The following is a 72,089-nucleotide window of genomic DNA, read 5'->3' as shown; positions in this document are numbered from 1 at the left end:
TGAGAAGTTTCTGTACTGCAAAAGAAACAGTCAGGAAAGTGAAGAGGCAACCAACAGAATGGGAAAATATATTTGCAAACTATGCAACTGATAAAGGGTTGATAACCAGAATCTACAAAGAAATCAAGAAACTCCACAACATCAAAACAAACAACCCACTTAACAGATGGGCCAAGGACCTCAATAGACATTTTTCAAAGGAGGAAATCCAAATGGCCAACAGGCACATAAAAAATGTTCAAGATCACTAGCAATCAGGGAAATGCAAATCAAAACCACAATGAGGTTTCACCTCACCCCAGTTAGAATGGCTCACATTCAGAAATCTACCAACAATAGATGCTGGAGAGGATGTGGGGAAAAAGGGACACTAACCCACTGTTGGTGGGAATGCAAACTGGTAAAGCCACTATGGAAGTCAGTCTGGAGATTCCTCAGAAACCTGAATATAACCCTACCATTCAACCCAGCCATTCCACTCCTTGGAATTTACCCAAAGGAAATTAAATTGGCAAACCAACAAGCTGTCTGCACCTTAATGTTTATTGCAGCTCAATTCACAATAGGTAAGACCTGGAACCAACCCAAATGCTCATCAACAATAGACTGGATAAAAACATTATGGGACATGTACTCTATCAAATACTATACAGCAGTCAAAAACAATGAAACCCTGTCATTTGCAACAAGATGGAGGAATTTGGAAAACATCATGCTGAGTGAATTAAGCCAGTCCCAAAGGGACAAATATCATATGTTCTCCCTGATTGGCTACAACTAACTGAGCACCAAAGGGGAAACTTGTTGAAGTGAAATGGACACTATGAGAAACAGTGACTTGATCAGCTCTTGTCCTGATGGTTGATGTACAATGTAATACTTTATCCATTTTAGTATTTTTTTTTGTTCTAGTACCATTGGTTGAACTCTGTAATTAACACACAATTATTCTTAGGTGTTTAAATTTTAACTGAAAAGTGATCCCTGTTAGGAATTTGGAAAACATTATGCTGAGTGAAATAAGCCGATCCCAAAGGGACAAATACCACATGTTCTCCCTGATAGGTGACAACTAACTGAGTACCAAAAAGGAAACCTGTTAAAGTGAAATGAACACTATGAGAAACGGTGATTGATCAGCCCTCACCCTGACTGTTGATGAGCAACTTCATATGTTATCCCTCTTAGTATTTTTTTTGTTTGTTCTACTTAATACTTTTGGTTGAATATGGTAATCAATACACAATTATTCTTAAGTGCTGAAACTTAACTGAAAAGTGATCGCTGTTAAATATAAGAGTGGGAATAAGAGAGGGAAGAGATGTGCAATTTGCGACATGCTCAAGCTGACTTACCTCAAACGGTAGAGTTAGAAACATACCAGGGGATTCCAATTCAACCCCATCAAGGTGGCATGTACCAATGCCGTCTCACTAGTCCCAGTGAACAATTTCTGTTCACAATTGATCATAATGATAGGACTAAGAACCAAAGGGATCACAGAAACAAGAATAGTGTCTGCAAATACTAGCTGATAGAATAAAAAAGGGAGAGAACAATCCAGCATGGGAAGTGAGATACATAGCAGACTCATAGAATGGCAGATGTCCTAAACAGCACTCTGGCCTCAGAATCAGCCCTTAAGGCATGCAGATCTGGCTGAAAAGCCCATGAGAGTATTTCAGGCATGGAAAGCCAAGACACTCTGGGGGGAAAAAAAAAAACTAAATGAAAGATCTCCGTGAGTGAGATCCCAGGGGAAAGAACGGGTCATCAAAGAAGGAGGTACCTTTCTCTGAAGGGAGGAGAGAACTTCCACTTTGACCATGGCCTTGTCTAAATATGATCAGAGTCGGTGAACTCAGGGGGCTTCCATAGCCTTGGTAGCTCATGACAAGAGCCTAGGGAATCCTAGAGAAAGTTCCATGCAATGATAAGAAGAGTATGTATTCTGCAAATATGGGATAGAAAGTTCTGTAGATATCTGTTAGGTCCATTTGGTCTAGAGTGTCAATTAACTATATTTCTTTGCTGATTTTCTTTCTGGTTGATCTGTCCATTGCTGAAAGTGGGCTATTGAACACCCCATTATTATTGTATTGGAGTCTATGTCTCCCTTTAGATCCATTAACATTTCTTTTAAATAGCCAGGGGTCCTATAGTAATGTGCATATAGGATTATAATAGTCATACCTTCCTGTTGAATTGATCCCTTAATCATTACAGAGTGCCCTTATTTGTCTCTTTTAACAGTTTTTGTGTTAAAGTCTATTTTGTCTGATATTAGGATGGCTGTATCAGCTCTTTCTTGGTTTCTGTTAGCATGGAATATCTTTTTTCATCCTTTCACATTCAATCTGCATTTATCTTTGTCAGTGAGATGTGTTTCTTGCAGGCAGTAAACATATGGGTTTCTTTGTCCATTCAAGCATTCTGTACCTTTTTATTGGAGAGTTGTGGCCATTTATACTCAAGGTGACCATTGATAAGTAATGACTTGGCTCTGCTATTTTTTTCCATAAATATTCCAATTGTTTACTTTGGATTTCTGTTGTATTTTACTGGGAGATTTTCTGTCTTCACATTGTTTCATAATGATGACCATGTTTCTGTGTTTCTGTGTTTAGCACATCCTTAAGTATCTTTCGTAAGGCTGGATGGGTAGTGACAAATTCTCTGCACTTCTGTATGTTAGGGAAAGTCTTTATTTCACTTTCATTCATAAATGGGAGCTTTGCAACGTACGCTATTCTGGGTTGACTTTTTTTTTTCTCTTACGGCTTGGAATATATCTCACCATTCTCTCTTAGCCCGTAGAGTTACTGATGAAAAGTCTGCTGTGAGTCTAATTGGAGGTCCTCTGAAAGTAATCTGGCATTTCTCTTGTGCACATTTTAGAATCTTTTCTTTATGTTTTTCTGTGGAGAGTTTGACTATAATGTGTCATGGTGAAGGTCTTTTCTTGTCCTGTATATTAGGGGTTTTATGTGTTTCCTGTACTTGGACGTCCCTTTCTTTCTCCAAATTAAAGTTTCCTGTAATTGTTTCACTTAAAAGGCCTTCTGATCTAGTCTCTCTTTCCACGCTTTCAGGAACTCCTAAGACTTTGTATGTTGGGCCATTTGATAGTATCCCATAGATCTGCAACACTGCTAATTAGTGTCCTAATTTCTTCCTCCTCCTCTTCCTCCTCCTCCTCCTCCTCCTCCCCCTCCTCTTCCCCTCCCCCTCCCCCTCAGTCTCAGTGAGTACAATATTCATCCATACTACAACAAGAACCACAGAAAGAATCTGTGCAGTCCTTGGCATGAACATAGACCCCACAGAAATGACTCTCACCAGGGATCAGGGAGCCCCGAGCATGTGGAGCCACCCACAGTGACTGCCCAAAGTCCCAGCCACACACACAGCCACAGTGTTTTCACAGTCCCAGCAAACAAGGCTCCCACATTTGCGAGCATCCAGGCCCCTGTCAATTCTCACAATCAGACTCAGACCTCTCCTCTCAGCTGGTTGATGAATGCATAGACACAAGCTGGCGTAGCTGTTACATATGTCCAAACTGGTGCCCACCCACTCTCACCTAGTTACAGGACACAGGTGCTGGGTGGTTGGAGAGACAGAAACCTGCCTCCATTTTTTTCTAGGTTGGCAGGCATACTGCCCCAACAGGGCTCCAAGCCAGACTTACACTAGTTTCTTCCCATGGCATTATCACCAGTGGCTTGGGCTGCTGCAGTCTGGTCTCACCTCACTCTTCAAAGCTGGTGCTGAGGCTCACGGCTCCTGGGGTCCTGAGTTGTGTGCATCCATACCCTCCACGGAGATCCACAGTGTTCCTTTAATTTTCATGGAGTTTCCTCTGCTATTTTCTCCCTAACTCTTCCTTGATATTGCGCTCTCTCCACATTTTTAAAAAATATTTATTTTATTTATTTGAAATGCAGAGTTACAGAGAGAGGTAGAGTCAGAGAGAGAGGTCTTCCATCCACTAGTTCACTCCCAAGATGGGCACAATAGCCAGAGCTGCGCCAATCCGAAGCCAGGAGCCAGGAGCTTCTTCGTGTCTCCCAAATGGGAGCAGGGTCCCAAAGACTTGGGCCATCTTCTACTGCTTTCCCAGGCCATAGCAGAGAGCTGGATCAGAAGAAGAGCAGCTGGGACAATAACTGGGACCCATATGGGATCCCAGTGCTTCAGGCCAGGGCTTTAACCCACTGTGCCATAGTGCTGGCCCCTCCACTTTTTTTTAATTACACTTACCTTGATAAGATCAGTAAGTTCTCTCCCTATAATGCTATCTTGGTTCCTCTCCTCACATTTCTTTTTAAAGCTGAGTAGTACTCCACAGTGTGTATATACCACAATGTATCCAGTCAACAGTTGAGGAACATTTGGGTTGATTCCATATCTTAGCTATTGTGAATTGTGCTGCAATGAACATGGGGCTACAGATAATTCTTTCATATGCTGATTTCTTTTGGTTTTGGTAAATATCCAGGAGTGGGATGGCTGGGGCATATGGTAGGTCTATATATTCAGATTTCTGAGGTATCTTCTTACTGTCTTCCAAAGGGGCTTCACCAGTTTACATTCCCACCAACAGTGGAGAAGGATACCTTTTTCCCAACATCCACACCAGCACTGTACGAGAACCATTCTAAATGGAGTGACGTGAAACCTCATTGTGGTTTTGATTTGCAATTTTCTGATGGCTAGTGATTCTGAGTATTTTCCCAAGTATCTGTTGGCCATTTAAATTTCTTGTTTTGAAAAATGCCTGTTCAAGTCCTTTGCCCGTCTCTTAATTGGGTCGTTTGTTTTGTTGTTGTTGAATTTCTTGAGCTCTTTATAGATTCTGGATATTAACTCTTTATCAGTTGTGTGATTCACAAATATTTTCTCTCATTCTTTCAGTTGCCTCCTCACTTTCTGAGTGTTTCTTTTGCACTGTGGAAGCTTCTAAGCTTGATGTAATCTCATTTGACAGTTTCGATTTTGATTGCATGTGTTTCTGGGGTCTTTTCCAAGAAGTCTTTGCCTATGCCACTCTCTTGCAGGGTTTTCCAAATGTTATCTAGTAATTTGATGGTATCAGGCTATGGATTTAGGTCTTTGGTTCATATTGAGTGGATTTTTGTGTACAGTGTAAAGTAGGGGTCTAAGTTTCATACCTTAGCAGGTGAAGATTCAATTTTCCCAGCACAATTTGTTGAAAAGATTGCTTTTGCTCCTAGGATTTGTCAAATATAATTTGGTTATAGATGTGTGGTTTGATTTTTGGAGTTTCTGTTCTGTTCCATTGGTCTGCCCATTTGTTTTAGTGCCAGTACCAGGCTGTTTTGAACAACTGCCCTGTAATGTCTTGAAATCAGGTATTGTGATGCTTCCAAAATTTTTTTGTTATGTAAGGTCACTTTAACTATTTGGTATCTCTTTTGTTTCTATATAAGTTTTAGAATTATTTTTCTAGATCTGCAAAGAATTTCATTGATATTTTGATTGAGATTGCATTGAATCTGTAAATTGCTTTTGGTAGTAACATGTTGATGATATTGATTCTTCCAATTTATTAACATGGATGTTTTTTTTTATTTTTAATATATCCTTCTATTTCTTTAATGTTTTGTAATTTTTATAATAGAAATATTTGATGTCATTGGTTAAATTTATTCCAAGATATTTAATTCTTTTTGTACCTGCTGTGAATAGGATTGATCTTAGTTCTTGTTCATCCATGGCATTGTCTGAGTATACAAATGTCATTGATTTTTGTCTGTTAATTTTATATCCTGTCACTTTACTGAACTGTTTCGTGAGTTCCAGTAGCTTCTCAGTGGAGTCTTTTGGAGCACCTATATATAGAATCATGTCATATGCAAATAGGGGTAGTTTGACATCCTCCTTTCCAATTTGTATCACTTTGATTTCTTTTTCTTTGCTAATGGCTCTGGCTAAAACTTCCTGGACTACATTAAATAGCAATGGTGAAACTGGACATCCTTGTCAGGTTCAAGATCTTATGGGTAATACTTCTAAGATTTCCCCATTCAATAGGATGCTGGTCATGTGTTTGTCATAAATTGCCTTGATTGTGTTTAGGAATATGACTTCTATAACTAACTTGCTTAAGATTTTCATCACAAAAGGCTGTTGTGTTTTATCAAATGCTTTCTCTGCATCTATTGAGATAACTGTATGGTTTTTGTTCTTCAGTTTGTTAATGTGATTTATCAGATTTATTGATTTGTGAATGTTGAAGCATCCCTGCATACCAAGGATAAATCCCACTTGGTCCAGGTGAATGATCTTTCTGATGTGTTGTTGGATTTGATTAGCTTGTGTATTGCTGAAGATTCTTGCATCACTGTTCATCATGGATATTGATCAATAGCCCCTTTCTCCAAAGCACAATGTTGTTAGCCTGGATACTCGGCCCACCGTGGAACATTGAACAGACCTCCCTGTCATACTCAGTACACACAACTGGTATTCACTGAAAGTGCAGACATTCCACTATGGCACAGAGGAATGACTCAAAGATAAGAGCCATCACTGAAAAAAAAAGACTATCTGCACAAATTCCTAAAAATAAACACAGAAATTAAAGAAACAAGAAAAACAAAAACATCACAACTCCCCAAAGGTGCAGAAAAGCATTTCAATATTTTAATGTGTTGATGAAGAGCTTGATGAAATGCCAGAAATGGAATTAAAATATTAATCATAGGATTAATTAAAAGCAATCAGAAGCAAATCTATTAAAATATCCATACACGACACCAAAGAAACTAAAGAAATCCATACATGACACCAATAAACATTTTCCCAATGAAACATATTTTAAAGAGAAATCAAAATGATTTTGAAATGAAAAGTGGAATAGATCAAATAAAAATGTGGTGGAAAGCTTTAATATAGACTCAGTGAGGCAGAAGAATCAATATCTGAGATATAAAACAGATATTTGAAAATTTTACAGTAAGACCCTGCAAAAAAGAAGAATTTAGAAAAATTTAAAACAGTGTTGAAGATTTATGGGGTGGTAATCTTTTTTTTTGGGGGGGATACCAAAATATGGTCATAGGAGTTCCTGAAAGCGCAGATAGAAAGAGCAGATTAAAGGCTTATTCAGTGAGATAATACAGAAAATTTCCCCAATTTGTAGAAAAAAAGGGACGTCCAATTAGAGGAAGTGCTTAGAACTCCTAACAGACATTTCCAGAAAAGATCTTCACCAGGACACATTGTTTTCAGACTTTCTGCATAAAACAAAATAAAGATAAAAATGTGCATAAGAGAAATGTCAGATTACTAATGTCAGATCTCTAATTAGACTCATAGCTGATTCTCATCAGAAACCCTACAGGCTAGAAGGGAATGGCAAGATAAAGTCCAAGTCAGAAGGAAAAAAAAACTTTCAACTCAGAATGGTGCACCTTGTAATGCTCTCATTTATGAATGAAGGTGATATAGAAACCTTCCATAACAAACAGAAATTGAAAGAATTTGTCATCACTCATCCAGCCTTACAAAAGATTCTTAAGGATGGGCTACACACAGAAACACAGAAACATGGTCATAACTATGAAACAATGTGAAGACAGAAAATCTCACAGTAAAAGTAAAAAGGAAATCTAAAGTAAATAATTGGAATATTTATGGAAAAAATAGCAGGGCCAAGTCACTACTTATCAACAGTCACCTTGAACATAAATGGCCTCAAATCTCCAGTTCAAAGATACAGACTGTCTGAATGGATTAAAAAACAAAAGTTGTCTATTTGCTGCCTGCAAGATACACATTTCACCAACAAAGATACATGCAGACTGAAAGTGAAAGGGTGAAAAAAAGATATTTCATGTTAACAGAAACTGAAGAAGAGCTGGTATAGCCATCCTAATATCAGACAAAATAGACTTTAACACAAAAACTGTTAAAAGAAATAAAGGAGGGCACTAGGTAATGATTAAAGGATCAATTCAATAGGAACATGTGATTATTACAAATGCATATTCACCTAATTACAGGGCACCTGGCTATATGTATAGACTCCAATACAATGGTAATTGGGGACTTCAACACCTCACTTGCAGCAATGGATAGATCAACCATACAGAAAATCAGCAAGCAAACAACAGAGTTAATTGATACTATATATCAAATGGTCCTAACATAGTTACAGAACTTTCCATCCTACAGTTGCAGAATACACACTTCTCTAATCAGTGCATGAAACTTTCTCTAGGATAGACACATGCTAGGGCATAAAGCAAGTCTAAGCAAATTAAAAAAAAAAATGGAAATCATACCAAGCATCTTCCCTGACCACAATGGAATGAAGCTGTAAATCAACAACTCAAGAATCTCTAGATCATATGCAAATACATGGAGACTGAACATGCTGTTGAATGAACTGCTGGTCATAGAGCAAATGAAAAGAGAAATAAAAAAAGTCTAGAAACAAATGAAGATGACAATACCACCTATCAAAACATATGGGATACAGCAAAAGCAGTGTTGAGAGAGAAGTTTATATCAATTGTTGCCTACATCAAGAAATTGGAAAGGCACCTAATAAATGAGCTATCACTGCATCTCAAGGACCTAAAGTAACAACAACAGACCAATACCTAAATCTGTAAGAGAAAAGAAATAAATTTGAAGAAATAAACAAAATTGAAATGAATGGGAGAGGGTGCGGGGGATGGGAGGGTTGTGGTGGGAGGGAAATTATGGGGGGTGGGGAGCCATTGTAATCAATAAACTGTACTTTGGAAAATTATATTTACTAAATAAAAATTAAAAAAAAAGATCTTGGTAAAGTTACAAGATATAGAATCAACAGAGAAAAATCAATAATAGCCTTTGTGTATACAGACAACATTATGGCTGAAAAAGAACTTTTAAGATCAGTCTCGGCCAGCGCTGGGGCTCACTAGGCTAATCCTCCACCTTGCGGCGCCGGCACACCGGGTTCTAGTCCTGGTCGGGGTGCTGGATTCTTTCCCGGTTGCCCCTCTTCCAGGCCAGCATCTCTGCTGTGGCCAGGGAGTGCAGTGGAGGATGGCCCAAGTCCTTGGGCCCTGCACCCCATGGGAGACCAGGAGAAGCACCTGGCTCCTGGCTTCAGATCAGCGTGGTGCGCCGGCCGCAGCGCGCCAGCTGTGGCAGCCATTGGAGGGTGAACCAATGGCAAAGGAAGACCTTTCTCTCTGTCTCTCTCTCTCACTGTCCACTCTGCCTGTCAAAAAAAAATCAGTCTCATCCACAATAATTACAAAAACAATCAAATACTTGGAATAAATTTAACCAAGGTTGTCAAAGATCTCTACAAGAAAAATTACAAAACACTAAAGAAATAGAAGAAGAAGACATTAAAAAATGGAGAAATTTTCAGTGTTCATGGTTTAGAAGAATCAACATCATAAAAATGTCCCTATTACCAAAAGCACTTAGAAGATTCAGTGCATCCCAATCAAAATACTGAAGATATTCTTCTCAGATCTAGAAAAATTGATGCTAAAATTCATATGGAAACATGAAAGCCCGAATAGCTAACTTAATCTTACACAACAAAAATAAAGCTGGAGGCATCAGAACACCTGGCTTCAAGACATACTAAAGGGCAGTAATAATCAAAACAGTTTGGTATTGGCACACACACAAAATACTTGTAGACCAATGGAACAGAACAGAAACTCCAGAAATCAATCCATGCATCTACAATCAATTTATCTTTCATAAAGGATCTAAAATGAATCCCTGCAGCAACGACAGTCTCTTTAACAAATGGTGCTGGGGAAACTGCATTTCAACGTGCAGAAGTCTGAAACTAGACTCCTATTTTATACTTCACACAAAAATCCACTAAAAACTGATCAAAGACCTAAATCTACAACCCAATAAAATCAAATCATTAGAGGACATTGGGGAAATTCTGCAAGACATTGGCATAGGCAAACACTTCTTGGAAAAGACCCCAGAAGCACAGGCAATCAAAGCCAAAACTGACAAATGGGATAAAATCCTACTTAGAAGTTTCTGCACTGCAAAAGAAACACTCAGAAAAGTGAAGATGCAACCAACAGAATGGAAAAAAATATTTGCAAACTGCAACTGATAAAGGGTTAACATCCAGAATCTATAAAGAGCTCAAGAAATTCAACAACAATAAAACAAACAACCTAGTTAAGAAATGGGCAAAGGACTTACAGTCATTTCTCAAAAGAGGAAATTCAAATGGCCAACAGACACTTGAGAAAATGCTAAGGATCACTAGCCATCAGGGAAATGCAAATTAAAACCACAATGGGGTTTCACCTCATTCCAGTTAGAATGGCTTTCATAAAGAAATCAACAAATGACAAATGCTGGCGTGGATGTTGGGAAAAAGGTACACTGGTCCACTGTTGCTGGGAATGTAAACTGGTGCAGTCACTGTGGAAGACAGTATGGAGATACCTCAGAAATCTGAATATAGACCTGCCATATGATCCATCCATCCATCCCACTCGTGGGAATTTATCCAAAGCGTAAGTAATCAGCAAATCAAAAAAACATCTGTAGCTCCATGTTCATTGCAGCACAATTCACAATAGCTAAGATATGGAATCAATCCAGATGTACATCAACTGATGATTGGATAAAGAAATTATGGTATACACACACACACTGTGGAGTATTACTCAGCTGTAAAAAAAAAAAATCATGTCTTTTGCAACAAGATGAATGCAACTGCAAACCATTATACTTAGTGAAATAAGCCAGTCCCCAAAAGACAGATATCATATGTTTTCCCTGATCTTATGGAGTATCTTATGGAGTACCTGAAGTGTAATGGTTTGGGGTGAAATAGGCATTTTGAGAATCGCGATTGTTTATAGCCCTTGTCTCTTCCATTGGGGATCAGTGGTTTTTTTGTTTGTTTTCTTTCTCTTTATACTATTTGTTGAACTTTTTATTTTGAGTAGGGTTAACTATACAATAATTAAATATACTGAAAATAGATCATTGTAAAAACTAAGAGTGGGAATCCTATTGGAAGGGCAAGGTTGTGTTAGCTCATTGGTGGGAGGGAGGTTAGAGAGAGAAGTGCACTAAGTTCCCACATCTGTATATATGAAATATATGTAACTTGTATAACTTAGGTAAGATAAATACTTCTTAGTTAAAAATATCAGAAGAACTTTAAATGTAAATACTTAAATCTAAAATAGGATTAAGTGAAAGGGATTAAAGGAGAGCTTTACAATCAGTTCTTGCTTTCTATGTCTATAGTTAAAATTTTAGCATGTCCATGCATTAATTTTGTAATAGAAATTTGTGTTAGAAGTAAAATGTGTTGGAAAAAAAGGACATTACAGCATTCATTCAGTGTTGTGAAATAGAAGCCCATAGGCTAACTTAGTGAGAAATATCATGAACTAAATCTCAAGGCCCGTATTTGAGGGATCTGTTGCTGGAACGAGGGAGAACAGGGTTTTTCCAAATATTAGCAATTTCCCTGCCAAGACGGCTCCCACACAACTGAGATGACCCATGCACAGATCACGTTAAGTCGGTGATCTGTTTGAGTCTCTGACTAGATTGTGAGCACAAGCCACAAATCATGTCCCTCATTACTACTTAGATCCCACACAGCTACTGTATTGCATGGACTGTGTCTGTCTACCAAGGGAGGGGAGGGGGAACACACACACACACACACACACACACAGAGAGAGAGAGAGAGAGAGAGAGAGAGAGTTTGAGATCCCTCTCTATTATTCTGTTCCCTCCATTTTCTGCCGTTTCATGTTGTATGCTGCACACATAGGCCTCCTCCGCCCATAGGCATTTTTCCTCCCCACCCTTGACTTCGAACCTCAGGTGCTGCCTTAACTTCTCTCTGGACCAGGTGTAACATCCTGACTTACAGTTGAAGGCTGCTCACTGAGTTAGTTCATCATCTGGTTCTGGGTCTAAGCATGAGTGTGTGCAACAAAAAAGGCAATAACATAAATGTATATCATAGATATAGATATAAATCCATAGAACTCCCAGACATTTTTCCAAAGAATCATATGTACCTATCCTTCTATTTTTTGAAGATTTATTTATGTATTTGAAAGACAGAGTTACAGAGAGACATACACACACACACACACACACACACAGACAGACATCTTCCTTCTGCTGGTTCACTCCACAAATGGCAGCTACATCCTGAGCTGAGTGGGTCCAAAGCTAGGAGCCAAGAGCTTCTTCCGGGCCTCCCACATGGGTGCAGGGGTCCAAATGCTTGGGTCATCTTCCACTGCTTTTCCAGACACATTAGCAGGGAGCTGGATCGAAGTGGAACAGCTGGGACTCGAACCGGCGCCCACATGGGATGTCGGCACTGCAGGCCAGGGCTTTAACCCACTGGGCCACAGCACCGGCCACGTATGTACCTATTCTTAATAAAATCATCACATTTCCCCAGGGAGCACACCCTGAGGTTACTTGCAAAGTTTGCATAAGCTATTTTCACCTATCGTGGTGTGGAGGCATGGGTGTGAGCAATCTGTTTTTGAGAAATGTGAAAAGGAAACCTTGGGTATATTTATGGAAAGACAACAGCATCCATCCAGGCAACACCAGAGGTTAATCCTTCTGAATGAACATTTCCCCCATGAGATTCAATGGTGGCTTGTCCACGTGGAAGATCTGTGTCATGTGCTGTGCCTCTGCCAATGCAAAACCATTCTCCCAGGAATAAATGTCTTCTGACAGAGGCACCAGATGTTGAAGCACATAAAACCATATCCCAGCCTTCATGAGAGACCGTAATTCACCTCTACCTATAGATTCAGATGTTGTTTTTATTTACCCATTTCTATTTCATGCTGAAAGTAGAATACTTTTTATTTCAAAAACACACTTAAGAGGGTAACTACTTGAACAATGCATTGCAGAATCACGAATTGTATTTTTTCTTTGAAAACACTTTAATATGAATCAAAGAGTCATTATGTTGTCTGTGCTTCGTCATCCTACCAAATGTGCCCTTGTTTATGTCAAGGCCAAGTCGACAGAGAAATTACTTTCCTGCACACAGTAAAACATAGTCTACTGATAAGGTTTGGTTTCACTACTAGGTTCCCCATCACGAAGACATTCAGTCAGGACTATGGTGGTAGAGAATCAGAACTTGAGTGACTGCCCCTTCTATACATTTATTAGGCCCATTGACCCTCTATAAAAAGTTTGGTTAGAACACAGAGCCTCGTTCACTCCTTCCTGTGGCATTTATAACCGTTCTGCACCTTCCACAGCAGGCATGAGAAATTGGGGTACAGAGCAGCCTGGCACACCCCTCACTGAGCAGCACTTCCTGCAATTTTAGAGAACTCTGGGACGCAGTCACAACCTCCCTGTGCCCACAGGCTCCAGGATATTTCCTCACCTTCTTCCCTATGCTCTGCCCTGTTCTCCACTGATTTCTTGTAGTAGGCAATATATTGTATATTAGGGATCCCAGGAAATCTCTCCTCACCTACCTTTGTTTATTTACAGGGGCTCAGTGCCTTTTATCTACACTTTATCCAGGAATATCCAGTAACGCTCTATTCCCACTTCAAGGTTCATAAGAAAACTTGGACATTCTGCAACTTCCTCATGTCAGTCTTAATTTACTGAAGCCTTCAGCATACAAAACAGGTGAGCACGGGAGAGAGAGTTTGATGCAGTAGGTGATGCAGTAGGTTAATACTCTGCCTGCGGCGCCAGCATCCCGTATGGGTACCAGTTCTAGTCTCGGCTCCTCTTCCAGTCCAGCTCTCTGCTATGGCCTGGGAAAGCAGTAGAAGACGGTTCAAGTCCTTGGGCTCCTGCACCCACGTGGGAGTCCGGAAGAAGCTCCTGGCTCCTGGCTTTGGATCGGCACAACTCCTGCTGTTGTGGCCATTTGGGGAGTGAACCAATGGACGGAAGACCTTTCTCTCTCTCTCTCCCTCTTGCTGTAACTCTACCTCTCAAATAAATAAATACAATCTTAAAAAAAAAAAAAAACAGGTGAATAACAGAAGAGGCCTTCAGTTAGTCGTTTCTCAGTGAACACGACCCCGCCAATCTACTTATCTTGACTTTACAAAATGAGGCACGAAAGTCACTCTACCTTACATCAGCGCAATTAATGTGAATCCATCACTCAGTGGATATGGGCCGTCCAGCTGACCTCTCTCACTCTCACCGTCCGTCTTCTCTCTGCTTGAAAGCTTCTCCATTCACTGTTTTTCCTTGTTTTCTGTTTTAAGAGCTTCCTTCCCTCCTCCTCCTCCTCTTCCTCTTCCTCCTTCTGTATTTCACGTTTTTCTGTTTAAGTATCTTAACTATGAGAGTGTGATGTCCCCATTGGAAGGACCACATGATATTGCTCTTTTCATTTTGCAACATCTCAGGTTTCTAGTTCCTGAAACAGGTCCATTGTGTTAACTCTTTTCTCTTAATGACACTGATAGCGAAATAATCTCCTAAGTATAGGAGCCAGTACTGCACATATGTTTGTGGGAGCCTTGCTTAGGGCCTTTCTGTTGTTCCTGACACTGTAGAGTGTATATTCTGCAATGTTGTTGCTGGGTCCTCGCATGTCACCATCCAGCCCAAGTGGACAAGGATAGACTGATGTCTGACTGAATCTTGGAAAAAAACCACTGTGCAGTTCCTCTTGGAGAAAGGGAAGATACACGGTTTTGAGAGCTGGTGAGGCGCCAACATCAGGCATTTTGTCACTCACCTTCCTGTCTTGCTTGCGGCTAACACAGGCTGTGCGATGCCTCATCCATTCTCCCTGTATCCAGTTGAACACAGGTCACCTCACCTTGCTGCACCTAGGAATGCACTATAAAACACCATTTGTCACTGCGATTCAGAGTCAATTATTAGAAATCTTGGGAAACTCTCTTCACATACATAATGTTCAAACACATGATGTCAGGGCCCTTTTCCCACACATTACTCACTGTAGGAACAATGGAGCAGGAAACAGCCATAACGATGATCTTGTTTGGATGTGTCTGTACCTATTACACTATTTGGGTCCACTTATGCACACAGTCTCCTTCCCAGACGAATATATCCAAGTGTGACAAGCCAGCTTCACATCTGCCACAGTGATCCCTGCACTCTGTTAGCTACTGCAGCGATGTACCCTGTACCCTGTACCATGTTAGCTGCTGCAGCGATGCTTAGAGACTGTTGACATTTGGCAGTCTCTGGTGTTGTGTGGTGTTCCCTGACTACTATATGGACTTATTTTTCCTAGCATCACAAATGGCAAGGGGCAACTTTTATCACTCATGTGGCTGAGGGCAGCAGTTACCAGACTTGTCATTTATAAACCAAACTTCAATCTATGCCATGTCTGGCACCAACTGAAGTATGTTGCGATTTAATTGTTGCATCAATTTAAATTTGTTCATGAATTCAACTTCATTAACATATCTCTACTTAAAATTAAAGAGTTCTATTTCTTTACAGAGATGTAATGATAAAGAAAATAAAACTCTAAAAAAATAAAAATTTATGTGAAAAAGGGAATATAGCTGATGAACTAAACCATTTATACTCTGATGCCATTTTAACGTGCTAAGTCACCTACTCATCACAGCAAACACTGAATGCAAATATTTGCATTTGTTTTAGAAACAGGGAACCACCCCCTCGCCAATGAATATAAGTAATTTCTTCAGCATTGCATAGCCACTGCGGGTCAGAACCAGGATAGAAACCCATGGTTATTTCTTGTCATAGCCTATGAGGAGACAGGATAGGTAGGGCATAAGAAATTTTGCCTCAGTGGGTTCCTCTTCTTTCTTTGCCTTTCCTTCTACCTAAGACCTAATGTGTTTCAGCTAGCTCCACGGCTGAGGACCCGCTTGCTTATGCTGTGGAAAATTGCAATACTCTACAGTTAGTCTCATATTTTATTTGGAACATATATACTTTTAAACCAGTTTGGGTTGGGAACAGGGAAATATTGGTTTTATAAAGATTTATTTATTTATTTGTGAGTCAGAGTTACACAGAATGAGAAGGAGAGGGAGGGAGGGAGAGAAAGAGAGGTCTTCCATCCGCTGGTTCACTCCCCAATTGCCTGCAATGACAAGAGCTGCGCCAATCCAAAGCCAGGAGCCAGGAGCTTCCTTGGGGTCTCCCACATGGGTGCAGGGGCCCAAGGACCTGAGCCATCTTTTACTGCTTTCCCAGGCCAGAGCAGAGAGCTGGATCAGAAGTGGTGCAGCCGGGACTTGAACTGGCACTCATATGGGATGCTGGCACTGAAGGTGGCGGCTTTACCCACTATGCCACAGCACCGGCCCCTAATATTATTAACCCTACAGAAAAATATTTACCTTTTGTTATTTCATGTCATTTCCTATACAGGGTAGCTTTTGTTTAGGGGCCTTTGTTTTTCTTGTTTTCCTTTACTGTTAAACTGTATTTTGTTTCTTGAAAGGGGGGTAATTTGGAGGTGTAGTGTAGGTCAAGATGCAAACGGAGGCTCTGGTACAGGCATATAGAAATCTATCAATGTAATTCACCAATGAACAGATCTGCAGAGGAAAACTATCATATGATCACCTCAGTAGATGCCCTGTGTTTGCTGCAATTGAACATATTCCCAAGGAAAAAAACTTCCAAGCTAATGGGAAATAGAACTCTGATAAATTCACTTTTAAAAAGTAAAGTAAACTCAGTCAGAGGTACAAAAGTTACCCTCTCTGATTAGGAATAAGACAACGATTTCCACTATCACCATATGTATTCAAAATCTTATACAGTTGTACAACGAGCAAAGTATAATGCATAAAATGGCTGAAACAGAACTGTTATTTGTCAAAGATGTTATGACTGTACATATTGATCAAGAAGGGTGTTTTGAAATAAAAATCATATTATGCATGGTTTATGGATAAAAATCAATACCCAAAAATTTTGTCTAAAGATAGAATTCATAATTTCCAAAAAGATAGAGCTTTCAATGCCATTCAATATCTAGGAATCAATCTCATAAGACACATGTAAGGATTGTGTGCAGAAAATGGTAAATCATTATCGTGAGAAATTTGACGGTAAAACTTCTGACATAAGAACATCATATGCATGGATTCAGCGAGCTCTCCGTGAAAGCTGAGTTTGCCCTTCATCTATAACATAAACATCATAGTCGAGATCATTATTTATCAGGCTTTCACCTGGAGAACACTAAACACTCTACATGTGATGCCGACGCTTGGGATTTCTAAATTGGACTATAGCAGAATGCTGATAACCTCCATACCAGATCTGAGGGTAGACTTTCAGATGTATCAACAGTATTTCTAAAACAGCACTCCTTCTGTTGGTATGAGGAAACACAAGAGACTTAAAATTTAGAGCATATTGAATCAAATGGACCCATGTAAAGAAAATTTTCAGTATGAAGCCAGAACCTTATTTCCTTTCAGTCAAAATCCAACAAAATGAAAGAACTAAAATGAAAGAAATTTTAGAATGATATCATTTAAGTGTTCTATTTGAAATAATTTTCTAATTTTCTTATTTAGGACTGCTCAGTGAGGTAAATAAGAAGGTCATTATCACATTTGTTTTATATGTACTGCATAAAAGTGAAAATGCTTTTCTTTGCCCAGGTTCATCAGCACCCTAAGGCTTTAGGTGGGATAATGGTTGTTCTTCATTTTCACCCGCAGTCCGAGTGAGGCTATGAGTAATATCTCTTCACATGGCTAAACACATCCCTGTTTGGATGATAAATTGTGAAGTCACAATTGTTTTAAACCATTATTTTCTTAGGTGGCATGAAAACACACACTATTGTTTACTTGAAATGTGTTTGTGTTTGTTAAAAACAGACCTTTATGAGAAACTGTGGCCTGCTGGTTATCAGACATAAACTCAAATGTCAGAATATGCTTTCCTTTTTTTCTTTCATAGTTTAGGATGATTTGTAAAAATCTGTTTATTTTAAGGTAAGAGAAATATTTAGTATTGTGCGGCAACAAGCTTATACTGAAGAAATTCAACCGAAGAATATTAAGTGCCATAAAACAAGGAGATAGGGATGACTTTCTTGCTAGAAAACATTAAGCAACCATGCCTGTGCATTATTGTTAGCATGACAATAGCTTGTTTCAGATTTCTCCTCAGAGTGTGTACCAAACAAAACAATGCTCCGTAGTTTCTTTGTGTTGCTTCTGAAAATGTAATCCATCCACTGCCTCTCATTTGTCTCTACACTGAGATCCTCGATGGACTTGAGACGATTCTGATCTAGAGGAGAGTCTTCAGCACTAGATAGACTGGGCTCAGGCTCCCTACCCAGGAACGATAGCGTCGCAGGGCATGCTTGGTACTCCTTCGCCTGCACTATGATGTCAGTTGCAGTGGAGATAGAATTGTGACCTAGTTTATCCTCAAGAACTTTCCTTTTGTGATTTTCCCAAGCTCCACACATTTCATAATTGGAGGTTCACTCAGTTATTAACAAAGGCGCATGTAGCTGTCCACAAACCTTCCAATTTAAGTTTCAACTTTTTTTTTGGCTTTTAAATGAAACAACTTTCTTTAAAGCAAAATCTACTGTAAGATGGCTTACTTCACAGTTCCCAAAAGTACAGCGGGTCCACAGAGCAACAGATGTGTCCATTCTTGCACTTGCAGAGTGTGCACTCTGTGCTGTGATTGATCCACAATGACCACAATTCTTCTCATCCAGACAGGTCTTGGTGATGTCATGGAGGATGGTGTCAGCCTGGCAGGAGTTGGTGACAAAGGGCAGCGGGGAGCTCTTGTTCTCTGGGAGTGTACTGAATTTACTCCACATCTGGGCAGGATAGGGGTCAGCAGTCCACCTCCTGTGGCAAGCAGAGGCACTGCTGGCAACTCTGGACCCAGGTGTCACACCGCTGTTGTACAAGTTCTCCCTGTTTTGGTGGAGGCACTGACTGTGGGATCAACCGTGGGATTCTCAGTCACGGGCTATCTGTCAGCGTGTGACAAACCTGCTCTGACATGAGCACATGGAGCAGTGCTCACTTTCCAACACCCAGATCTGACCATCGTGCTTCACCCTCCTACTGTGGATGCTGTCCCCTGTGCAGTTCTTGCTGAGAGGGCCCCAGCAGTTGTAGCCACCATCCAAGTTGAAGCAAGTGGTGTCGCTGGCATGGCTGTGCCTCCCAGTCCCACATGGTTGACATCTTCACATGACTCTCCACTTGGAGAGAGCATCCTGTTGTCACCGTAGCCATCCTGGCACTCGCAGCGGAACCATGCAGGCAGGTTAATGCAGTTGGCATGGCTATCACACAGAACAAAACCAACAGAGCATTCATCATTGTCCATAACACAGAGGGTCCAGAGGAGGAGCCTAGGAGGCAGGCACACACCTTAGTGGTGATGCAGGCTCCTCTATTACTGCAGCCATCTTTGCAAAATGCTTTGCATGTGGTTCCATTGCCCATGTAGCCAGACTTGCAAACACAGTTGTGTCCTCCCATGAGGTAGAATCACAAGGCGTTTTCATCCCAGTTGTGCTGATTCGTGATGCACCCATCATGCTCTGTACATGAATAATCAATCTGCATGTACCCTTCCTTGCAGATGTGCACGAACTAGCCTGGGGTGTTGACACTTATCATATTCTAGGGAGAGCAATGGCACCCTTCAGCACACTCATCAGTGTTTTCACAGTAGGCACCGTCCTCTCACAGAGCCCTGAAAACATCTTGACAGCTGCATAGGGCCCTATCATTCAGATTCCTGCAGATGGAACTCCCCACGCAGTTGTGGTTTTAGGAACAAAAGTCATAACCATTACAGACTGCAGCAGCTGCTAGAAAAAGTGATCAGCTGAAACTCTGGACAGTCCAAAGCTGGGCAGCCTGGACTTTTGAAAAGCTTCATGGTCTGATCTTTGTACTCATATGGGACACACACTCCAGAGGAGGAGTAGTACTACTTCACTCTCCTTCAAAGTAGGTTTGTCCCTGAAATTGGCATACTGACTTGTACTCCTTACAGCACCTGCCATCCATGCATGCCGGGGCTGACCTCAGCAGGCACTCAGACACTGGCAGACCAGGATCCCACACTGAGTGGTTCCATTTAGGTACGTACTATTTTTACAGCCATCTGTCCAGGAGCAGAGTTCTCAGTAGGTGTCTCCCTTTGCAGTGCAGGTCCTCTCACAGGAGCACTGATCGAGTCCATCCGCTGCTCAGCCCGGGACAGACTGGCTGATGTTTTCGCTAAAGTATCCTGGAGCTACGTGATTTTCTGCACAAGTCCATGGGAGTCATTGCAAGCTGGACAGGTGCGCTTAAGATCCGGGCAATGAGCAATATATTCTTGGGGCATGACAAGTAATTGCACATCGTGCTTGAAACACTTGAAATATCCATGTGAATTATTTCTTTGTCGCACCTAAAATGTTGTGCTTACAAGCAATTCTGTGGAGGCTTTTCTACCACTCTATTATATGTGTAAAATCCAATGGGAGGGGGCCGGTGCTGTGTCTTAGTGCATAAAGCTGCTGCCTGCAGTGCCAGTATCCCATATGTGCACTGGTTCAAGTCCCAGCTGCTCCACTTCTGATCCAGCTCTCTGCTATGGCCTGGGAAAGCAGTAGAAAATGGCCCAAGTCTTTGGGCTCCTGCACTCACATGGGAGACCAGGAAGAAGCTCCTGGCTCCTGGCTTTGGATAGGCTCAGTTCTAGTGATTGCAGCCACTAGGGGAGTGAACTAGCAAATGGAAGACTTCTCTCTCTCTCTCTCTCTCTCTCTCTCTCTCTCTCTCTGGCTCCACTGGCTCTGTCTCTCTGTGATGCAAGTGGTAAATGGAGAGAATGACTCCTGAATTTAGGTGGGCCTGTTTCAGGGTCCCCCAAGACAGTGGATTCATGCCAATTTCTCAGCTTCTGGGAAAAAAAATCTGCCCAGCTGTAGCAGTGGACACCCTTATGCTTCCGGGAGTGTGTTGAAGGAGAAAGGCTTTGGTCCCATTGTGCAGCCCTGTGAGTTTGCACACTCTGCCTGTGGACGCCCCCAGTTCCCTTGGAATATGTATTTTCAATGGCAATTCAAGGAAAACTTTGATACATTGATACAAATATATCTGCTGTATGTTTCAATGAGCATTACCTAGCTATAAAATTTGAAGTTTACCCTGCGGACAGATTTCAATTAAATTAAAATGCAATGTGCTGAAGAATTCACTAAAGGGTTTGTGAGCCTATGTTATCCATCTTAGTGGAGCAACAAGCAAAACAATGTATTTAAATAAATAAAACTATATTTAGGTGCAATGACTTTATGTGCAACTTTTCATAAAGAAATCCTATATTGAATGCTGTACACAAAATAACAGCAAAGTTGTTCTCTTATGGTGAGAATAAGGAAAATAAGATGGAAGGAAGTTAATAGGCAGCGTGGTCAGTCACATCCTGGAAACCTTGTCCCCATTGAATTGCTGTAGCAGACCACAGCCTGACATAAGCACATCTTGTTTCAAAGTACCACACCTGGAAGAAGTCACTTCGAATCGATGACAATCTTAGAGCATTTATTCTTCATCCTTTCTAACCATAGAATTTAAGCACCTCATGCAAGCCATACCAAAAACATATTAAACCAATTATCCATATGCCAATAACCTGCTTTTCAAGGTTTCACCAAAATTACTACACAAATTGTCAAGCAAAGCAAGAGGTGACCATTTTTACTGAACTATTTTCAGAGACGAGAGTCTCTGTTCCACTGAACAAAGTCTATCTGTGTGCCAGTACTGTAATATTTTACAGTACAGACACTTTAGCACTATGCATGTTAAGCAAAGTCCTTCACTTTTCCTAATGGCAACACAGAAGATAGGAAGAACACAAACTTCAGAATGAAATATGCCTGTATCTGCATCAGTCCATTGCTCCCAATCAGACACAATTCCTAAGCCTCAGTTTTCTCCCTTACAAAATGGGGTTAGCACCCCTATGCAACCCGACTTTATTAAAGTGTAAATTATGCTGCCTTGGCACTCTGTACATGTTGGTTACGCTTTTGATACAATGAGTTTGAAGACTGGAGAACCATGTTCTAAGGAACCTGAGTTTAACTCTTGAAATGCTGTACAGTTTTATAACTAAAATGAAACATAGGTACCTAGTTTCTTTGAGTCTGCTAATGTAACGTTCTGTGAAACACTGTGTTTTCCAAGTATAGCACATTAGTCACCAGGTGAAAGAAGGCAGATTCACTGTCTCCTGGGCGGTACTTGGTTGAAAATTACACTTTTCCATCCAATTTTCAAGCTATGTTTAAGAACCTTTCCTAACATTTTTATTTCCCTCTGTTACTTGCAGGAGACAATGGGTAACACACACTAGCCTACCACAAATAGCCATTGCTTTTTCCATCCCCTCACCTTGAACTGCACATGCCCCTTGTCTTCTATGTCTCGGTCAGGTGTATTATCCTGAGTTTCAGGTGATGGTTTGTCTTTTTCATGTTTTACATCACTGGGCTGCTGGTCCTAGGAGTGAGTGTGAGTACAGATAAAAACATTTCATATTAACACGTTTCAGTATACCTATGTGTGTAGTACATGTAACACACAGATCTGAAACACACATATTTATAACACATCTGAGATAACACGTATTTACAACACAGAGATATGCATAATCTTAAATAAATTGAAAACAAAGATATGAGAAGGGAACCACAAGGCATATTGCTGGAAACAGATGAATGTACACATTCAGTCATCACCCAAGTATAATCCTCTGGGATCAATGTTTGCTTCATGAGGTTCAGCTCTCACTCACTGTCTTAATGAAGATGTTTTAAGGCTACCTAAAAAAGTGCAGTGTTACAGATAAAACAAATTCTTGTGAAAGTTCCCCGTTGAATTACATTGATAAGTTCCTACATTTATCCCATCCTTAAATTAGTAGAGTACAAGCCGGCGCCACGGTTCACTAGGCTAATCCTCCACCTTACGGCGCCGGCACCCTGGCTTCTAGTCCCGGTCGGGGCGCCGGATTCTGTCCCGGTTGCCCCGCTTCCAGGCCAGCTCTCTACTGTGGCCAGGGAGTGCAGTGGAGGATGGCCCAAGTACTTGGGCCCTGCACCCCATGGGAGACCAGGGTAAGTACCTGGCTCCTGCCATCGGATCAGTGTGGTGCGCCGGCCGCAGCGCGCCGGCCGCGACGGTCATTGGAGGGTGAACCAACGGCAAAGGAAGACCTTTCTGTCTCTCTCTCTCACTGTCCACTCTGCCTGTCAAAAAATAAAAAAAATTAGTAGAGTACATATAATTTTCTCATGATATATTTTTGAGTAGTCTATATATATATCTTAATGTATTGTTTAATATTTTTATGCATATCCTCAGGAATGCAATTATCTTATACTTTTATTACATCTACTCTTTTTGTTGGACTTGGGATCAAAGTGATGCCACTTTCATAGGATGAATTGGGATATAAAACCTTTTTCTAGTCTCTGGAACTAAGGTTTCTGTAAGGCTGGGATTAATGTAATACTAGGCTTCCCCATGAAGAGATGTTTCTGAATTACTCCTTTCTGTTAGGGTTGAGTCATACTTCAGCACAGAGACAGAAGGAGCAGTTCCAGGATCCATCACTTTAAACGTTGTAAGGCCTACCTCCCAAGCAAAATACCTCTACTGATGCCATAACTCAGAAAACAACCCGTTTCTCTGTGTCTCCTGGTAATAAGTTGGATTTTTACTGGGTGTGTACTATCTGTGAGACACTTCTTCGTATCAGTTTCCCCATGTGAACACTTTCATTCAAGCATGATAAAAAAATAAATCTCAGTTTTAATCAGCTTTATGATGTCTAACTGTAGTAAGAAGCAGGTTTGTCGGTTCAAGTTTTATATCCAAAGCCCTTGCTATTTCTTGCTATTTGAAATAGTTGAATGCAAAATGATGGTGTACATTACCTGATGACTTTAGAGCCTGACCTTTTTTTTTTTTTTTTTTTTGACAGGCAGAGTGGACAGTGAGAGAGAGAAAGACAGAGAGGAAGGTCTTCCTTCCGTTGGTTCACCCCTCAATGACCACTGTGGCCGGCGCACTGCACCGATCCGAAGCCAGGAGCCAGGTGCTTCTCCTGGTCTCCCATGGGGTGCAGGGCCCAAGCACTTGGGCCATCCTCCACTGCACTCCCGGGACACAGCAGAGAGCTGGACTGGACGAGGAGCAACCGGGACAGAATCCGGCGCCCTGACCGGGACTAGAACCCGGGTGCCGGCGCCACAGGTGGAGGATTAACCTATTGAGCTGCGGTGCCGGCTGAGCCTGACATTTTTTATAAAAATTGAAATCTATCTCTTGGCTTACTTGAATTTAAAAATATTTTTCCTTCCCTTAAAGGAAGAATTTCCCAAAATGATGCATATGTACATCACAAAGTATCACAGGTGAAATCATTGATACAGATTTTGTTATTTTTAATTATATAGATTTATGGGTATGATGTGGTTCTCTGATTCATTATTGAATATGTGTTCATCAAATCAGGTTATCTAGGCTTTACATCTTTATAAACATTGCATTTTTGATTCACCCTGATAATTTATGGGTACAGTGTGATATTTCAAAAGAACACAATGTGCGGTGCTCAAATCAGGGTGGGTAACTGATTTTTCCCTCTGCTTGTCAATATTTTATGTGTAGAGCTTGTGGCCTCCTCTCTTTGTTTGTTCGTTACATGTTAGAGGTTACTGTGGACCTCAGTCACCCAACTGTGTTATAAAGATTTACATAATAACATGGTTATTTCATAATGGTATAGAAAATTGTAAAAGTGCCCCAAAGCCATTTGTGATGTTTTATGGTGAGACAGAGAAAAGAACTGATGCCACAAACCCTAAGGCAAAGTGCTTCAAAATATCCTCTGTAAAAGCTTGTCTCTTCTTAAAGGTTATTCAGAGGGAATAACCAGAAATCTCTTTTGTATTATTGCTATGCAATCCTGCGTTGACCTGATAGTTACCATATTCTTCTCAGGAGCTCCTCCAACTGTATTATTCCACCCAGCCTTGTAGCCTGCTACTGCACATGATGACAAACAAGTTGCAAGTTGCAATGCAGGATAGCACATGGCAGTGGAGCAGAAGGATACATAAATCAAAAAGCAGTTGCAGTACAAAGGAGAAACACAGGCAGGGAAGCCACAACACTATAACAACAAAAACAATGCAAGGACTTCCAAGAAATCAAGAATAAAACAAGGAGAAACACTATGACTGTGAGAGTGAAAGAGAACAAGTGGATTCCCCATGTCCACTCATCGCTGTGTCCACATTTTTGATCATGCTGGTGTAAGGCTGAGTGACATTGAGGCTTTATACTCAAATTCATGAGCAGATTGGCAGGGTTGTGTTCATTCACAAACTTTTATGGATGCTCTAGTTCTGTTCTGTATGCAGCACGATTGGGGAATTATCCAAAGCAGTCCCTAACTTAAGGCTGATCTGGGGAAATAGCAGTGTTAAGGTTTGTTGAGGACATAAATGTAGGACCACAATAGTACCCAACACTTCCAAAGTGTGGGATAAAAGGTAGAAACTTTCTCTACAAGAACAGGATTTGCAGAGATTGCATATGACTGACAGTAAGCAAATTGTTCTTTAAACCATGACTGTTCAGATTCCAGTGAGTATTGTGTGCCATTTTCACTCAAGCAATAATCTTATTCAACTCCCACTGGGTCTGAGGCTCCATGCTTTAGGCTAGGCTGCCTCTGAAGATCTAGGAATGATTTGTGTAGGATAAGAGTTCTATAAGAGTCTGCGTGGGTGCAAACTGTTGAAATCTTTACTTAGTATAGAGTTGATCTTCTGAATATAAAGATAATTAAAAATGAATCTTAATGAAGAATGGGTTGGGAGAGGGAGTAGGAGACGGGATGGTTTTTGGGTGGAAGGGGGGTTATGGGGGGAAGAACCGCTATAATCCAAAAGTTGTACCTTTGAAATGAATATTTATTAAATAAAAGTTCTCTATAAAAAATGTCCCATTAGGACTGCTGGATCATGTAGGATGCACACATTTGACCTTATAAAATTTGTCCTTTGCAATTTTGTATCCCTGCCAGCCACGTGTGAGCTTTTCAGTTCCCTTTCCTCCCAGATGGTAACAGTACTCAGTACTGTTGGGGATCTTTCAAAGTTTCATTTCATTTTAGCAATTCTAACAGCAGCATAGCGATATCACATTTTGCTCTTCTTGTGCATTTTTCTAATGATTTATGATGCTGAGCATCTAATTTGTTTAATCCCATGCACACCTTTAATAAAGTGTCTGTTCAGATGTTTCACCCATTTTAATGGGTTCTGTTTTTTCTTATTGAGATTTATATATTATTACTATATATAATATTATATATTCTTTATACATTGTATGTATAATATATTCTTTATATATTCCGGCAAGAAGTGTTTCATCACATGTGTCTTGCTATCATTTTCTCTTCACATGTGCCTTGTTTTTCTCTCTTCACAATATAATTGTAAGAGCCAAAATCTTGAAGTCTAAAGTTTCTTGTGATAGTTTTGTTTGTATTCTCTAATTTATGAAAACTTTGCTTAACTGAATGCCATAAATATCTTCTCCTATGTTTTCATCTAGAGCTTTTACAGCTTTACTTATTACATTTAGCTCTGTGATTCATATTGGGTTCATGTTGAGACGTGCTATGAGGCAAAAAGAGATTGCGTATAATTGCTCCTTGCAGCATGTTATTGCCAGTAGGCAAATTGCTCTTTTAATGATGACTCTTCACATTTCAGTTAGTAGTGTGTGTCATCATCTCCCAGACAAAAATCTTGCTCATCTCCTAGAGGCTATCAGGCTTCATGCTCTGGGATTGGCAGGCTCTGAGGGTCTTGGAATGATTCCTTCAGGAGAAGAGTTCTACGGGAGCTCAGAGTTAAATGAGCAGAACTACGAAGATTATTACAAAACAAGTTTGGTGAGACCCACGGCCCGGTTGAGCCAGGAGTCATTCAGAACATGTAGAAAGGCTTTCTAAACCATGTGGTCAGGATTGGCTTCTTTTTTTTTTAACTTTTATTTAATGAATATAAATTTCCAAAGTACGATTTATGCATTACAATGGCTTCCCCCACATACCGTCCCTCCCACCCACAACCCTCCCCTTTCCCACTCCCTCTCCCCTTCCATTCACATCAAGATTCATTTTCGATTATCTTAATATACAGAAGATCAGCTTAGTATACATTAAGTAAGGATTTCAACAGTTTGCTCCCACACAGAAACATAAAGTGAAAAATAATAGATGATTTTTTTTAAATGATGATGAAATCAGATCAGACCTATTGTCATGTTTAATCCCAGTGAGAGTCAAGTTGGGAGTTGATAATTTCTTTTTTTTTTTTTTTTTACAGAGGATCAGTTTAGTATGCATTAAGTAAAGATTTCAACAGTTTGCACACCCATAGAAACACAAAGTGAAATATATTGTTTGAGTACTCGTTATAGCATTAAATCTCAATGCACAGCACATTAAGGACAGAGATCCTACATGAGGAGTAAGTGCACAGTGACTCCTGTTGTTGACTTTACCAATTGACACTCCTGTCTATGGCATCAGTAATCTCCCTATGCTCCAGTCATGAGTTTCCAAGGCTATGGAAGCCCTCTGAGTTCTCCGACTCTTATCTTGTTTAGACAAGGTCATAGTCAAAGTGGAGGTTCTCTCCTCCCTTCAGAGAAAGGTACCTCCTTCTTTGATGACCTGTTCTTTCCACTGGGATCTCACTCGCAGAGATCTTTTGCCAGAGTGTCTTGGCTTTCCATGCCTGAAATACTCTCATGAGCTTTTCAGCCAGCTCTGAATGCCTTTAGGGCTGATTCTGAGGCCAGAGTGCTATTTAGGACATCTGCCATTCTATGAGTCTGCTGAGTATCTCACTTCCCATGTTGGATCACTCTCCCCTTTATTTACTCCATCAGTTAGATTTAGCAGGTACTAGACTTGTCTATGTGCTCCCTTTGACTCCCAGTCCCTTCACCATGACCAACTGTGAACTGAAACTGATCACCTGGAACAGTGAGATGGCATTGGTACATGCCACCTCGATGGGATTGAATTGGAATCCCCTGGTATGCTTCCAACTCTACCATTTGGGGCAAGTCAGCTTGAGCATGTCCCAAATTATATATCTCTTCCCTCTCTTATTCCTACTCTTATGTTTAACAGGGATCACATTTCAGTTAAATTTCAACACTTAAGAATAACTGTGTATTAATTACAGAGTTAAACCAGTCATATTAAGTAGAACAGACAAAAAAAACTACTAAGAGGGATAATGTATTAAGTTGTTCATTAACAGTCAGGGCTATGCTGATCAAGTCACCATTTCCCATAGAGTCCATTCCACTTCAACATGTTTCCTTTTTGGTGTTCAGTCAGTTGTCACCGATCAGGGAGAACATATGGTATTTGTCCCTTTGGGACTGGCTTATTTCACTCAGCATGATGTGTTCCAGATTCCTCCATTTTGTTGCAAATGAATGGATTTCGTTGTTTCTTACTGCGGTATAGTATTCTAAAGAGTACATATCCCATAATTTCTTTATCCAGTCTACCGTTGATGGGCATTTAGGTCGGTTCCAGGTCTTAGCTATTGTGAATTGAGCTGCAATAAACATTAGGCTGCAGACCGCTTTTTTGTTTGCCAATTTAAATTCCTTTGGGTAAATTCCAAGGAGTGGGATGGCTGGGTCGAACGGTAGGGTTATCTTCAGGTTTCTGAGGGATCTCCAGACTGACTTCCATAGTGGCTTGACCAGTTTGCATTCCCACCAACAGTGGGTTAGTGTCCCTTTTTCCCCACATCCTCGCCAGCATCTGTTGTTGGTAGATTTCTGCATGTGAGCCATTCTAACCGGGGTGAGGTGAAACCTCATTGTGGTTTTGATTTGCATTTCCCTGATTGCTAATGACCTTGAACATTTTTTCATGTGCCTGTTGGCCATTTGGATTTCCTCTTTTGAAAAATGTCTATTGAGGTCCTTGGCCCATCTCTTAATTGGGTTGTTGGTTTTGTTTTTGTGGAGTTTCTTGATCTCTTTGTAGATTCTGGTTATTAACCCTTTATCTGTTGCATAGTTTGCAAATATTTTTTCCCATCCTGTCGGTTGTCTCTTCAGTCTCCTGACTGTTTCTTTTGCAGTACAGAAACTTCTCAATTTGATGCAATCCCAATAGTTGATTTTTGGCTTTGACTGCCTGTGCCTCCCAGGTCTTTTCCAGAAACTCTTTGCCTGTGCCAATATCTTGAAGGGTTTCTCCAATGTTCTCTAGTAACTTGATGGTGTCAGGGCGTAGATTTAGGTCTTTAATCCATGTTGAGTGGATTTTTGTGTAAGGTGTAAGGTAGGGGTCTTGCTTCATGATTCTGCACGTGGAAATCCAATTTTCCCAGCACCATTTATTGAATAGACTGTCCTTGCTCCAGGAATTAGTTTTAGATCCTTGATCAAATATAAGTTGGCTGTAGATGTTTGGGTTGATTTCTGGTGTTTCAATTCTGTTCCATTGGTCTATCCATCTGTTTCTGTACCAGAACCATGCTGTTTTGATTACAACTGCCCTGTAGTATGTCCTGAAATCTGGTATTGTGATGCCTCCGGCTTTGTTTGTGTTGTACAAGATTGCTTTAGCTATTCGAGGTCTCTTGTGCCTCCATATAAATTTCAGCACCAATTTTTCCAGATCTGAGAAGAAGGTCTTCGGTATCTTGATTGGTATTGCATTGAATTTATAAATTGCTTTTGGGAGAATGGACATTTTGATGATATTGATTCTTCCAATCCATGAGCATGGAAGATTTTTCCATTTCTTGGTATCCTCTTCTATTTCTTTCTTTAAGGTTTTGTAATTTTCATCGTAGAGATCTTTAACGTCCTTGGTTAAATTTATTCCAAGGTATTTGATTGTTTTTGTAGCTATTGTGAATGGGATTGATCTTAGAAGTTCTTCCTCAGCCGTGGCATTGCCTGTGTACACAAAGGCTGTTGATTTTTGTGCATTGATTTTATACCCTGCTACTTTGCCAAACTCTTCTATGAGTTCCAATAGTCTCTTAGTAGAGTTATTTGGGTCCCCTAAATACAGAATCATGTCATCTGCAAAGAGGGATAGTTTGAGTTCTTCCTTCCCAATTTGTATCCCTTTAATTTCTTTTTCTTGCCTAATAGCTCTGGCTAGAACCTCCAGAACTATATTGAATAGCAGTGGTGAGAGTGGACATCCCTGTCTGGTTCCAGATCTCAGTGGAAATGCTTCCAACTTTTCCCCATTCAATAGGATGTTGGCTGTGGGTTTTTCATAGATTGCTTTGATTGTATTAAGGAATGTTCCTTCCAAACCCAGTTTGCTTAGAGTTTTCATCATGAACGGGTGTTGTATTTTATCAAATGCTTTCTCGGCATCTATTGAGATAATCATATGGTTTTTCTTCTGCAGTCTGTTAATGTGGTGTATCACATTGATTGTCTTGCGCACATTAAACCATCCCTGCATACCAGGGATAAATCACACTTGGTCTGGGTGGATGATCTTTCTGATGTATCATTGCATTCTATTGGCGAGAATTTTATTGAGGATTTTTGCATCTATGTACATCAGGGATATTGGTCTGGAATTCTCTTTCAGTGCTGCATCTTTTTCCGGCTTAGGAATTAAGGTGATGCTGGCTTCATAGAAAGAATTTGGGAGGACTCCCTCTTCTTCGATTGTTCTGAATAGTTTGAGAAGAATTGGAGTTAGTTCTTCTTTAAATGTCTGGTAGAATTCAGCAGTGAATCCATCTGGTCCTGGGCTTTTCTTTGTTGGGAGGGCCTTTATTACTGTTTCAATTTCTGTCTCAGCTATGGGTCTGTTTAGGTTTTCGATGTCTTCCTGGTTCAATTTAGGTATGTTGCATGTGTCCAGGAATGTATCCATTTCTGATAGGTTTCCCTGTTTGCTGGCATACAAGTCCTTGTAGTAATTTCTGATGATTCTTTTTATTTCTGTGGTGTCTGTTGTTACGTTTCCTTTTTCATCTCTGATTTTATTGATTTGGGTCTTTTCTCTTCTTTTTTTAGTTAGTTGGGCCAATGGGGTGTCAATTTTGTTTATTTTTTCAAAAAACCAGCTCCTCGTTTGGCTGATTTTTTGTAATGTTTTTCTTGATTCAATCCTATTGATTTCTTCTCTGATTTTAATTATTTCTCTTCTCCTACTAGATTTGGGTCTGGTTTGCTGTAGGTTTTCTAGATCCTTGAGATGCATTGAAAGCTCATCTATTTGGTGCCTTTCCAATTTCTTGATGTAGGCACCTATTGATATAAACTTCCCTCTTAACACTGCTTTTTGTCTATCCCATAAGTTTTGGTATGTTGTGCTGTTATCCTCATTTACTTCCAGAAAGTTTTTGATTTCTCTTTTGATTTCTTCTATGACCCATTGTTCATTCAGGAGCATGTTGTTCAATCTCCATGTGTTTGCGTATGCTCTAGGGATTCCTGAGTTGCTAATTTCCAACTTCATTCCTTTATGGTCTGAGAAGCTGCATGGTATGATTCTAATTCTTTTGAATTTGCTGAGACTTGCTTTATGGCCTAGTATGTGGTCAATCCTAGAGAAGGTTCCATGTACTGCTGAGAAGAATGTAAAATCTTTAGCTGTAGGATTGAAAGTTCTGTATATATCTGTTAGATCCATTTGGGCTATAGTGTCGTTTAAATCTACTGTATCCTTGTTGATCTTCTGTCCTATTGATCTGTCTATTTCTGAGAGTGGAGTATTGAAGTCCCCCAGTACTATTTTATTGGGGTCTAAGTCTCCCTTTAAGTCCCTTAACAAATCTTTTAGATAAACCGGTGCCCTGTAGTTAGGTGCATATACATTGATAATTGTTATATCTTCCTGTTGAATTGATCTCTTAATCTTTATGTAGTGTCCCTCTTTGTCTCTCTTAACGGTTTTTGTGGTAAAGTTTATAGTGTCTGATATTAAGATGGCTACGCCTGCTCTTTTTTCATTTCTGTTGGCATGGTATATCTTTTTCCAGCCTTTCACTTTCAGTCTGTATGGATCTTTGTTGGAAAGATGTGTTTCTTGTAAGCAGCAATTAGATGGGTTTTGTTCCTTAACCCAGTCAGCCAATCGGTGTCTTTTAACTGGACAGTTCAGGCCATTCACGTTCAATGTGACTAATGATAAGTGGTAACTTTGCCCTGCCATTTGCCAAAGATAAGTTCTAATATATGCTTTGAATTCCCTGTGATCTTTTGCTGTGAGCTTTCCTTCCTTGGTTTCCTTCCTTTACCTTCTTTCATATTGATGACCGTGTTTCTTTGTTTCTGTGTGTAACACATCTTTAAGCATCTTTTGCGGGGCTGGACAAGTGGCAACAAATTCTTTCAATTTCTGTTTGCTATGAAAAGTCTTTATTTCACCTTCATTCACAAATGATAGCTTTGCAGGATATAATATTCTGGGCTGGCAGTTGTTCTCTCTTAGTACCTGGGCTATATCTCGCCATTCCCTCCTAGCTTGTAGAGTTTCTGATGAGAAGTCAGCTGTGAGTCTGATTGGAGATCCTCTGAGAGTAATCTGACGTTTCTCTCTTGCACATTTTAGGATCTTTTCTTTATGTTTCACTGTGGAGAGTTTAATTACAACGTGTCGTGGTGAGGATCTCTTTTGGTCGTGTTTATTAGGGGTTCTGTGAGCTTCCTGTACTAGGATTTCTCTGTCCTTCTCCAAACCTGGGAAATTTTCTGCTAATATCTCACTAAAAAGGCCTTCTAATCCTTTCTCCCTCTCCATGCCTTCAGGAACTCCTAGAACCCGAATGTTGGGTTTTTTAATAGTATCCTGAAGATTCCCGACAATATGTTTTAGATTTCTAATTTCCTCTTCTTTTCTTTGGTTTGACTGTATCCTTTCCTGTTCTCTGTCTTCTAAGTCCGATATTCTCTCTTCTGCTTCTCCCATTCTGTTTGTAAGGCTCTCTATTGTGTTTTTCATTTGATCTATTGAATTCTTCACTTCAGTCACTATCCCAGTTTCCTGTTGTACTAGTTGTTTCGTTTCATTTTGATTCCTCCTTAATATTTCATTTTCACGAGAGAGATTTTCTATCTTGTCCATTAAGGATTTCTGTAGTTCAAGAATTTGTTTTTGAGAACTTCTTAATGTTCTTATCAATTTTTTGAGATCTGCTTCTTGCATTTCTTCTATGTCATCATCCTCATAATCTTGAATTGGGGTGTCTTTTTCATTTGAGGGCTTCATGGTGACTTCCTTGTTTTTATTACCTTGGTTTTTGCGTTTGTTATTTGGCATATTGGAGATATTTGGTTTCTTCACTGTGGTGCTTTTTCTTATTATACTATGACTCTAGATTAAGTGGACTATCTGTTTTTGATGGAGCCTTAGGGCTTGAGATGGGTGTGTCCTGAGAGCTCTGTTTGGTGTGCCAAAGGTGACACTCCCAGGTTAGGCATGGTAAATCTCTCTCTCTCTCTCTTTTTTTTTTTTTTTTGATTCAAAAGGGAAGTTATTCTGCACAGCTGAATGAAGTTGGAGGTAGTTAGCAGGCAAATGATATACCCGCAGGAGCCAGAGATCGGAAGCTCTTTCCCAAGGACCACACAGGGAATCTGTTCGGCCCTCAGAGTGGGCTCAAATTCTCCTTCAGTCTCCCACTGGGTTGCCAAAGTTACGGAATTGTAGCGTCTCTGGAGAGTGCTCAGGTGAATTCCGTGAGTTCTCTCCCCCACCGTCTCTTTTTTCACAGTCTCAGTTCAGTAGCACCACAAATTTACTAGGTCCTAATCTCCTGTTAATTTGCCCCGCCCAGAGTCAGGTTTTTCTGCTAGGCTCAGGGCCAGTGCAGCCCTGAGTTCGCTCTGCTTATGACGTATGTCCAAGATGGCGCCTGCTCTTTGTCTTGCTCGCCCTTGAGAGGTGAGCGGAGAGAGAGAAACCCGTGTCCGTACCAGTCACCTTTTTTTTTTCCTCTCTCTCTCTTCCAGTTAGCTTGGTGAAGTTCTCCCCCCGCCCCCGGGGGGTAGTTCGCTCTAGTCTCCTCTCTCCGCTTGCCTGCCGGTGTCTCGGGTTATTGAGGTTCGGCTCACCTCGCGTTCCAGCGCTGGTGTGTTGAGTCTGCCGCTGGTGTCCCGAACTGTGGGCTCCCACGCTCTCCACGCAGGTCCGCTCCCCTTCCAGCACCGATGTGTGAACTCGGAGCCCTGGACGTCCCAAGTCTCCCCACTGTTGTCTGTGTGGCACGCACTCCCCTTCAAGCACTGGCGCGCAGACCCTGCAGCTTGCGCAGCTCGGTCCCGCGGCTCGGCTTCCGCGCGGTGGGCGACCTTGTTCTCCCAGTAGGTCCTCCGATTCACGGCCACTGGATCCAGAAGAGTTTCTTCTGCAATATTTTCCTGGTTCTTTTTTCTGAGGCTACCGTAACTCCCCTTTTATTAAACTAAATTTTCCCGGACTATCGGTGCGCGCCCTCACTATTCCGCCATCTTGGCTCGATCTCAGGATTGGCTTCTTCCTAGAGTTGTGTGTGTTATACATAAAGATTCACTACAAATTAATTTTTCATCTTCCTATTCATATCCAGATTTTCCTTAAAGTATAAATTTAAATACTCAACCATCTCCATTTTACAGATTAGGTAACTGAGGGCAAGAGTAGTATCTGATTCAAGGTGGTGTGCCTAGCCAGTGGAGTAGCCAGTTTTCAAAATAGACTCTACCAGCCCCTGTGTGCTTTTCATTCTAAACATCTGATTGCTCTTAATATTTCTTCTGTTTTAATTCACTTTCATCAATTATACTTTCTCATGCTTTGCTTATCCTCCTAAGTTCTTTTTATGTCATGTGAACTTTAATATCTTCCAGGTTTATTGAAAAATTGCTGAAATGGTTTTCAAAATCTACCACACCATTTCTCATTTCCACCAGAAGTGGTTGTAGGGCTGCTGGGTCATGTAGTATGCACATGCTTCACTTTATATAAAATTGTCCTGTATCATTTTTCATCCCCAGCAGCCATGTGTGAGCATTTCAGTTCCCCTTCCTCCCAGATAGTGCTCAGTGTTGTTAGTTATCTTTCACATTTTCACCTCATATTAGCTATTCTAACAGCAGTGTAGTGATATCTCATTGTGTTCTTCGTGTGCATTTCTCTAATGATTTATGATGCTGTGCAATCCATGCATTGATTTACAATTCATACATCTTTTACAGAGTGCCTGTTCAAATTTTTTAAACATTTTAGTAGGTTCTGTTTTTTTCTTATTGAAATTTCAGAGTTCTTTATATATTCCAGCAAGTAATGTTTTATTGTGCAATCATTTTCTCTCCATATATGACTTTTTTTTCCAAATCTCCACTATATAGTTCTAAGAATCAAAGTTAAAAAATTTGAAGTGCAAGGTTTCTTGTATTAATTTAGGTTATGGAGTCACTTCTTTATTTAAAAGCAAGATTTATTTAAGTAAGAGACCTCCAGCCAGAGTAGCCTGGAGGGGGGCTCCAAGAGAGGGAAAACCCCTAGAGTCACATTTAAGATTTTGCTTAACTGAATGCCATAAATATATTCTGTAGTTTCTTCTAGACCTTTTATAGCTTTCATTATTACACTTTAGCTTTATGATCCATACTGAGTTAATTTTGGTATGATATATGAGGCATGGATAAATATTCATCTTTTAAAATAATTTATTAACATATTTTGTTTATTTTATAACCATAAGCTTAATCCTACACTAAGTAAAGAATTCAACAACTAGTTCAAAGAAAAAAACACTTTTCCTCAACAGTAGAGACACAGACTTTAAACAATAATTAAAAGTCAAATGTAGTTTGTCATTGTAAAATGTAAAAGAATAAGAAAGGAAGGAGAAGGGAAGGTGGGAACATGGGTGGGAGGGAGGGTAGGGTGGGAAGCATCACTATGCTCCTAAATCTGCATATATGAACTACATGACATTTGTTCACCTTATATAAATAAAAGTACATTTATTTATTTATTTATTTGAAATGTAGAGTAACAGGGGGAAGGGAGGGAGGGAATAAGAGAGAGAAGGAGAGGGAGAGGGAGAGGGAGAGGGAGAGGGAGAGGGAGAGGGAGAGGGAGAGGGAGAGGGAGAGGGAAAGAATCTTCTATCTGCTGGTTCTCTCCCCAAGTGTCCACAACAGCCAGGTCTGGGTTGGGCCGTAGCCAGCTCCAAGAACTCAAGTTTGTGTTTCTTATGTGGCTGTTCCTGGCAGGGACCCAACTACCTGAGTCATCACCGCCTGCCTCAGAGGTGCACATTAGCAGAAAGCTGGAATCAGAAGCAGAGGTGGGTCTCAAACTCAGCCACTCCAATATGGGGTGTGGCATTGGAAGAGGTGTCTTGAGCACTGCATCAAATGCCTGCCCTCAGTTGTGTTCTTATTATTAGAACTGGAGTGATGAGGTTCAAGTCCTTTGCATGCCAGAACGGAACCCAGAAGCCTCTAATTCCTTTTTGTATATCTCCATTATTTCTTTCCTTCTTCTAGCTCTGTGTCTGTTTCTCATTTTGTAAGATGGATGTTTATATAATTGGTGTGAGGCCTTCTTTCTAATATAAGCAGTTAATGTTATACTATTTTCCTCTAGACACAGCTTTACCTATATCTCAGAAACTTTTATGTGCTGTTCACATTATCATTTAAATAAAACTGTTTGCTGATTTCCTTTTTTTTAACTTACTGTATTATTTAGCCTACTCTATTATTATCCTATTGGTTAATGATAATTGTTCTTTAATTTCCAGCTACTAAAATGTATCATCTTCCCAGATGCTTTTCCCCCAATTTAGCCTTTTACCTCTTCTCCTGACTACTCTTGGATTGAATATTTTATGCTTTCTGTGGGGAGCAACTCGGACTAGACTAAGTTACTGGAATTAAGACTTATTCTATGCATCTGCTCTCCCACAATATGGCGCTGAGAAGGGAGAAGCAGCTTCTACACAGCTGCCTCCAGTTCAACCAATAAACAGCAGGACCTGCTCCTGATTGGAGGAGAGCAGCGTACTCGGTGTGTGGGTAGCAGAGTTGGGATTGGTGGAAGAGGACTATAAAGGAGGAGAGAGACAACATGCACGAGGAACATCTAAGGGGAACATCTATCTGAAGGAACACCTGTGCAGCCCCCGAGAGAGCCGGCCGGCGGTGTGCCGCTCCCCCGTGGAAGTGGGGAAGGTGGCAGGGGGAACCGCCCTTCCACGGAGGTGGAAGGGACGGTAGCCAACCCGGGAAGAACCAGCAGCAAACCCGGGGAGGGCCGAGCAGACAAAAGAACAGCGCAGGGTCCTGTGTCGTTCCTCCACGAAGAGGGGGAGCGACACTTTCATTGTATCTTCACTATTGGTTAGTTACTTGTACCTCTTTTCTCTTAAGACAATATTAATTTCTCTAGAGTTTACAGTGTTTAGATTTATTTGATCCTACTCTACTTTTAAATGACATATTTCTACCTAACAAGCAGTGTCAGAACCTTAAAATAATATTTCCCAGTTCCTTACTACAACTTTATGTTCCATTGTTACCAAATATTTTCCTCTATATATGCTAAAAACTACTGTATATATTGTATGTGGATATATGTTTTCACCAATACAATTATTTTATAAAGTGAATTAAAATAAGACAAATGCAACCATATTAGCCCATTCACCAATTTATCATTTCCAGGACTCTTAATTCCCTTTCATAGATGCAAATTTATAGCTTGTATAAGTCTCATTCTTCCCCAAAAAACTAATTTTGACATTTCTTGTATAGCATGTATGATGGAAATTAGATTCTCTCAGTTTCTTCTTCTTTTTTTTGATTTAAAAATTTATTTTTCTTCTGTTTAAAAGTATTTTGCTGTGCACAATTTTTAGTGGAGTTACTTTCTTCCAACGTCTTAAAAATGTCAGCTCATTTTCCTCTGGCTGGCTATGTTTCTGACAAAATTTTGCTATGAATACTTGTTTCTATTACATTGCATATAAAGTGTCAGTTTTCTCTAGCTGTCTTCAAGATTTTATTTCTTGAATTTTATTTCAGGAGTTAGAATACAGTGTATCTATGTAAGAACTGGAGATGATCTTAGTTATCATGGGCATTCCCTTAGAATCTCAGATCTCTGGTTTGATATCATTCATTATTTTTTGCCCTTTTTTTAACTTCCTTTTCAGTCTTTCAGGTTGGGTGATGTCTATTGACCTCCCTTTAGGGTCATTCATTCATTTGTAAATTCTGATGAGTTCATCATTTAAAAAAAATCATCTATTATTTTTCACTTTATGTTTCTGTGTGGGAGCAAACTGTTGAAATCCTTACTTAAGGTATACTAAGCTGATCTTCTGTATATTAAGATAATCGAAAATGAATCTTGATGTGAATGGAAGGGGAGAGGGAGTGGGAAAGGGGAGGGTTGTGGGTGGGAGGGACGGTATGGGGGGGGAAGCCATTGTAACCCATAAGTCGTACTTTGGAAATTTATATTCATTAAATAAAAGATAAAAAAAAAATTCTGATGAGTCAACTGAAAAACTCATTGTAAGCTTTTGAATTGTAACATTTTCAATTGACTCTATTATAGCAAATCCTTAAAACTGGTTAGAATTGCTACAGAAGCCCCAAACTATATTTTCTTGTCTGATGTACAGCAAGTAAATTACTGACATTTGAGTGTTAGAGGAAAAATAAGAGTTTTTTGCAATGTATAGAATAAGGAGTCAGGAAGCTATAGCAAAGATTCCCAGACTCTCCAAGGAATCAAAAGTAGTGAATCTTGTAGTTTAAAGTGGGCCTTGAACTGTGTATGGTCAGCTCACGTGTGAGTCTCTGGTTGGCCCACAGTGTAACTGGCTTACCGTTGATTGATCAGCCATAAAAGCCAGTATGTTTCTTTTGAAGTGGCAAAGATGGTCTCTGGTCTGTCTCTGTCCAAGGGTAGATTGGGTACCACTGTTTTTGACTAGGCATTGTAACTTCCTGCAGAGTTCTCAGAATACAGGCTATCATGGATATGTTAACTATAGGAACAGTTTGACTCTTTGTGATCCAGGCTCTTGGCTTTGACTGATCCCTTGTGTCACTCCTTTAATTTAATGATGTATTTACAGAGGAACTGCAAATTGAGGGAGAGATGCTGAAGCCTAATTGACACCAAATGCATTCGGGGTAGGGACTGGGTTTCAATTCATTCTTTTACTTTCTATCTCTCCATCTGTTGAAAATCTCTATCCGTTCATTCTATGTGGCCCAATGTTTTCTTTCACCAGAGCCTTTATCATAAGAATTATGTCCATTTTAAGTTCCACATTTTATTGTTGCAAAATCTAATGGCGTATCTGAGTCTTTTTATTATTTATAATTTTTCTTTTTGCTTTTCTCTCTGTCTTATAATTTTTATCTGAAAGGCAGACTTCACACATAGCATAGCAGAGACTAAGAGAATATTGTTTATACTTGTAAATCTTCATGTTTCCTCTTTGACTATTTGACATGACTATTTGACATGTACCATGTGTGGTTGGTTTTGCATCCTTAGGCAGAATTTGAGCTAGGCTCAAAAGTTATTTTTCTATGATTAGCTTCATTAACTTCTATCTATACCCTTAATAGAGTGAGGGCTGGCTTGCCAGAGGGTTTTTCCAAAAGTCTGTTCCACGCTCACTTTTTTTATTTTTATTTTTTTAACAGGCAGAGTGGACAGTGAGAGAGAGAGAGAGAGAGAGAGAGAAAGGTCTTCCTTTTGCCATTGGTTCACCCTCCAATGGCCGCCACGGCCGGTGCACCCCGCTGATCCAATGGCAGGAGCCAGGTACTTACCCTGGTCTCCCATGGGGTGCAGGGTCCAAGGACTTGGGCCATCCTCCACTGCCTTCCTGGGCCACAGCAGAGAGCTGGCCTGGAAGAGGGGCAACTGGGACAGAATCTGGCGCCCCGACCGGGACTAGAACCCGGTGTGCCAGCGCCGTAAGGAGGAGGATTAGCCTAGTGAGCCGCGGCGCCAGCTCACGCTCACATTTAAGCCTACCTTTGCACTCGTCTGGAGAGAGGGTCTCCATCCACACGATGGCTTCTCATCCAAGAGGTTCTCGTTGCTGACTGCTTATTATCCTATTTAGGGGTCAGAGGCAAGGACCTTATTGGTTATCCTGGTCCAGCCTTGGTATCAAACAGATGCTCTTTCCCTTGAAGAAAGATAGGCTTTCTTTGTGACACCCTTCATTCCCCAAGGCTAACAGATTTCTAATTGTTCAAGCATAGGAAGTTCCCTTGTTCCAGACTTAGGAGCAGAGAATGTTTTCTTCTTGTCATAATGAGTCTTTCTCTGTGTCCCAGCAGCAACAGCATTTACCATTCTTCCCCTAGTCACTTATAGTTCTTATTCCATAAAGGAGAAGGATCCTGACAGGGTTCCCTGACTTTTCCACAGTGACAGCCACCACCATTCTCAAGGCCTATATTATTAAGGGAAGCCTTTTTTTCTCCTGTCCCCGGCTTTTCTCATGAGCACTAAATGAAGGGCTATTGAGAAGAGGTTGCGAAGAGGTGCAAAACATCTTTGTGTATGACTTTGAATAGTTCTGCATTTCCATGCTAACCCACAGTTAACCTTTATCCTTTCATTGAAAATATTATCTTATGCCTCACTCACTTGTACACTGAAGTTGTCCTTCTTCTTCACTCTGCTCTAGGTGGGTCAGCATTCTTGTCTTGACTCTTCACGGAGCCATCTTTCTTTCACTAGTTTTCAGGCTAGTGAGTTCTACTGAAACCAAAGTTCTTTGATGAACTCAAGAAAGTTCTTTTTTAGATTAGCTGTCTTTTTCTTTTGTTATGATGCAGTAATGTAATTTTCAGAATTGTACATCCTAAGCAGAAACCATTATTGCATAGAAATTTGTAGAATATGTTAAATGTAATATTGATTCAATTGAGCTAATAGTGAATGAAACTTTAGTTGATAAAGAAATTATTGTGTGGCAAATCCAAGCACAACTCAGAAACAAACATTTATCTTCAATCCACATTGCCCCTTTGTGCAGGCAATAAAATGTATATATTGAAATTAAGGGTGTAAAAGTATCTTTTTTTGCCTCAATCTCAAGTAAAATTTTAAAATTAATCAGCAAACATAGAAGAGCTGGAAAAATCACAGCTTCTTCAAAAAACTTTTGAAATATTGCTTGCTATATCCAACTTTGTGAACTTTGTGAATTAACAAGCTTGGAAAAATATCCTTCATGTATCTCACATTTATGTGCATTAGGTGTGTATTGAGAATTCTTGCCCTTTCTATTTATCATCACATTGAAATCCATTCATTATTTTTCTTTCTCTCTAAGGTCTGTATACTGACTGCCTCACACAACCCAGGGTGTTGATATTTAATTTTACAACAAGAACAGTAGCAATAAAAACAAATAGGTGTTTCAATTGCAGGTGTTTTTATTAATAGGTAAATTGTCCCTGAAATGCAAGTCAAAGCCAGTGATTAATCCATGAACAAACTTTCACATAACAACTTAGTTTTCCATTCCTACATTGGATCCACTCTAGCAAACTGAACATCTAAGGATACACCCATATCCATCCATATCAAAAAGAAGTTTTCTGATTATTTCAATAAGTGAACTGTCAGTTTCCACAAAAAAAAAAAAAAACTTCAGTTACTCTATTGTATTTATACCATTTTGGAGAAAGTTGAGTGTTGTGATGACAAAGAAAGAATTATTTCCAAATCTACTTTAACACTCTTTGGAATCCAGATTGGTCTCTCTGCGTGAAACCAGTAATAAGATATTTAAAATCCTTGTTTATCCACTAATGAGAAGAATCCTCAACTCGAATAGAGGAATATTCCATATAAAATGATAAATCAAAATTCTGTTATTGAAGACAGAGGGTAGCTCATCAAACAATCACTTGTAATATTAAATTAGAGATTAGAAAAATGAAAAGATTATGTTCAACCACACTATTTTAGAATTATGGACTATTGTTCTTTTAGGGGATTCTCTCCCCTTTCTCTCCCCTCCCTCCAACTGCATAGCTGTGTCACCCCAAGGGCTGCTTCAACTTATCTTCTTTCCACATCTACAAATATTAGATAGCACTGCCTCAGAAATGAAAAAATGAAGACCCATGACAAAACACTTCTTGGGAAGTCTTGGGATTCCCCACAAAACAGTGGGAGGATAAAGGAGTCATGGGGTGCTATTCTTTAGGCCATTAACAAAGGAATTCTGAGAGAGATTGAATCTTAATCTTTCCTCAGAGCTGGGGTGGGTGGAGGGGGACAACTAGAGAAGCAGAGTGTGGAAGAAGAAGTAGGATTCTCAGGGTAACATGGAATAAAACTTCGCTTTGAGGAGAAAAGATGTTGACCCCTGAACCATGCCACATGCCAGCACATGAAGGGAGAGCTACCCTCTCCCATCAGGTGTGATTAACTTGTACATACCTGTGCTTCCTGAGGAGGGAACAAGAGTTTCTGGGCAATGATAATGAACATAAAACATCTCATTATAGACAGCGGGCCCTAAATTCTCCAGCTCCAAGCCCTGAGGTTGGAATTAGAGTGATTGAAAGGACATTTCTATGTGTGATAGGCAAATAAATCTGTCTTTTAGTCATAATGCATTTATTATATTATACATTCATAAGCACATTTACTTATGAATATGAAGTTAACCTGCTATTTTTGAATAGGCTGAACATGTTAGGTAGGAAGTCAGAAATGAGCTTCTGTGTGTGTGACAAAGGCCTAAGGAATTGACATCTAGGTCCAGCATCCACATCTCAAAGTCATCCTGATAACCTTCCAGGTGCAGCCCAGTATCTGCACTTCAAACATCCTGCCCAGATCCTGACCTTCCAGGGGGTCCTGCCCCTTCTACCCGACACCCATCCTTCCTTCCTCTTACCAGGGCAATGTCAGCCAGGCTTCTCCTGTCCGATAACTTCAGGGGAAAAATTCAGAAAGGAATTTTTCGTATTTACATCCAACAAGTCCTTTGTTCCAGGAGGAGGAGAAGGAGAAGAGGCAGGAAGGCAAGACCCATCCCCTTAAAAACCCCAGCCTAAATGTAAACTGCGCACTCTCTCTCAGGTCCGATTTAGAGAGGTGCCCATCCGTTCTTAGGGATGTCTCTACCCTAATAAACCTTGCTATGTTGCTTTCCCCTGCTCTCTGTCTCACACCTGAATTCTTTCTTGTGCAAAGACAAGGACCCTTTGCTTCTCCGGTAACAAACATACGCATGACGAAAATATCCAAAATATCTTCAGGATTAAACAAGGGAAGACATGTAGAAGTGGGGAGATCCCCTTTGTATACCAGAGGAAAGCAATACACGAATAGCTCTTTGCAATTTTCTCTTATTCTTTCAAGATTTATTTATTTATTTGAAAGGCAGAGTTACAGAGAGGCAGAGGCAGAGAGAGAGAGAGAGAGAGAAAGAGAGGGGGGTCTTTTATTCGCTGGTTCACTCCCCAAATTGCTGCAATTGCCTGAGCTGGGCCAATCCCAAGCAGAAGCCAGGAGTTTCATCAGATCTCCCACGTGGGTGCAGGGGCCCAAGCACTTGAGCCATTGTCTACTATTTTCCCAGGCCACAGTAGAGAGCTGGAATGGAAGTGGAACAGCTGGAACTCGAACTGGCACCCTGCTGGCATTGCAGGTGGTGGCTTTTATCCACTATGCCACAGTGCCTGCCCTGGTCTTAGCAATTTTAAAAAATCAATATAGTCATAATGTAAGGTAATAACAAAGGAGTATTTATTTCAAATTATTAATCTCATTTAACAGATGAAGAAATTAAATCAAATCTAAGTAGTATATGTCCTTAAAATCCACATGAGGTGTAGTAGCAGAGCCATAAATTGATGAATCTCAGATCCATATTTCCAGATTAGGTCGGTTTCCTAGGCTGAAGTTTCTTGACAGACTGTGGGTCTCACAGACTACTGAAACTCAACAAATCTATAGCGAATTAAATGGCTTCTCACTGAAAACGGCACTCCACAACTGTTGCCTAACACAGTGAATGACATCACCATCTATCTAATTTTTACAAGCCAAAAATCTTTACTACCATGTATTTGAGAGACTTATCCTAGCTCCTCTACCTCACATGAAGTTTTCTTGCCTTGTGCTGAAATGCGCTTACAGAAAAACCCATTTTAAAGAGCACTTTTCTCTGTTTGCTGCTATGCTTAGTATATTGCCATCCTCCCCAACAACCATTCTCTCTTGCTTGTCTCTGAATGCCCCATGCCTAGCACAGTTTTTCTGGCACACAGTTTTCAAAAGAAAAAAAAATCCTGTGTGACAGTTATTATGAGAATAAGGAGATATGAAATTGAACAAAATTTCCTAGTTCATAAAATTGAAGTTAAGCCCCAATGAAAGATGCAACCAAAGGAAATGTAAGTTCTATTTAATAGAACATGTTGATGATCATGGTCAACTCATTAATTTGAGGATCCCACAAGGTGTTGAAACAGATTCAAAGGAGACATTGAGGAATAGGGATTTATGTAATTGGTCAGAAATATTCCTAAATGAGTTTATTTACAGATTCAAAACTGATTAATACCTTGAGAGATAATAAATTGTATCATATGAGGTTATCCTACATGATGTTAATCAATTGTATTTTTAATTTTCATAACTTTATCACATAAAATTCATTTGCATGGAAATGTCCAGGAATTATTTTATTTCTCTCAGATAAGAATCATTCGCATTCTTGTGAGTTTGTCTTCAAGTTAATCCATAGCCCACAGTGTTGTAGAAGAGTCGAGCCAATATAAAATCAGTCAATGACAGCATGCTCAGCATTGCACTGAAGGAGAACCCAAATTTCTCATGAAAATTTTAAGTAATACTCTGGTTGTCTAACTGATTTTTCTAATTACACACGTGTAGAAAGAATAAATGTTTTTATGGAATTCATATAAATAGCTACATTGCCCATTAAGAATGTTTTTGGATTCTCCTAGTTCAGTGACAATCGGATACCATTATAAACTGTTTCATTTCAGTTTATAAAAACAGTTTAATAAAATGTGGACAAGATGTAAATTGATGAAGAGAATGAAGAGATTCCTCATATATCCATCAGAAAATAAAGAATTTAAAGAATTAAAATAATAGCAATAACACATTCCAAATTAATAGGCAGAACTATTTTCATCATCATCATTTCATTAAGTCGTTTTTGCTTCTATAACAGAAATTCTGGGACTGGACAATCTTTAAAGTTTATTTCATACAATTCTGGAGTCTGAGAAGTTAAAGATAAAAGCACTGGCAACTACTTATGGCCTTTTTACTTCATCCTCACACAGCAGAAGCTATAGGGCAAGAGAGAAAGACCTCCCTCCATCAAACTCTTTTGTAAAGGCACCTAATACCATTCATGAGCAAAGCGCCCTCACAGCATAATCACCTCTTAAAGGCCTCCTCTCATGTTGTTACCACATTGGCAAGACCTAAATTTTGAGAATACATTCAAACCAACTAGGCAACTATGTAATGAATTCTGGTGTTTCTGGATATTGAATCATGTCTTAATGTGTGTGGGTTGTTATGACAAAGCACAATAATCTGGGTGGCTTTTAAACCTCAGAAATGTATTTCTTATAGTCATGTTGTAGTGGGATTCATGAACAGAGATGAGACACCAAGGCCTTTAATAATAATAATAATAAATATAATATTATATATCATATATTATGTAAATATAATGTATATTGCATATAAATATAATAATATTGTTATTATTATTACTCTGGATTAACACTCAGTTGGATTCATATTCAAAAAGACTGAGCCTGAACAAAGAGGGGCATTTCCTTAATGTCAGGTTCTTTGTCCCCCATATATGGTTACACACATTTTTGTCTTAATGCTACATGGAGGCTATAAGAATTGACAAAACATTGAACATGCTCACAATGTTAATGATAATATTTAGTGTCTCTTAATACCTAATACTTCTTCCCCACACATTCTGAGCTGTACACCGTCTGACATTGGCTAGCCCTGTCACTCTGTTCTGTCAGGTGGAAGATAAAACAGTTACAAACAAGTAGATAATGGTGACATTCCATTCCCAGGATATATTTTTTTTCTATCTCGAAAAGGCCTCAACCATACTGTCATGTAGGAAATCCAAGATGAAGGTCCTGAAAAAATACAGTTTCTGGGGGAGACGTAGTCATTGTTCATAAATGATGCCTTCTCACTGTATCATCACAAGGCAATAAGAGCAAGGCATCTTTTGAGGCTTCATTCATAAGGCACTAAATCCATTCATGAAGGTGCTACCCTGATGATACAATCATTTCATTGGTGATGACAAGAAACTTCCTCCACTTCAGCAAAACCTTAAAACTATTCAGGAAACATATCTGTTGAGACATTTCTGGGGGAGTGTCATGTACAGAACAATTAAACTTGTTGACCGGGTTAAGTTGATATGGGTAATATGCATCATAGGGTCTTATCTCATCCTACTCATCCGGAGCAACATTGCATAAGCCTTTGTTCATTATGTGTATTTGACCATGCATCAATTTCCAGAAAGTGCTTTTTAAAATTTGGTCATAAATTTAAAGAATTTGTTGCTACTCATCCAGCCTTACAAAAGATTCTTAAGGGTGCACTACACACAGAAATACAGAAAGACAGCCATTATTATGAAAGAAAGTGAAGGCACAAAATCTACCAGTAAAAGTCCGGAGGAAATCCAAAATAAACAATAGGAATATTTATTGAAAAGTGGCAGGGCCAACTTGTTACTTATCATTAGTAACCTTGAATACAAATGGCATAAATTCTCCAATTAAAAGGTACAAATTGGCCAAATGGGTCAACAAACAAGACCCGTCTATTTTCTGCCTACAAGAAACATACCTCACCAACAAGGATAGACACAGATAGAAAGTCATAGGATGGAAAAGTTATTGTGTGTTAATGGAAAGGAAAAAAGAGCAGGTGTAGCAATTCTAAGAGCAGACAAAATATATTTTAACACAAAATCTATAAAAAGAGATAAAGAAGGGCATTATGCAATGATTAAGGGATTAATTAAATAGGAAGATGTAACTATTATAAATGTGTATGTACCAAATTGCAGGGCACCTGGCTATTTAAAAGAAATGTTAATGGATCCAAAGGGAGATATACACACCAATGATACAATAAGAGTGGAATTCAACACTCCACTTTCATCAACAGACCGAGCAACTAGACAGAAAATCAACAAAGAAAAAACAGAGCTAATCAGCACTATGGACCAAATGGACCTAACTGATATCTACAGAACTTTTCACCCTACAGTAACAGAATACACATTCTTCTTATCAATGCATGAATGCATGGACTTTCTCTAGGATAGATCATATGCAGGGCCTTAATGCAACTATCAGTAACTTCAAAAAAATGAAATCATACCATGCATCTTCTCTGACATCGATGAAATGAAGCAGGAAATCAACAACTCAAAAAACTCTAGAACATATGCAAATACACGAAGACTGAACAACATGTTCCTGAATGAAGAATGGGTCATAGAAGAAATAGGGAAATCAAGAAATGTCTGGAAATGAATGAAGGTGACAAAACATATGAGATACAGCTAAAGCAGTGTTAAGAGTGAAATTCATAGCAATTGGTGCCTACATTAAGAAATTAGAAAGGTACCAAATAAATGAGCTGTTGATGCATCTCAAAGACCTAGAAAAACAACAAACCAAACCCCAAATTAGCAGAAAGAAAGAAATTATTAAAATTAGAGAAGAAATAAAGCTGAAATTAAAAAAACAATACAAACACCCCAATGAAATGAAGAGTTGTTTTTTTTTGAAAAAAGAAGCAAAATTTATACACCATTGGCCCAACAAACCAAAAGAAAATGAGGGAGAACACTAAACTCAGTAAAATTAGAGATGAAAAAGGAAATGTAACAACAGATATAAAAAGAACCATAATGAATTACTACAAAGAGTTGTATGCCAACAAATTGGGAAACCTAGAAAGAATGGATAGATACCTGGACACATACAACCTACCAAAATTGAGTCATGAATACATGAAAAATCTAAACAAACCAATAACCAAGATGGAGCTGGAATCAGTAATAAAGACCTTCTCAACAAAGAAAAGCACAGGACTGGCTGACTTCACTGCTGAATTCTATCAGACATTTAAGGAAGAACTAATTCCAATTCTTCTCAAGCTATTCAAAATAATTGAAAGGGAGGAATTCCCTCCAAACTCCTTCTATGAAGCCTGCATTACTTTAATTCCTGAACTAGAAAAAGATACAACATAGAAATAGAACTATTTACCATTATTCTTTTTTTTTCATGCAACATAGTCAACATTTATTGATTATAGCCATTCACCTTATGAATTGAGATATTTACCATTATTCTTGATAAAATAGATGCAAAAATCCTCAATAAAATATTAGCTAATAAAATCCAAGAAAACGTTGGCACACCAGGTTTTAGTCCTGGTCGGGGCGCTAGATTCTGTCCAGGTTGCCCATCTTCCAGGCCAGCTCTCTGCTATGGCCCGGGAGTGCAGTGGAGGATGGCCCAAGTCCTTGGGCCCTGCACCCGCATGGGAGATCAGGAAAAGCACTTGGCTCCTGGCTTCGGATCAGCGGGATGCGCTGGCCGCAGCGCACCGGCCATGGCAGCCATTGGAGGGTGAACCAACGGCAAAAGGAAGACCTTTCTCTCTGTCTCTCACTGTCCACTCTGCCTGTCAAAAATAAAAAAAATAAATAAAAAAAACAAATCCAAGAACACATCAGAAAGAAGATTCACCCAGATCAAGTAGGATTTATCTCTGGTATGCAGGGATTTTTCAACATTTGCAAATCAATAAATGCGATACATCACATTAACAAACTGAAGAACAAAAATATATGGTTATCTCACTAGATACAGAGAAAACACTTGATAAAATACAACAGAATGGGCGGAAATATTTGCAAACGACACAACTGATAAAGGGTTAATATCCAGAATCTGCAATGATCTCAAGAAATTCAACAACAAAACAAACATTCCAAGGTAAAAGATTAGAACAGGCATTTTTCAAGAGAGGAAATTCAAATGGCCAATAGACTCTCGAAAAAATGCTCAGGGTCACTGGGCTTCAGGGAAATGCAAATCAAAACCACAATGTGGTTTTGCCTCACTCCAGTTAGAATGGCTTTCATACAGAAATCAACAAACAACAAACGCTGGTGAGAATGTGGGGAAAAAGGTACCCTAGTCCACTGTTGGTGGGAATGTAAACTAGTATAGCCACTGTGGAAGACAGTATGGAGATACCTCAGAAATCTGAATATAGACCTACCATATGAACCAGCTATCCCACTCCTGGGAATTTACCCAATCAAGATATCAGCATATGAAATAATTAATTGCAGCTCTATTCACAATAGCTAAGATAAGGAATCAGCCCAGATGTCCCTCAACTGAAGACTGAATAAAGTATGATGTATATACATATATGTATGTATGATATATATCATAATTATATATATAACATATTATGTATATGGAGTACTACTTACCTGTAAAAAAATTGAAATGCTTTCTTTGCAACAAAAATAGATGCACCTGGAAACCACTACACTTAGTGAAAAACACAGATATCATATGTGTTCCCTGATCAATGGTAACTAATAAAGCACCTACAATGTAATGTATTAGAGTGAAATGGACATTTTGAGAGTTGATGATTATTTACAGTCCTTGTCTCTTCTGTTAAGGAAAAGTGTTTTTCTTTTCTTTGTATATTTGTTGAACTATTTTACTTAGTGTAGGGTTATTTTTATGATCAAAAAGTAATCTTGAAGTAGATCTTTTTAAAAATTAAGAGTTGGAATTGGAGGAGGAAGAAGAAGGCTTGGAGCATGGAACTTGCATAATTACTTAAAATAAAATAGAAAAAAAGAATAAATGAGTGGAGACTTTAAAAAGAACCCTTGAATACTAATTGTTAAGAGAAGGCTAAACACTTTTATTGTCATGTTAAGAAAGAGAAAGCCAATTTCTACTTTTGTGTTAACATATTAACCGACAACAATGGATTTATAAGCTCCTTTTAAAAAATAGCTTTCGAAGCGCCCCACTTAAAGTGAGAAAATTTGAGCAAAATTTTTACAAGTTTTATAATATTTTTAGATGCTGGATTCTTAAGTTAATGTAAACAAAATTAATAATCACGAAACCTTTCAGATGTTGTTATACAGCCTAAAATTTTGTTTTTCTCTGTGCTCTTTAAACGCTAGAAAAAACTGACACTCTATTTTAGGGGAAACAGCTTTTTTTCTTAGTAAATGAAAACAGGGCAATAACTGTTATAATGTGTTGAATTTTATTCCCATAAGAAGATATATTGAGGGGGCAGCGCTGTGGCACAGTGAGTAAAAGCCCTAGCCTGTGGCACCAGCATACTATGTGGGCACCAGTTCTAGTCCTGGCAGTTCCACTTCCATTCCAGCTACCTGCTAATGTGCCTGGGAACGCCGCAGAGGATAACCCGAGTGCTGGGCCCCTGTACCTGTGTAGGAGATCTAAAAGAAGCTCCTAGCTCCTGGCTTCAGATCATCAGCACAGGTCCAGCCACTGCAGAGCTGAACTAGCAGATGGAAGACCTCTGTCTCTCTCTGTCTCTACCTCTCTCTGTAACTCTGTCTTTCAGATAAAATAAATCTTAAAAAAGAAGCTATATTGAAGTGTTAACCCCTAGTTCCTCAGAATATGACCTTATTTGGAAACAGGATTGTTACTGGCAGAATTATTTAAGTTAAAACCAGGTAATATTGGAGTTAGATGAGCCTTTAATCTAATATGTCCTTTTTAAGTAGAAATGGAGATACACAGAGAGATGATTATGTGACTCTAAAAGTAAATGGCTAAAACTCACCACTTAAAGATATAGAATGGCTGAATGGTTTAAAACGAAAGACTGAACTATATACTGCTTACAAGAAACTCACTTTGGGTCTAAGGACACACATAGAAAAAAAGTGAAGGAACGTAAAAAGGTACTCCATGGAAATTATAATCACAGGAAGCGGTGGTGAAGATACTTAAAAGAGACAAAATTGGGCATTTATTCAAGGATTTTGACAGAAGAAGGATTGATATTATGTAACCATAAAGTGGTCAATATTGTGGAAAAATATAGTGCTTATATATGCACATGACATCAGACAACTCAATTATATAAAACAAACATTGACACAACAAAATAAAAATAGATGGGAAAAAATAATAGCAGGAGCCTTCAATACTCTCCTTTTGATTATGAATTACCCAAGTGGAACGTCAATAAGGAAATGAAGAGAATGAAGAGCTAGAACAACATAAATCAAATAGACATAACATTCATTTACAGAACATTCCTCCAAACAACAGCAGTATGCACATTCTTCCCAAATGCACATGGAACCTGCTTCAGGTTTCATCACATGTTAGGTCACAAAAGAAAACTCAACAAATCCAGGAAGATTGAAATAATGCCAAGATTATTTTCTGACTACAGTGGAATAAAAACCAGAAATTAATAACAGAAGGAAAGCTTACAAATTTGTCAAAATTAAGTAACAGATTTTTGGGACTGGCATTGTAGCATAGCAGGTAAAGCCACTGTCTGAGATACTGGCATCCCATTTGGGTGCTGGTTTGTGTCCAGGACACTCCACATTAGCAAGGAGCTAATGTCCTGGAAAAGCAGTAGAAGATGACTAAAGGGTTTGGGCCCATGCTACTCATGTGGGAGATGTAGATGAAGTTCTTGGCTTTTAGCTTCAGCCTGGCCCAGTGCTGGCATTTGTGGCCATCTGTGGAGTGAGCCAACAGATGGAAGATATCTCTCTCTCCTGACACCCTCAAGTAACTTTGATTTTCAAAATAAATAAATAAATCTTTTTTTGGATTTCTAGAAATATTTTATTGATGACTGAGACCAACATTATGACATTTCACAGCATTTCCATATTTACTCATGATTAATTTTTCACGTTTTTACTTACATTTCTGGATACTGAAGGCTACATATTAATTTTTCTTTCAAGTCCTTCAAGTAAATAAAAATATATGTCTGAAAGACTCATGGAGTTTAAATGATATTCTTTGTAATTAGGAGTGAAATCCAAGAAAATTAGGAAATATTGGGTAACCTTTGACTCAGCTCTTTCCTGATCCAATTCACTATAACTTTTTTTACTTATTATCTTGACTTAGTCACAACCTTAAAAACTTTGAGTTAAATAAATATGACCTTGAACCTAAATTTTCAAACACCAGAAATTGTGTCTGATACTCCAACGTAAAACTTAATGCCTAGAGTTGAATTCAGTGTGAGAATTTTTTGTCCAGCCCCCTTACCAAACATTCCTAAGTTCATATTTATTTTAAAAAATTAAACATTAGGTGATTTTTTATAAGAAAGCACTTTTGTGTATTAACATATAAAAGATAATATGTGATTAAATGTTACTGACAATATCAGTAATACTTGAATAGGAAGGAGTTTGGGAAAGTCTAATATTCCTATGTGATATGGTGATTCAATCATTTGGAGCGACATGGATTAGAGTTTGTATTTTATAGGTCTAGATTCCAAATCAATAAAAAATTATAGAATATGGTCCCATCTGTTAGCAATGAGAATGACACCTTTCATGCTTTCTCTAAAATCCTACCAGCTGTGCACTTTTCTTTCTCTTCAAATAGGGTTTATTGCTTTAGTATAAAAAAAATCTACAAACAGTGATTTCCAGTCTCCTAGGTCTTATAATTGGCACTTTCTGTATTCACTTAAAGACTATCACAACATTGTGATTGCTAGTGCAATTCCAAATTTACTGAATCTCATGAAGAAGACTATAAACTATAAATACAAATAAGTGAGAATTTCAAAAAAGTTAATGGAAAAATGAAGTTAAAATATAACTTTATTTTGGTGTATAAAGATAAAGCCTTACTAATTTGATGGTAAGGATAGAATGTGCTACTTTAAGAATCCTTGGGCACCTATTGCTAGGTTAGTATATGCAAAAAGTCCATGAATGTTACACATATCATATCAGACAGTGTTCGTAACTTTGGAAGTGCACATGTGTATGTGTGTACATGTTTGTGCATTTTTTACAGAGCTTATAGTGATTCTTTTATTTATTTATTTTTTTGACAGGCAGAGTGGGCAGTGAGAGAGAGAGACAGAGAGAAAGGTCTTCCTTTTGCCGTTGGTTCACCCTCCAGTGGCCGCCGCAGCCGGCATGCTGTGGCCGGTGCACCACGCTGATCCGATGGCAGGAGCCAACTACTTCTCCTGGTCTCCCATGGGGTGCAGGGCCCAAGGACTTGGGCTATCCTCCACTGTGCTCCCTGGACACAGCAGAGAGCTGGCCTGGAAGAGGGGCAACCGGGACAGAATCCGGTGCCCCGACCTGGACTAGAACCCGTGTGCCAGCGCTGTAAGGAGGAGGATTAGCCTAGTGAGCCGCGGCGCTGGCCCAGAGCTCATAGTGATTCTTATCCTGACAATTCATGACACATTGTTTAGGGCCACTGGTTGAGGCATTGCCTTTCAGTTCATATCCTCATGTTTGTAAAAATTCACATGGTAGAAAAAGCCCCCGCCATGATATGAAATTATCAACTGATTTTTTTTAAGACATATGGTTTGAGAGACAAGGCATAAAAGCAAATAAATCACTTTTTCTACCTCTCCTAATATCTCATGACAAATTATTGCATAACACACTCAGTCTCTGAACACTAATTTTCTTACATTCTTCATCATTCTGTACTTTCTGAACTTTCAACATTTTCCCAAATGTTTATTCTCATCTATTGGAAGAAACACAAAAGGAGCATGGGTAAATGGGTTTCACTCCCATCTTGATTAACATTATGTGGCTTTTGGCCAGAGACCCTACCTGTTTTGAAAGCTACATATGGTATCTCCTAAACTCCTTCCTATATTCCTGATATTTATAATAGCATTGTCAGATCACATACAGGATTTTTTTCCCAAACAAATGATTTCTCTATGACAAAACTATTGCACTTCCCTAATGTCATATAAGGTTCCAGGGATCTATATCTATATCTATATCTATATCTATATCTATATCTATCTATCTATTTATCTATCTATATTATTACCACCTTATTCCCTCCCCATCCCTGAAAGAAATGAAGTAGCCCATAAGAAAACTTTGGCGACTGGAACATTGCAAATATGTCAAAAGTAGTTATAGTCAGGGATTCTCTGCCAATTTATCATTCTCACTTAAAAATCTGTAGGTAGGTTACTTTTCCTGCACAGGGTTTTGAAATTAGTAATGCTGATATTAAGGAATGCAGAAGGGAGGATCAGTTTTTTGTTTGAGCTAGGCCTGATGCTCAGGGATTAAAGACCTTTAGGTCTGCAAAAGCAAGAGAAGGTTTCCTGCACCCTGCTGTGCTACCATATCTGTCAATAACTCACTTCTTTTAGCCTCAGTGCTTTCTCTTCTTTTTAACTTTTATTTAGCAAATATAAATTTCCAAAGTACAACTTATGGATTAAAATGGCTTTCCCCCCGCCCCCATAAATTCCCTCCCACCCGCAACTCTCCCATCTCCCGCTCCCTCTCCCATTTCATTCACATCAAGATTGATTTTCACTTATCTTTATATACAGAAGATCGATTTAGTATATATTAAGTAAAAATTTCAACAGTTTGCATCCACACAGAACATAAAGTGTAAAATACAGTTTGAATACTCGTTATAGCATTAAATCACATTGAACAACACATTAAGGACAGAGATCCCACATGAGGAGTAAGTACACAGTGACTCCTGTTGTTGACTTAACGAATTGACACTCTTGTTTATGGCATCAGTAATCTCGCTAGGCTCTTGTCATGAGTTGAAAAGGCTATGGAAGCCTTTTGAGTTCGCTGACTTCGATCTTATTCTGACAGGGTCATAGTAAAAGTGGAAGTTCACCTCTCCCTTCAGAGAAAGTTACCTCCTTCTTTCTTTGATGCCCTGTTCTTTCCACTGGGATCTCACTCACAGAGATCTTCCATTTAGGGTTTTTTTTTTTTTTTTTTTTTGCCAGAGTGTCTTGAATTTCCATGCCTAAAATACTCTCATGGGCTCTTCAGCCAGATCCGAATGCCTTAAGGGCTGATTCTGTGGCCAGAGTGCTGTTTGGGACATCTACCATTCTATGAGTCTGCTGTGTATCCTGCTTCCCATGTTGGATCATTCTCTCCCTTTTTTATTCTATCAGTTAGTATTAGCAGACACTAGTCTTGTTTATGCGATCTCTTTGACTCTTAGACCTATCAGTATAATCAGTTGTGAACTGAAATTGATCACTTTGACTAGTGAGATGGCATTGGTACATGCCACCTTGATGGGATTGAATTGGAACCCCTGGCACGTTTCTAACAGCACCGTTTGGGGTAAGTCAGATTGAGCATGTCCCAAACAGTACATCTCCTTCTGTTATTCCCACTCTTATATTTAACAGAAATCACTTTTCAGTTAAATTTAAACACCTAAGAATAATTGTGTGTTAATTACCGAGTTCAACCAATAGTATTAAGTAGGACAAAAAGATACGAAAAGGAATAAAGTATTAAGTTGTTCCTCAACAGTCAGGACAAGGGCTGATCAAGTCACTGTTTCTCATAGTGTCCATTTCACTTCAACAGGTTTCCTTTTTGGTGCTCATTTAGTTGTCACCGATCAGAGAGAACACATGACATTTCTCCCTCTGGGACTGGCTTATTTCACTCAGCATGATGTGTTCCAGATTCCTCCATTTTGTTGCAAATGACCGGATTTCATTGCTTTTGACTGCTGTATAGTATTCTATAGAGTACATGTCCCATAATTTCTTTATCCAGTCTTCTGTTGATGGGCATTTGCGTTGATTCCAGGTCTTAGCTATTGTGAATTGAGCTGCAATAAACATTAAGGTGTAGACAGCTTTTTTGTTTGCCAATTTAATTTCTTTGGGTACATTCCTAGTGTGGGGAGCAACTCGGACTAGACTAAGTTACTGGAATTAAGACTTATTCTATGCATCTGCTCTCCCACAATATGGCGCTGGGAGAGGAGAAAACAGCTTCTACACAACTGCCTCCAGTTCAGCCAATAAACTGTAGGACCTACTCCTGATTGGAGGAGAGCAGCGTACTCGGCGTGTGGGCAGCCGAGTTAGGATTGGCGGAGGAGGACTATAAAGGAGGAGAGAGACGGCATGCACCAGGAACATCTAAGGGGAACATCTAAGGGGAACACCTGTGCAGCCCCCGAGAGAGCCGGCCGGCGGTGTGCCGCTCCCCTGCGGAAGTGGGGAATGTGGCCAGGGGGAACTGCCCTTCCACGGAGGTGGAAGGGTCAGTAGCCAACCCGGGAAGAACCAGCAGCAAACCCGGGGAGGGCCGAGCAGACGAAAGAACAGCGCAGGGTCCTGTGTCGTTCCTCCATGAAGAGGGGGAGCGACATAATGGTGCCGTGACTCAGATATGAAGCCTAGGCAGGGTTTAGTGTCGTTCCTCCACGAAGAGGGGGAGTGACATAATGGTGCCGTGACTCGGATATGAAGCCTAGGCAGGGTTTAGTGTCGTTCCTCCACGAAGAGGGGGAGCGACACCTAGGAGTGGGATGGCTGGGTCATGTGGTAGGGCTATATTCAGGTTTATGGGGAATCTCCAAATTGACTTTCAGAGTGGCTTTACCAGTTTGCATTCCCACCAACAGTGGGTTAGTGTCCCTTTTTCCCCACATCCTCACCAGCATCTGTTGTTGGTAGATTTCTGCATGGGAGCCATTCTAACCGGGGTAAGGTAAAACCTCACTGTGGTTTTGATTTGCATTTCCCTGATTGCTAGTGATCTTGAACATTTTTTCATGTGTCTGTTGGCCATTTGGACTTCCTCTTTTGAAAAATGTCTATTGAGGTCCTTGGCTCATCTCTTGAGTGGGTTGTTTGATTTGTTGTTTTGGAGTTTCTTCATCTCTTTGTAGATTCTGGTTATTAACCCTTTATCTGCTCCATAGTTTGCAAATATTTTTCCCATTATGTCAGTTGCCTCTTCACTTTCCTGACTGTTTCTTTTACAGTACAGAAACTTCTCAATTTGATGTGATCGCAATAGTTAATTTTGGCTTTGACTGAGTGTGCCTCTGGGGTCTTTACCAAGAAGTGTTTGCCGGTGCATTTATCTTGCAGGATTTCTCCAATGTTCTCCAATAATTTGATGGTGTCGGGTTGTAGATTTAAGTCTTTAATCCATGTTGCATGGATTTTTGTGTAAGGTGTAAGGTAGGCGTCTTGCTTCATGCTTCTGCAAGTGGAAATCCAGTTTTCCCAGCACCATTTATTGAATAGACTGTCCTTACTCCAGGAATTGGTTTTGGATCCTTGATCAAATATAAGTTGGCTGTAGATGTTTGGATTGATTTCTGGTGTTTCTATTCTGTTCCATTCGTTTATCCATCTGTTTCTGTACCAGTACCATGCTGTTTTGATTACAACTGCCCTGTTGTATGTCCTGAAATCTGGTATTGTGATGCCTCCAGCTTTTTTTTGTTGTTGTACAAGATTGATTTAGCTATTCGAGGTCTCCTGTGTCTCCATGTAAATTTCAGCATTATTTTTTCCAGATCGGAGAAGAATGTCTTTGGTATTTTTATTGGTATCACATTGAATCTATAAAATGCTTTTGGGAGAATGGACATTTTAGTGATATATATATTCTTCCAATCCATGAACATGGAAGAATTTTCCACTTTTTGGCATCCTCTTCTATTTCTTTTTTTAATATTTTTTAATTTTCATTGTAGAGATCTTTAACATCCTTGGTTAAGTTTATTCCAAGGTATTTGATTGTTTTTGTAGCTATTGTGAATGGGATTGATCTTAGAAGTTCTTCCTCAGCCGTGGCATCGCTTGTGTATGCAAAAGCTGATTGTTTTTGTGCATTGATTTTATACCCTGCTACTTTGCCAAACTCTTCTATGAGTTCCAGTAGTCTCTTAGTAGAGTTCTTTGGATTCCCTAAATAAAGAATCATATCATCTGCAAAGAGGGATAGTTTGAGTTCTTCCTTCCCAATTTGTATCCCTTTAATTTCTTACCTAATAGCTCTGGCAAAAACTTTCAGAACTATATTAAATAGCGGTGGTGAGAGTATGCATCCCTGTCTGGTACCAGATCTCAGCGGAAATGCTTCCAACTTTTCCCCATTCAGTAGGATGCTGGCCGTGGGTTTTTCATAAATTGATTTGATTGTATTGAGGAATGTTCCTCCTATACCCAGTTTGCTTAGAGTTTTCATCATGAAAGGGTGTTGTATTTTATCAAACACTTTCTCTGCATCTATTGAGATAATCATATGGTTTTTCTTCTGCAGTCTGTTAATGTGGTGTATCACATTGATTTGCGCACATTGAACCATCCCTGCATACCAGGGATAAATCACACTTGGTCTGGGTGGATGATCTTTCTGATGTATCATTGCATTCTATTGGCCAGAATTTTATTGAGGTTTTTTGCATCTATGTTCATCAGGGATATTGGTCTATAATTTTCTTTCAATGCCTCATATTTTTCCAGCTAAGGGATTAAGGTGATGCTGGCTTCATAGAAATAATTTGGGAGAATTCCGTCTTTTTCGATTGTTCTGAATAGTTTGAGAAGAATTGGAGTTAGTTCTTCTTTAAATGTCTGGTAGAATTCAGCAGTGAATCCATCTGGTCCTGGGCTTTTCATTTTTGGGTGGGCCTTTATTAATGTTGAGAATCTGTCTCAGTTATGGGTCTGCTTAGGTTTTCTATGTCTTCCTGGTTCAATTTAGGTAGGTTGCATGTATCCAGGAATCTAACCATTTCTGATAGATTCCCCTGTTTGCTGGCATACAAGTCCTTGCAGTAATTTCTGATGATTCTTTTTATTTCTGGGGTGTCTATTGTTACGTTTCCTTTTTCATCTCTGATTTCATTGATTTGGGTCTTTTCTTTTTTTAGTTAGTTGGTCCAATGGTGTGTCAATTTTGTTTATTTTTTTCAAAAAAAAAAACAGTTCTTCATTTGGCTGATTTTTTGTAATGATTTTTTGGATTCAATCCTATTGATTTCTTCTCTGATTTTAATTATTTCTCTTCTCCTACTAGATTTGGGTCTGGTTTGCTGCAGATTTTCTAGATCCTTGAGATGCATTGAAAGCTCATTTATTTGGTGCCTTTCCAATTTCTTGATGTAGGCACCTATTGCTATAAACTTCCCTCTTAACACTGCTTTTTGTGTATCCCATAAGTTTTGATATGTTGTGTTGTTATCTTCATTTACTTCCAAAAAGTTTTTGATTTCTCTTTTGTTTTCATCTATGACCTAGTGTTCATTCAGAGCATGTTGTTCAGTCTCCATGTGTTTGCATATGCTTTAGGGATTCCTGAGTTGCTAATTTCCAACTTCATTCCTTATGGTCTGAGAAGCTGCATGGTATTATTCTAATACTTTTGATTTTGCCGAGATTTCTTTATGGCCTAGTATATGGTCAATCCTAGAGTAGGTTCCATGCACTGCTGAGAAGAATGTACATTCTTTAAGTGTAGGATGAAAAGTTCTGTAGATATCTGTGAGACCCATTTGGGCTATAGTGTCATTTAAATCTGTGGTATCCTTGTTAATCTTCTGTCCAGTTGATCTGTCTATTTCTGAGAGTGGAGTATTCAAGTCCCCCAGTACTATTGTATTGGAGTCTAAGTCTCCCTTTAAGTTCCTTAACATATCTTTTAAATAACCCAGTGCCCTGTAATTAGGTGCATATACATTGATAATCATTACATCTTCCTGTTGAATTGATCCCTTAGTCATTATATAGTGCCCCTCTTTGTCTCTCTTAACAGCTTTTGTGTTAACGTTTATTTTGTCTGATATTAAGATGGCTACGCCTGCTCTTTTTTCATATCTGTTGGCATGGAATATCTTTTTCCAACCTTTTGCTTTCAGTCTGCATGCATCTTTGTTGGAAAGATGTGTTTCTTGTAAGCAGCAAATAGATGGGTTTTGTTTTTAATCCATTCAGCCAGTCTATGTCTTTTAACTGGAGTGTTGAGGCCATTTACATTCAATGTGAGAATTGATAAGTAGTGACATGGCCCTGCCATTTTTCCAAAGATATTTCTAATATATGCTTTGAACTTCCTGTGATCTTTTACTGGTAGGTTTTCTTCCTTTACCTTCTTTCATATTGATGGCTGTGTTTCTGTGTGTAACACATCTTTAAGCATCTTTTGCAAGGCTGCACAAGTGGTGACAAATTTTTTCAATTTCTGTTTGCCATGAAACGTCTTTATTTCACTTTCTTTCACAAATGAGAGCTTTGCAGGATATAATATTCGGGTATGGCAGTTTTTCTCTCTTAGTACTTGGGCTATAACTTGACATTCCCTCCTAGCCTGTAGGGTTTCTGATAAGTCTGCTGTGAGTCTGATTGGAGACCCTCTGAACGTAATCTGATGTTTCTCTCTTTACACATTTGAGAATCTTTTCTTTACGTTTAACTGTGGTGAGTGATTACAATGTATCGTGGCGAGGATCTCTTCTGGTCATGTTCATTGGGAGTTCTATGTGCTTCCTGTACTTGGAAAGTTTTCTGCTTCTATCTCACTAAAAATGCCTTCTAATACTTTCTCTCTCTCCATGCCTTCAGGAACTCCTAGGATCTGAATGTTGGGATTCTAATAGTATACTGTAGATTCTCAACAATATTTTTTAGATTTCTAATTTCCTATTCTTTTCTTTGGTTTGACAAAATACTTTGCTGTGCTCTGTCTTCTAAGTCTGATATTCTGTCTTCTGCTTCACCAATTCTGTTTTCTGTTTTCAAAGCTCTCAAATGTGTTTTTTATGTGTTCTATTTTATTCCTCATTTGATTTTGATTTCTCTTCAATATCTCAATTTCATGTTCTATTAAATTCCTCATTTCATTTTGTTTCCTCCTTAAGATTTCATTTTCACGAGAGAGATTTTCTGTCACGTCCTGCATGGATTTCAGTAGTTAATGCATTTGTTTCGTTTACTTCTAAATATTCTTATCATAAATTTTTTGAGTTCCATTTCTTGCATTTCTTCTGTCTCATCATCTTCATAATCTTGTATTGGAATGTAATGTTTTTTTGGGAGCGTCATGATGTCTTCCCTGTTCTTGTTTCCTTGGTTTTTGCGTTTTTTGTTTGGCATTGTGGATATATTTTTTGTTTTCTTCATTTTTTTTTTGCTGTGGCAGCTTTTGTCGTTGTACTATGACTGTAGATTAAGTGGACTGTCTGCTTTAGGTGAATCTCTAGAGGCTTGTGGTGGGTGTAGCCAGAGAGCTCTGTTCAGTTCTTCAGGGTTAAGGGTGTGCCTAAGGTGATACACCCAGGTTTGGGCGTGGTAAATCTTTTCTCTCTCTCTCTCGCTCTCTCTCTCTTTTAATCCGACGGGAAGTAATTCTGTTCAGCTGAGCTCTTCTCCTCAATGGAGACCAGTGCCTGAGTGCTAGCCCCAGTGGGTATAATATTCATCTGCTCTGTCCCAAGGACCACACAAAGGATCTGTTCAGTCCTCAGTATAAGTTCAGATTCTCCTGCAATGTCTCTCACCAAGTTGCCAAGGCTGCCCGAGCTTGTGGCATCTGCCACCAAGACTACTCACGTCCCATCCACAGCGTGAGTTCTCCCACCCACTCTCAGTTTTTTTCACAGTCCTGGTTCATAAGCTCCACACATTCACTAGGTCTTTTTCCCCTGTTATTACTCCCCACCAGACTCAGGTTTTTCTGTTTGGCTGAGGATCAGCACAGCCCCGAGCTGGCACAGCTCTTACATATGTCCAAAATGGCACCTTCTCTATTATCTCGCATGCCTTTTTAAGGTGAGTGGAGAGAATTGTGTCCCTACTTTCCTTTTATTTTTTTCTTTCCTCTAGTTAGGCTGGTGTACTTTCCCCTACAGGGCTTCAAGCCTCATTTCCTCTAGGCTCTTCCTGCCGCTTTTTTGCAGTGTCTCGGGCTACTGTAATTTTGCCTCACCTCTCTTTCCAGCACTGGTGCAGAGGAGACTCTCGGCAGCTGGGGTCCCGAGCTGTGGGCACTTGTGCCCTACACATAGATCCACTGTGTCCCTCTAATTCGGAAGAGTTTCCTCTGCAGTTTTTTCCCTAACTCTTCCCTGAGACTACATTATCTCCACTTAAATTAAAATATCTTTTCCTGTACTATCAGTGAGCTCCCTCCCTATTCCGCCATCTTGGAACCTCCCCTTCTTACAATCCTTTGTGTTTCAATTACAATCCCAAGATTCCTATTCTGGGGCTGATATTGTGGTGCACTCAATTAAGCCATGGCTTGTGATGCCAGCAACCCATATGGTTGCTGACTCCTGTCTTGCTGCTCCAATTCCAATGCAGTTTCCTGCTAATTTGACTAGAAAAGCAATGGAAGGTGGCCCAACTGCTTGGGCCTCTCCATCCATGCAGGAGACCTGGAAGAAGCTCCTAGCTTCTGGCTTAAGTCTGCCCCAGGTATTGCAGACATTTCGGGGGGGGGAATAGAAAATCTTTGTCTTTCCCTCTCTGCCTGTAACTCTGCCTTTCAAATAAATAAATAAATAAATAAATAAATTTTTCAAAGATCCTTTTTTAATTTACCTATATTGTTTGTCAGGATAGTTTTGCATTGCTATTTTGGTCATTAATATGGATATTGAATCATGGATACATAACTAATAAAGTCTACTGATGCTATCATTTTACCAGTTCAAGTGTAATATGAAAAGCTTACCTCCCTTCATGTCTCTTTTATTTCTTTATTTATAATTATTTTAAACATTTTTCCATAGACATTTAAAAATATCTGATGTAATAAAATTTGCTTCAATCATCATATATGATTTATAAAAATCTAAAGAGAAAAGAAATCCTCTTATAATTACCCACTTTTGTTTACTGCTTTGTTTCTTACTTCTTTATTTCCAATTTGCTTTCTTTTATGCTTTCCTTTCTATTTGGGAAAACTTCCTTCGACCATTCATGTAAAGTAGGTGCTGGCATGTTGTTTTTACTTTTCCTTTACCTGAGAATATCTTGATGTTTCCTGCTTCACTGAAAGATGTCTTACTTCAGTATAGGAATCTGGGTGGACAACACTTTTCTTTAAGAATTAAAATATATATTTTGTCATCTCCTTCTGTCATACATGGCTTTGTTTTTCTCTGGTTATTCTCAAGATTTTTATCTTTGGCATTTAGTCTTCAGAAATTTGATTATTATGTACTTTGGTATGGATTTCTTTGAGTTTCTTCCATTTGTGTTTCACTCAGCTTCTCAAACATGAGGTTCATCTCTTGCAATTTTGAAAAGTTTTCAGTCATTATCTTGGAGTGACTTTCTAACATCTCTTCCTCTCTGCTTCTGAGATTCCAATGTGATAAAATTAGATCTTTTGTTTTATATAACAAATCTCTGAGGCTCTGTTCATTTATTTTTTTCAGCACTTTTTTCTCTGTTGTTTAGATTGGGTAATTTATATTGCTGCATCTTTCACTTCATAGTTTGTTTCATTCACTACCTCCCTTCTATTTTAGAGCATATCCACTGAGCTTCTTATTTTATTATTGAATTTTCTAGTTTTAAAATTTTCAGGTTTGTTCTTCATGTCTTCTATGTCATTTCTGAGAATTTATATCCCTCCCCCTTGTCATTCCTTCCTCTCTCTATGTTTCTCTACATAAATAAAACAAATCTTTAAAAATCCCAGAGTGAGTTATTTTTTTGGTAAAAAAGATACACTATTTCCAAAAGTAAAACTACCTAGGCAAAATCAGGTAAATGCAGAATCATAATACATAAGCACATCCACTTCTGTAGAAAAAGAAAATAGGATATGATCTCAGCATTGACAGAGATAGTGAAACATAACTTGCCAGGTGTTTTTCTCATAACCTTAAGCTATTATAAGTGAATTTGCTGAAGGTCAAATTCTCACAGTAAAAATCAATTAGGTTAAACTGAACTAAGAGGGGCTGACATTGTGAGGCAACAGGGTAAGCTGCCGCCTGCAATGCCAGCATCCTATGTAAGCACAGGTTTTGTGTCCTTGCTGTTCCACTTCCAATCTGCTTCCCCACTGATGCACCTTGTGAAAGCAGCAGAAGATAGACAAAATATCTGGGCTCCTGCCACCCACATGGGAGACCTGCATAGAGTTCCTGGTTCCTGGTTTCAGTCTGGCCCTGCTCCAACCATTGAGGCAATTTGGAGACTGAACAGAGGATGGAAGACCTCTTTCTCTATGTCTCTACAACTTCTCTCTGGAATTCTGCCTGTAATATAAATAAATAAATCATTTAAAAAAATAATTGCGAACTATTTCAAGATTTATGTGGAAAACTATGGATAAGAAAGACTGTATTGTAATAATATCTTAATCTACTTGCTAGCCACCAGATATTTAACTAATATCTTCTTAAGTAATGACATTCAAACTTTCTTATTACAGTACATAAGAAAAATACACTTTGTATATATTCCAGTAAGCTCATAAGTACTTATATGTGTAGGTATGTTTGTGCATGTGTACAGTTTGTATGTACATCCTCTGTACAGTGCATGCTGATAGCTTTTAAAATTTATATTATTTAAGGAATACAACTTTGCATATAATATATACAGATTTGGGAATATGATGCTTCTTCCCCCCACCTCCCTCCCACCCATACTCCTGCCTTTCTTCCTCCTCCCTCTTCCTTTCCCATTCTTATTTTTTACAGAGATAAATTTTCAGTTAATTTTTATACTCTTAAGATCAGTTTCAATTTGTTGTTTGTTACATCAGTCTCATAATACACTATGAATTATAAACTACAGTTTGGAAAATATAAAATAATTTTCATAAAATATCCCCAATGATTAATAAATGCTGCTACATATATATGAAAATGGAAATAAGAACTCCTTTTTATCCTCTTCTTTGGGATTTTCGTGTTTTAGATAAAAAGGACATTTGTATAAGGGCCACTAGGACTGACACGATATATATTGTTGTTGATGAAATGTTTTATTTTCAAAGCTTCACATTAAACTTCAGATAACAGTATTTTTTTTTTTGTTTTTGACAAGCAGAGTTAGACAGTGAGAGAGAGACGGAGAGAAAGGTCTTCCTTTTTCCGTTCATTCACCCCCCAAGTGGCCACTACGGCCGGCGCTGCACTGATCCGAAGCCAGGAGCCAGGTGCTTCCTCCTGGTCTCCTATGCGGGTGCAGGGCCCAAGCACTTGGGCCATCCTCCACTGCCTTCCCGGGCCACAGCAGAGAGCTGGACTGGAAGAGAAGCAACCGGGACAGAATCCGGCACCCCAACAGGAACTAGAACCCAGGGTGCCGGCGCCGCAGGCAGAGGATTAGCCTAGTGAGCCAGGGTGCCAGCCCAACAGTATTTATTTTTTGACAATACAAGAGTCAATTGATAAAGACTAGATCTCACAGAAAAAGGGATCAGCAGGCACATACATCTTCTTACTCTCTGGAAATCAATTGTAGAGTTGTGCTTGGCCTGGGGGCATAGGTAAGTGTTATACATTCCTGTGTTGTATTAAAGGAGCCTAATGGTGCTCCTTTTGTAAGGAGGGAATTGTAAGTTACAATGTGCATGATAGTTTGGGAATTCAAATACTATGTGCTAAATCACAGCAACTTTAGGAAGGAAATTAAAATTTTCTGTGCAAGCTTCTTTTCTTACTCAGGAGAACCTCAAGATTCCTTCTCTTCAGAGGCAGGGAAGGTTCAGCTGCATGACACAAACCGGATCAGTGTGCATGCCCACTGCTTCATGTATCCATTATTGCTCCTGTGTATTAGTGTCCACTTTTCTGCCGGCAGACCTTTGCCAAGAGTGGCATGTTCCTACAGTCTTCTTTATTTCTCACTGACACTCAACCAACAGGTCTCCAGATTGATTTTCCCAGAAATTAATGTGTGGGTGTGAGGAGAAAGAAGGGAGGTTTGTATTGATGGATGGCACTGTCCCATGTGGCTTGCCCTTTTGGTGTGCTTGGAACAAGGGAGGAAGGTGTGTCCAGGGGAAGTGTGAGTCATGTGTAGATGGGGCAAGGATTGGGGATGGTGTTGTAGGTACGTGAGTCCCAAGAGACCTAACAGTGGTTCTCAGAGGAGGGATCCTCAGTCCTCAGTGGGGATCCAGGCAGAGGGTGGGGCAGGTGATGAGCAAACCCCCTGGAACTTGGTGACACTGAGGGACAGGGCTACATACTCCAAGATCCATAGGGCATCAGTGTGCAGCAAAGGTTGCCCATAATATGTACTCATAACTTCTCATCTTTACCATGGTTGGGTTGGAACAGCCACAGACAGTAAAGGAAGGATTGAGGGAGGCTGTACCTTCCAGCATAAGTTTATTTCAGGGGGAATTGCAATTACTGTACAGACAAAAGCAGTATGGACTCAGGGTTTCATTCTCTAGCAGTATTTTCATATATACTTCCATAATGGGGAATCTAGTTGTGCAATCAAATCTCAATAAAAATGTCTTCTCTTTCTCCACATGACTTCTCTGTTAGGTTGGCAATGACATACATAGATTTGCAAGCAGCCATATTTTGAGTAATTAGAAAATATGTAAGATTTTTTATTACCCTAGGATTTAATTTGAAAATATTTTGAAAGTTAAAAACAAATATGTGATGTGATTTAATCTTGGAAGTGTAAAAATATGGTTGAGTAGGTCAGAATAAGATCCAAATCTCCTGAAAAAGAAGATGATCTAGAGTCTTCCCAACTTGTTGAATCTGTGTGGTTGGAAGTATCATAATGCTGGTCCCTATATAATTATCCTTTCAAAGAATTATTAGATAATCAAAGAGACAGACAGATATGAGAGAGAGAAAGAGAGAGAGAGAGAGAGAGAGAGAGAGGAGAGGACTCCCATGCTAATGTTCCTGGGGAAGAGCTGAAGATGGGCTAAGTACTTAGGCCCCTGCCACCTGTGTGGGCACCGGGATGTACATCTTTGCTCATGGCTTTGACCTGAACCTGGCTGTTGTGGCCATTTGAAGTAGTGAACTTGTGGATGGAAGCCCCATGTGCCCTGTGTGTGTGTCTCATCTTCTCTCTATCACTCTGCTTTCCAAATAAATAAATCTTTAAAAAAACAAGGTGATTTGGGACAGTTTTAGGGAGAAAGAGGAAAGAACTGATGTCACAAACAGCACTATGAAATGCCATAACATCATCTTGCAAACACTTTCTTTCTTAAAGTCTATTCAGAAATGAAGACAGAGCAGTAATAATTTTTTTTTCAATACAAAATTCTCCATTGTCTTGATGTCACAAATATCACTTGAAAGTCTCCCAATATGTGTAATTCCGGTCATTTGCTGGACACAATGACATTTGGCTGCATCTGTGAGAAGCTATTTACATTCACATATGAATTTAAAAACAGTTCTACAGCTATGAAATCCTATTCATAATGTACTAAGTTTGGGGAAAGGCAGAAAAGTATAGGCATCAATTATTTTCCCATTTGCAGAGATTTAAAAATATTTTCCTATTCCAAAAGAACTGAAAATCTATGGCCAAAATAAAAATGAAGAATAAATGTAGGATATTGTAGTTTACAGAAAATATGTGTGAAGTCTCTAGGTTATGGAGCTTATTATAAGAAGTAGAACTTGCTTTTCCCAGCTACCCTCCATGGAATCCATACAGCATGTTCTTCATTCTCAGCATAACTTAAAGGGAAGTGTTCAAAATGTCCAGAGTCCTTAAGCTCTGAAAATGAAGGAGGGAGATGTCCTCAAATTCCTTATTGCAGGAACCCACCAGAGTGCAGTGTGGAAGTTTGCTGCTGCCACCGGAGCTGCTCCTATTGCTGGCCACTTTACACCTGCAACTAACCAGACCCTTCTGGGAGCCACGTTTTGTGGTTGTTACTGCTCCCAGTGCTGACCACCAGCCTCTCACAGAGGCGTCTTATGTGAACTTGCCTATCATTGTTGTGTGTAAAACAGACTCTTCTCTGCGCTATGCGGACATTGCCATCCTTGCAACACCAAGGGAGGCCATTCAGTGGGTCTGATGTGGTGAATACCACGAGGCTCTGCACATGCGTGGTGCCATCTTCTGTGAACACCCGTGGGAGGTCATGCCTAATCTCTACTTCTTCTTTTTTTTTTTTTTTTTTTTTTTTTGACAGGCTGAGTGGACAGTGAGAGAGAGAGAAAGGTCTTCCTTTTTTGTTGGTTTACCCCCCAGTGTCCGCTGCGCCCGGTGTGCTGTGGCTGGCGCACCGCACTGATCCGAAGCCAGGAGCCAGGTGCTTCTCCTGGTCTCCCATGCGGGTGCAGGGCCCAAGCACTTGGGCCATCCTCCACTGCCTTCCCGGGCCATAGCAGAAAGCTGGCCTGGAAGAGGGGCAACCGGGATAGAATCTGGTGCCCCAACCGGGACTAGAACCCGGTGTGCCGGCGCCGCAGGCGGAGGATTAGTCTACTGAGCCGCAGCACCGGCCCTAATCTCTACTTCTACAGAGATCCTGGAGAGCTTGAAAACTAATAGCAGGCCACTTCTGAAAAAGGTGTGACCAAGGAAAAATTTCAGGATGAATGGACTATCCCACTGAATTCATGGCTACTGATCCTAAGGTTGCAGACTGATCTGTAAACATGCAAGTACCCTCTGCGCCTACTCAGCAATTCCCCACTGAAGACTAGAGTGCTCAGCCTGCCACTGAAGACTGGTCTGCAGCTCCCACTTCTCAGGCCATTGAGCGGCTGGGATCAACCACTGCATGGTCTTAAGTTGCTCTTCACAGTCTCTGAAGCAGAAATGGAAATGAGGTTGATGGAAAATAAACACCAATTTCTTTTAAAAAATGAATTAGAACTCAAGCAGAAGAAAATGCTAAGGAAGTAGGGCACTTGCAGAGGCAAAATACTCGGGTCATATCTGTGCTCTCTATATGGTATTGCACAAAATACCCATGTGTTACCATACTGGTTATGCATGATGGTGAAAAACATACCCACATTCTTTGAGTCTAATAGGAAATAGACCTAAAGGAAATATTTTGATTTCTGAAATAGGTCTGTGATTACTTTAAAATTTGCTGTATGTGGATGAAATGGTCATTTACCATTCAATCACTGTTTATAGCTGTTGCTTATATTCCTACCAAGGTAGGTTTCTTTTTTCTTTTTACTTTTTAAAATTCTCATTTGGTGAATCATTAAGCCTTTTTTACTGTAATGTAATTTTAAATTGTTATTTCAAAAACTAAAACAAGAAAGAAAGTGAGATGTATGGAGGGTAGAAGGAAAATAGGGGGAGGGACAAAGGGAATATCATTATATTTTTAGAATTGTATCTAAACTATATTGAATCTGTCAAAACTAAGCAAAAATTCAAAAGGACTAGCAATATTTATACTAAATCATTGCAAAGATTTATGAGTGTCATAACATGTATGAAGTAGGTACTACAGTACAAATGGATTTGGTTCACTACTTTATATAAATATGTAAATATGTGTACCATTTTTCATTGAATTTTCATTTCATTTACTTTTAAAATTACATCTCTAGCAAGTGATATTGATTTTTAACTTCCAGCAAGTATATAAAGGAAATTGTTAAATGAATTTGAATTCAGAAACTGATTTGGTTTAAATAAATCATTTATTAAATATTTATATTTGTTAGCAGACATTGTGTAGAATCAAAAATTGGTTTTGAAAGGCTGTCCTCAGTCACATTATGTGCTGAAAAAGTTTTCTTCTTGCGTGTGATGTCAGAGAAACATAAGATGATATTCTAGTCATGCAACACAGCATAACTCAACAGCAGATTCTGTCTATCAAGTGGTCAAGTGTTCCCTAAGCATCACCACAGTTGTCTAACAGGGTCACAGTGATCACTATTGCAATAATTTCATCTGCCTAATTTGTCTGTTGTTAGTCTCTTAATGTTGCTAAACAGAATATTCTATCATGGGTGATTAATCAGAAATGCCATTTATTTATTTATTTTTAAATATTAGTATGCACTTTATTATACTAAACTCAGGCAATGGTCTGGCAATAAAAAGACTGCTTATGGAATACTACTATGTTAGACTTTACCAGTGATATGTCTTTAGAACTGAATTACCAGTGTTACCTCTTCAGAACTAAGGTTTCCCCCAGAAAAAAAAAAAAAAGATGAATGGAAACAATTGCTCCGTAGACTTGGTAGTTGCTGTTTCAAAAGCAGTTGCTTACACAAATGCAAACTTAGGGGGAAAAAAACCAAAAACCTCTAGGACGCATGACTTGCTTTGATTTCAGTATGCATCCACATTTCAGCTTTTAGTGGTCCTGAAGGGAAAGTGGGAAAACGCAGCAACATGCTGGGAACCAAGCCTGCCAATCTTGGGAATGTGCTATGAATGCTGAGTTCTTTCTCAATCCCTGTGGACAACTCAGAGGCATCAACAATGCATCAACACCAAAGTACACGGATTAATGGTTCTTTTTGTTCCAGTTGTCTGATTCCAAACTAAATCCAACGCACTGTAAGCATGACCAAATGAGAGCCTTGTTTAAAATATCTCCAGTGTTGAAAAGCAAAAGCAATTGCAGGAAAGAACAATTCAGTGGCTCCTGTGTGCTTCAATGTCTCCAAATGGCCTTTTCCCTGGGTTTAACCACCAAGGATTTGGAGTGGGCAGATATGAGCAAATGTGCTGCTGCCATTCTTGACATCTTATCAGAACCTGAGATGCAAGAATGTGTCAGCTATAAGAACAAGAGCAGAAGGTTGCAGAGCTGAGGCTCTGGCCTTCCTTTCCTGGGCTGGTGGACAGTGAGTGAATGTGGTCCCCAAACTCAACAAGAGGGGTCAGAGACTTTCCAACTTCAGAGTTCTGGGTGGTGATGGTGCACAAATGGCCTTGAAGGATGAAGGGAAAGTAGCACCCCTTGATAAAGGTTGGGGACAAAGATAGAAATACCTGAATTCCAATTGCAGAGGGGAGCAGAGGGGTCACAATTTATGCTTTGGCCAAATGTGGCAGTGGAGCAGGGGAAACAGGATGATGGCTTGGAGAAGGCATCATTTAAGACAGCAAAAGAAACTGGAGTGCAGACAAAGCACACCTACATCCAACAGTAGTCTCAGGGCCTGCCACCTGAATTCTTCACTTTTACTCTAAAGAGTCACCCCAAACTGGAAGGCTGATGTGGGGTGGGGATAGAGTGAGGGCAGAGGGTGGGGCAGGAGGAGAAGGCAGAGACCCAGGCTACGTAATCAGCACCAAGGTAATTGTGAAATGTGTCTTTTCACAGTTGAGTTAGCTATGCCCCACCAATAAGGATGGGAATCAATTTAAATATGCTTTCTTGATCCTGGAAGTTCAACTACAAGGATAGTGGTTATACTTGACACTACTATGTTATAACACAACTTATACATTTCAAATGGACAAAAACTTAGTTTCATTATAAAGTATCTTTAGATAAATTGCCTTTGAATTGGAGCTTTCTTTCCAGAATTTTGAGGCCCACAAGATGAACCTAGAAATTTGCTACTGTGAAAATGAAGACTGCTGAAATCATATGGTGGAATGAGGGGCAAAACCTATGACATTTCTTTCTGATTAGTTTATTTTTTAAATTTATGTGTATGCATTTCATAAATACAACATTAGGAACATAGTAATTCTCCCCAACTTACCTGCCTTCCCACCCACTCCCCCACCCCACTTCCTTTTCCCTCTACTGTTCCTTGTCCTGTTTTTCACTAAAATCTATGTTCATTTAACTTTATATATAGAGGGTTCACTCTATTCTAGGTAAAGAGTTCAACGCT

At 39.5% G+C, this 72,089-nt stretch overlaps 2 pseudogenes; one reads left to right on the top strand and one right to left on the bottom strand.

The window, feature by feature from the left end:
• Positions 1-18,623: 18,623 nt before the first annotated feature.
• LOC100351100 (protein kinase C-binding protein NELL2 pseudogene) lies at positions 18,624-25,155 on the bottom strand (annotated as a pseudogene).
• A 1,596-nt stretch (positions 25,156-26,751) lies between these two features.
• LOC103351840 (small ribosomal subunit protein uS2B pseudogene) lies at positions 26,752-69,044 on the top strand (annotated as a pseudogene).
• Positions 69,045-72,089: the final 3,045 nt, after the last annotated feature.

The sequence above is a fragment of the Oryctolagus cuniculus genome, chromosome X, assembly GCF_051225735.1.
Source record: "Oryctolagus cuniculus isolate XC-2025 breed Fujian yellow rabbit chromosome X, ASM5122573v1, whole genome shotgun sequence".
NCBI classification, from domain to species: domain Eukaryota; kingdom Metazoa; phylum Chordata; class Mammalia; order Lagomorpha; family Leporidae; genus Oryctolagus; species Oryctolagus cuniculus.
The sequence above is the reverse complement of the archived record's forward strand: the minus strand, read 5'-3'. Positions and strand labels throughout refer to the sequence as shown.